The sequence below is a fragment of the Lissotriton vulgaris genome, chromosome 5, assembly GCF_964263255.1.
Source record: "Lissotriton vulgaris chromosome 5, aLisVul1.2, whole genome shotgun sequence".
Taxonomy (NCBI): Eukaryota; Metazoa; Chordata; class Amphibia; order Caudata; family Salamandridae; genus Lissotriton; species Lissotriton vulgaris.
The window spans coordinates 1,605,725,835-1,605,797,923 of record NC_141693.1 but is presented as its reverse complement, the minus strand read 5'-3'; positions in this window follow the sequence as shown (position 1 = coordinate 1,605,797,923).

Genomic DNA, 72,089 nt, shown 5'->3' with positions numbered 1-72,089 from the left:
CCATAATCCTAACCTAGCGGTGGCCCCCAGAGTGAAGAGTGACTGTAACATGTCAGGTGTCGGAGGTTCCTCCCACCTTGGGCCTCAGAGCTCACTCAAATTCCCAGTAACCACCCATATACTAGAGTGTGCCCCGCCAGGATCCTACTGTCAGCTAAGCTTTAATGTCCTCAAAGGACAATAGCTGCCCTTCTCTATAAGAGTTGTCCATATATTGCACTGTCCCCTCTTCCCAAGCGGGCACTCAGTCAGGATTCCTCCCGATATTAGTAATGCATATAGGGGTACCGTGAGGGCATATAGTGGTGTATTCCTGGTTGTATAAGCACATTTCATCCAGCATCTGATTGCCACTGTTACCAACCTAGGTGGCAGCTGTAATTCCCTCTCTCCTTTAGTGCCAAGGTTATTAAAGATCCATCAGTCTCAGGATTCTTGATCCTGAAAGTCTTCAAATGATCACATCGGCCTAACCAGTGAGCGCCCTTGTATCCGGGCTGCCACATGATATAGCTCGGAATAAGGCACACCCATGCCATCCTCGAGAATGAGCACTCTCGAAGTAACTAGAGGTTTAAGCCTGGCAAAAGGTTTATTTTGCTAAGTCGAACTGGCGGTTTAAAACTGCCTACCTGGGCTGCAGAGGCCAGCCTGGAGACAAGCCTTGCATGGTCAATTTAGGAGACAGAATAAGTATACAAGCAAATCTGTGAGTGTCCGGAGGCCCAGACTGTGAAACTCACTGAATCCCAATCTTCAGGGTGGAGCCAAACTACAACTTCTTAATAAAATGCCTGAAAAATGTATTTTTTCTTACTTGTAAACAATTAATTCACTCAACATTTGGGGCTCTGACAGAAGAATATAAGGCAAGAACTAACACGTTATAGACTAGATTTTAATGCGCCCATCTGTTTCATTCAGCACTCTGGGTCAACCAATGAAAGACGTGATGCGCTACAAAATCCCTAAATAAATTAATTAATTATTAAATGGTGTCCCAAGCAAACTCTCATGACAATAATTTTCTCAGGTAATGGCTCCTATGTGATCATTGCCTTGGGATCAAACATTTAATAATAATAATGTAAATTTTGAATGCACCTGGTTCCTTCTTAACAAAGTGTCCCCACTCTAAGGTTTCGCTCCCAGAACAGAACCAGATAGACACACTAGCAACTGATCACCCAGATCAGTCTAAACAGGCAAGTTTTTAATTTCCTTTGAAAGGATAATTCAGATTTTTCCTGTCTATGTGATAAAGGTAAAGAGTTCCACATCTTAGAGGCCAAAAAGCAAAAGGAGCAGACTGTTATCACAGTAAGAATGCAGGCTAGAAAACCCCTGCAGATTTAAGATGTCTGCTCGGTAAATAAGGTTTAACAAAGGAACGCAGATTTCGAGGACCCTTGTTATTCAGAATTCTATGACAGTAGCACATGGCTTTAAAAGACACCCTCAGGAGGGCGAGAGGGAAGGCTCCTGTGATGGTTGGCACTAGATGGCACCTACAATCTTTCCCAATTAATCTCTGGAGATCTATCTCACCTACTGGGTTTACATCGAAGCATTGTTTTTATTTCTATTGTCACCTTTCTCTTGTGGTACTAGGCTTCTCAAATGTCAATGACCTTCTTTGACAGAACATTAACTGATTGTGTCTAGTGGAGCGTGTGCCACTTATCCTCTGTGAAGGAAGCAGGGAGTCTGCCAAAAGCATGTATGCTTCAGCAGGTGACAAAAGGCCTAAGTTGCCCTTTCTGATATTTGACTCTTTTCTTTGTTTTTGCACCTCTCGGGGCTTCATTATTTCACTGGTTGTTGCTCTGATATTTTAAAGCAGAGAGCAGTCTCAAAGTTCATCATAAAACCTACTATTTACAGGCACTGCAGATAAAACCAAAAAAGAGTTGCCTGCCAAGTTTTTGATGGAGCTCGGGCCCAGTCAAACATCTATCTCCAGATCGACGACCTTTATAACAGATGGGAGGTACAGAGACCATCACCTGTTAACATCTCGATACAGTGTAACCAATGTGGTCACACAATAACCCACTCGACAACTTAATCTGAGTTTAGCAGGGTTTCATTATAAATATAAAAACAAATAAATATAAACTAATCTCAACGTGATCATATAGAAAGATCAAGATAAGTCCAAATCTCCTGAAGAGATTTACCCTGTATAATACAAAGCAGATAATTAGCTCTATGATGAATAGGTTGGCCAGGCAAGATGCCTAGACGTGTTTCCCTGGAGTTCCCACTTGCACACCAAAAAATCCTCCATCATCTTCTGTTGGCGTTCCAACTGTTCGCCCCCTATAGCAGTAAGAGCACTGTGGCCGTCGTGCCCACTGTGCGGGGCTCGACCTGCTTGATGACTGATGGCCCGGGTGATCTCTGCAGACTCCTGGGGCCTTATTTATGAAGGCCTTGCGCCGCCGGTGCGTCACTTTTAAAATGGGAAAAAGTGACGCACAGGTGGCGCAAGGCCTTCATAAATAATGCCTCTGGATCACAAGGCAGTGTGGACTGGTGGAGTCATATTGCAGGCCACTGAGGACTATCTCTGTGGCATTCTGGGAGATACAAGAGGCACCAATGAGAAGGCCTGTAGGAGAGGGGGCATGTAGCTGGGGCCTAGTGGGCTGTGGGGCAATTTTGACACATGGTGCTGCTGAGTGGAGGAGCCAGGACCATATGTTTGGAAGATGATGGATGGGCAACCCTAGCGACTGGTGGTGGTCCCGGATCCCCGCTAGGCACCTGGATTGCCGTACCCCCTTCTGCTCCGGTGCCTGACCTGAAACGGCAGAATAGGGTTTCCTGTATACTGATTTATTGGGTGGAGACAAGATTTGCAAAAGGGCTATAGTACTGGGTCACCCATGAAAAATCAATGAAGCCAATTTAGGCTAACGAAATTGATAACTATGCCCAGCCCCTGCCTGTGGAGGAAGCGGTGGGTAGACAAGCGAAGCCGTCCCCACCTAGGGAGCAGGAAGCGTCCATAATGGCAGAGATCCTGCCAGAGACTAGGGATTCTAGGTAGATCACCATCACAAAAATCGACACTGGGGCACTTGAGGTGAGTTTACTCCACATGGATTTCTGCAAAATGTCAGAGAGGGTCTCTGAGGCAGACTGTAATTCTAAATTTGTGAAGAGAATGTGGGCTAATGGCAAGGGCGGTCGACCTCGGAGCTGAGGAACCGGTTTCGAGTCTCGGCAGGGACGCTCAACATGCTGTGCTTCTGGGAAAATCACTTAATCTCCATGTGCCTAACAAAAATGTATGTGTCCGTCTGTAACGTAACAGGTGCTCATGTAAAGTGCTCTGATACCTTCGGGTCTAGTTCCCGCTCTATAAAACTCCACAAGCAATTTTTCATAGCTGAACGGGCCCATCGAGCACTGGCTCCACCACCGAAGCTGGTCACCCTCGTAGTGCACTTGTTCAACTGTAGAGATAGGGACGGGATCCTGCAACATGTTCGGGTTCACGGAGCCCCCCAGTTTGAAGGCTGAAACATTATGGTGTTACCCGATTAAACCCGCAAGGTGCAGGACCTTCGCAGAGACTTAATGTCCACAAAGAAACTGCTATGTGAAAGGGATCACCACTACATCCTTATGTTTCCTGAGAAACTCAGGGTGCAACACAAGGGGGGAAGTGTATTTCTTTGTCACTCCCAGTAAGGCTAATGATTGGCTGGGTTCACTGGGGGGCTGCCTCGGTGAGGACCCCCGGACCATGCTAGTGTTGGGAGTGGTGCCAAATGTCAGTAAACTAGAATTCACGGACACTCAGCGGACTTACTACCATGCTCATGCATCCGTCGTACTGGGCGAATTTTGGTATGGCACACAGAATTTTTTGAATGATCTACTGGATACAATGCCTTTGCCGTTTAATATCGCATCAAAACGCTTTTGAACTACAACTCCCAAGCTTGCCTGATTGCCCCACGTGTCCGGAAGTGTTGTGTACAAACATGCCTCTTGCAAACCGGTCGGTGCCTCCCCAGTCAGCGCAGAGGGACGCTGGGAGACACCGTCGGACAGGTATGAATGGCAGCCGCTGTTTGATATCTAATGATCCGTGACACGCATTTGGTTTTTTAGCTTGCTCGAGACATGCGCTTTTAAACAGGGTGGGCTATGTCATGGGCTGTGTATGGTCATAGCGCGGACCAAAGTATTTAAGATAAGAACGCTTGAGCATGTTTACGACTCTAAACAAGTATGAAGAAGTAGTTTTAATGCACATCGAGTAAGGCACATTGCATCGAGTATAACGGTCTTTCTTGAGAACAAATGCACGGAGACATGCATTTGGGTTTTGGCTTGCTCGAGACGCGCTTTTAAACATAGTTTGCTACGTTTTGGGCTGTGTATAGTTATAGCGCGGACTGAAATATTTAAGATATGTACGCTTGAGCATGCTTAAACTAATTATGAAGGAGTGCTTTCTAATGCACATCGAACACAGCACACAACATTGGGCGTAACGGCGTCTCTTGAGAACAGACACACTGAGAGGTTTCACGATAGAACCTGTTAACTAGCTTAAATAAAGTTGTGAGCCCTTACTGCGATTGACTGTTCCAACCTGAATCACAGCACGTTTTTTACAACTATTTAAAGAATCGGTATGGGGAAACTTTGTGAACTAGCACACTTTCACATCAAATATAGCTATACATTCATCAAGGGTTATTCTAAAGCCTCCTTTGTGAACTCAATGGAATACTGAATGTCTGTATGTTTCTTCTGAATAGAGCGGTGCTCCTCTATACCTGAGCTGCAGCCAGGTGGGGTGAAGCGCCATCTCCACAAATACTTGGTGAGTGTTTACTTAAACTATTTGTAATGACCATTTGACTTAACTGGGAATGTTTTTTTCTATCACAACGAAATGTTTTGTGATTTGTTTCTTATGTGTTTTATTTCTCCTCACTTACTACCTCGACCATGACTCTATAACAGGATTGTGGTGGATTATCTAGCCTGTGATTTCAGGTGATATAAATTCCCTTTTTCTTTCACTTTTTCACTATACAGCAGTAGCAACATTCTAGGTCCTGACGAAAGCATAGGCGTAAAAGCCATCAATGCAGAAACATGTTGACCTCCATTGCTGAACAGATAATTTGTTAAATCTGTTTCTTTTTTCACTTGATTTTTAATCTGGAGGAGCTGAGAGAAAATATTAAAGGCTAAACCTCTACTCAGCCCTATCCAATTTTATCTGATCACCACTCACACTATTTGCACTGCTTTTTCAGTTGCCTATTTACATCTATTCAGCATCTGCACCACCTATTTGTTGATTAAAGTAACCACTGAGTTGTTACAGCCTTTCACAAATTTAGACTGTGGACACTCTTTCTCCTGGGTAAGGAGAACCCCAGATGATGCAATAAGGGCAGTACAGATCGGCGACTGATGGAAATAATTCATCTACCCTTGGAGTTGTTTTGCCCACGTGTATTTAGCCACGCACAATAGAGCACCTGGGTGTTTCATGTGTTACCAATTATTATTGGTTTTTTCGAGGATCAAGTTGAGAGTTGAGTTCTTTTGTTTTTTTCTTGACCCCTAGATACTTGTTGTTGTTGACGAAATTTGGGATGCTCAGATGGAACCCTAATGGACTTGAACTGTGTCCCTACATCTGTGAATCCTTCACATCACACAGCAATACCCGAGATTATCAAAGTGACGCCACGGCTCGGGAGTGGGGTGATGGCATGGGCATTGTGCACGCATGTTGTGTTTCTCAGCTGATTGAGAATATACATTGTTATTATTCTCTCCCGATTTCTTCACAGCATTCATACCCAGGATGGGGTCAACTGGTCTGGAAAATGCTCCTGCCATTCTTTGTGTGGGGGAGTGATTGTAGTCTTCATTTTTCTTTCCACTATAGGTAATATGCTAAAGTTGGCAATGTGGTAAATGTGCTAGTGGGATGTCAATGGGCAGGTTCAGAGCCTCTGGCCTCGCTGGCTGGTGGGATGCTAAGTCCTTTGCTTTATGCGTTTCACTTAGTTGAGTCAGTTGCCTCTAGCCCTGGGCGTAGTTCGCGTAGTAGCACTAGGCGTAGCTACGCAAAGTGCACTTAGCACTACGCGTAGCTACACGAACTGCGTAGTGCACTGTGCAAAATGCTGTTCGCGCTGATTGCACAGTGCCGGATGCTTGTCCACACTGTGCAATCAGTGCAAACCGCATCTTGCACAGTGCAAGAGGTCGTTTTCTGCCGCTTCAGTAGATTTCTACTCGAGCGGCAGCTTTCTCATCGCGGACTGGTAATTTCTCATCGAGAGCAGTCGCAAGCATACGTGACCACTCGCAATGAGAAACCTGACCTCCCCGCGTTGAGAATCTCACCAGGAGGTTTATTTTTCACGCTCGCGATCGGCTACTTGATGTTGCTGATCGAGAACAAGGAAAAAAGTCTCGCTGGGATGTAATTTTGCTCGCTCGCGGTTGCCAACTTGACGTTGAGGACCGCGAGCAAGCAAAAAATTACAGCTACGCTACGCGTGTTTGCACTGTGCTACGTGCATTTCGTGTTGTGCGAAGTAGCGCAAACTATGCGAGTGTAGCATAGTGCTTTACCCAGGGTTACTCTATAGGGGGAATTCGGGCAGTATGATATAAGTGTTGGCAGTGTTCAGTTTTGTAATCGTAGGTTGGACTCACAGCCTGTGGGTGGGGGGAGTTGCCTGCCATTTTGGGATCAAGTATTTGACTGGGGGATTCAGGGAGTCTGGCTCTATGATGGTACCTATACATATATGTTACAGTACATGTTTGATGGGGGGTGGGCGTGACAAGTGCGGGGATCGCAGTGGGACATTGGCGCAAATGGCTTAAGCGTGATATGGCTACCAGACGTAAATTTGTGACCTGGAATGTTCGAGCACTGGGCCAGCCTAGCAAATGAAAAAGGGTTTATTCTTATCTCTGTCGGTATGGGGACATGAGGAGCCTGTATTAAGCACCTGTCACACCGGTGGTAGGGGTAACTCTTTTCAAAATCATATTCAAGCAATGATGAGGGCCTTTATTTGGACTGCGCTTCGTGCTCCCTTCATGGAGAAGGGGGTGAAACTAGATCCTTAAGGTCACTATGTGATCATGTCTGTGGTACTGGATGCATTAGCTGTTTCCTTGGTGAATGTCTACACTCCCAATTTTGAAGGTTCAGATTTATTTGGGGCAATTTTGAGTGTGACTACGGAACATGTGGGACCAGAAAAAATTCTGGCTGGTGACCTTAATTGTGTGCTAAATAGTGAGATAGTTCGTCTCCCTCCCAAGATTGATGCCAGACCTGGAATGACGAGCGGTCCTCGGAAATTGATGGGGGGACTGAGACTGCAAGATGTATGGAGGGTGCGCTTCCCACAGGCCAGAACTTATTCCTGCTACGTACCTGCTACCAGAATGCATAGCCACATTGATTATTGGTTGGCTTTGGGTGCCATGATGCTTGGTGTGTAAAATGCTTCTTATTTGGCGATTCGGATCAAATACTAGTCTCTTTCCGAATGAACAAAGAGACTCCTGGGGTGCCGTTATGGAGGATGATTGTTGATGCGCTGTCGGACCCGGTGTTTGTGGGTGCAGTGACGGAAGTCATTGATCACTATTTTGCTGAAAACTGGGGTAGCACGACCAGGATAGCTTTTGAACGGGACGTGGCTGCTGTTCAGCATGGCTAAAAGGGAATAGAGTAGAGAAGAGTGGCGTGGCGTGGAGTGTTGTAGAGTTGAGTAGCGTATCGTGGAGTGGTGTAAAGTGGTGTAGAGTAGAGTGGACTGTTGTGGAGTGAAGTGTTGAGTGTCATAGAGAGGAGTGTCATGGAGTAGAGGGGAGTGGCGTGAAGTGGAGTGGTGTAGAGTGGAGTAGAGTGGAGCAGAGTGTTGTAGAGTGGAGTAGAGTGTTGTAAAGTTGAGTAGAGTCTCGTAGAGTGGAGTTTCCTAGAGTGGAGGAATATAGAGTGGAGTAGAGTCTTGTAGCGTGGAGTGTCGTAGAGTGGCAACAAGTGGCATGGAGTGTAGTAGAGTGGAGTGGCGCAAAGTGTTCAAGAGTTGCATAAAGTGTCATAGAGGGGAGTGTCATAGAGTGGCGTTGTCACGAATGGGATTATGAGCGGGCCGCTGTCCGCATAATGCGTGGCTAATTGCACCCCTTTGTAACAGAACTACACTACCCAGAGGGGATAGCGGGTACGCGACGTACCAACGCCAGCTACGCCCTACCCGGAAATAAAACATCACGGCGGCTACAGTCTGTGCCGATAATTCGTACCGTGTTTGTTAAGGAGGTTTGTAGAGGAACTGTGACGGCGCAAATCGTGAGTAACTGCTCATTGGAGTGAACTCTTATGTTGGATTTACCCGGACGGGTGACAGGCTGTATGTTTTCTTGTCCCTCCCGTGGGCATTGATTACCGTCAGTATCCTACGTTTGTCTTTTCCAGACGGCTGAGAAGTGCAGCTGCATTCTCAAGCGAGGAAAAGATTTGTGTGCATAATAATATACTGTGGTGTGTCTTAATCAGGATTCGAGCTAGCGTTTGTGAAGTACTGTTGGTTTGTGAAACGCGCTCTCCTGAAAAGAAGTAGTTTGGGCTCAATCAACTACTTGAGTGCATTTTTGACTCACGAAGGGGTTACAAAGACTCTGCAAGTGACATGATATGTACAACCTCAAAGTGTGAGAAAACTTGAATCAAGGGTGAAGAAACCTATTGTGTCTTTCTTATTATTTGTCTGCCGACAACGTTTTGCTTTGTTTTCTTATCTTCAGTGCAGGAGAGAATCTACAGGGGGGTTTCTAATCAAGGGGATTAGAGCAACGCAAGACAGAACACTGAACTGAAGTGGTAGGTGAGGTATTGAACTGCTGTGTATGTACCCTGTTAGGAAAATAGCTTCACCTTATTCTATGTATTGTTTCATTCCAGTTGGTTGCCGCCCCGGATAGTACCCTTGCCTCTCTCTCCTGTTTTTATATAAAGACATTCTGTTTTCCCTTACAGGTAGGAGAATACCTATAGAGGTCTTTGGTATAACATTCATCGTAGATAGGAGTCCAGTGGTTGATAGGGAGGGGGTGTTATTCTAATACCCTGTCTTTGTTGTTTCAGATCTCCTTCCCCGCTGTCCCCTTCCTTTCCCGCGCTCACGGGACTATTCTGTCTAGTCTGTGATAACCAAGTCAGGCAGCAGGATTGTTGCGTGGGTGAGGGTATGGTCTTTCAACACAGCCCCGAGGAGAATTGAGTCTGAGCCTGACAGGCGTAAAGCAGAGCAATGAAGATCAGATTAGCATAGAATTGAGAGGCATCGAGTGGAGTAGAATAGAGTGGGGTGGTTTAGAGTGCCGTGGAGTGGTGCAGAGTTGAGTGGCCTAGAGTGGAGCAGAGTGTTATTTAACAAGTGGCATAGAGTGGTGTATGCATTGTGTGATAGTGCACTACCATTACAGAAAACACATTTTCAAATGAAATGACCATTACATTTTCAAAGACTTACAGTTTTACCAATAAAACTATACAGCTCACAAACTATAATGCGTGTAAATGGGTCACCTAGTGTATTGATTAGTTTTGATTGTAATAAAATATTTGTTTCCAACACACTTCAAAATAAAAACAAATGTGCTTCATTTGTGCTTTTCCAACTCTGATATATTCAGAAATATTTGCACAGTCCTTTACAGACATTTAAATTTTGTGTGCTAGAAAAAAGCTTTTCCATTCACACCACAGATTGTCAGATGAATCCTCTCACTTTGAAGTCAGAGAAAGAAAAGTAAATACCAAGTTTCTTTACTTGACAGAGAATTACATTTGACCTATGTCTTTGAATGCACAGCACATATAACAAAATAAGAACCAAACTTAAAGGCCTGTTTACAAAAAGCGCGCACTAATGGACGAATAAACTGTCTATGCTCCATAGGAGGGACAAAGACATGTTGGACAGCCTAAAACAAATATAGCCACCAAATAAAAAGAAAGCAAAGGTAAGCAACCAGAGGAATGCATTCTTAGGTTAGCTTTCAGAATGTCCCCAGGGTGTCTTTAGCACCCTGGCAGCTGTGCTGTCTGGTAGGCTTCGATCTAAAAACTGCAGCACAACAAGAATGATGAATAAAACCCGGTACAGACATAGGATGCACTGAAAGAAGCAGGCAGCACAGAGACACAGCAAATAGCCTATAAACATTTGTGCATTATTCTACTTGCATGCATTAGTGCATTAAAGCCAGCCTCCACAGATGTGCCCGTGTATTTTGTCAGTGTATTTGAGATCTTTATATTTTAGAAATGATAGTCTCCAATTTACAATAGAGAGTGTGTGTTAAGTTCAGCATTTTGAAAGGGAATGTATATGGTATTTCTTGATGAAAATCAGTTCAACAGTGCCGAAGTTGCAATGTTGTAGTATGTTACTGTGAGAAAGTGCCATCTTTCTTGCATGGTATGCCCCCACTTTTTGCTGAATTGCTGAAGTGCTTTGACTGAGTGTGCCCTGGGCTTCTGTCAATCAGGTGCCCAGGGCCTGTGTTCCTTCCCTAAAATGGTGTTAAAACTAAAACCCAATTGGCATCTCTGGTCACATGTCAGTCCCTAGTAAATGATACCCTAGGTACCCAGGGCATTGTGACCAGAGAAGACCCCTAAGGGCTGTAGCACTTATTGTGCCACCCTTAGAGGCCCTTTACCCTGACACACACACTGCCTTTGAAGGCTGAGTGTCCTGGTGAAGAACTTAACAAAGATTCAACATGGCACGCATCCCTGTGTGCCATGCCCACAAACAAACTGCCCTGGCATACATAAGTCACCCCTCTAGCTGGGTGCACTATGGTAGTGGTGTGAGCACAGGTGCACGAGCCCTGTGCCCCTACAGTACCCTGGGCCATTTCTGGGCACTGTAAGTGCAGTGATGCCATTAAGAGTATATGGTGCTGGGAGGAGCCTAGCTAGCAACCATGATGGCCTCCTAACTCCTCGGCTCCGCCGACCCTCTCGCCTTCCTCCCGTTTTCTGCCCTATCCTGCCAGTGATCCTGTGTTTGCGCGGCGTTATCGGAGACGGGAGGTGAACCCGGTTCTATTGATGTGCTTACCTGTGAATTCCGTGCAGTGTAGGTGACGGAGCGCCCTCGCCCTCTCCCTGGTGCTTCCTGGCGGAGACCGGGTCTTTGTTCTACGTGTGTGGCCGGCCCAGAACGCAACAGCGGCGGCCATCTCAGGCGGGGCGGCGCCGACCGGTGAGGAACAGCTGCTACACTGGGTTCTCCGCTGCGAAAGCCCTGCTTGCTCTGCTACCCTGCAAGTTTGTTCCCGCAGCTGTGAGCGATACATTGTATCGTCTCCCCAGCCCGCAGACGGCTCTGCTCGTTACTTTGTCTCCTCGAACACTGTGGTGGGCGCCATCTTAGAGATCGGACATTCGCCGCTTGCAAGAGACTGCCCCGGGCTGCTGCTGGAGTCGCCGTTTACTGCTTCCACCGCCCTGACATCGTTAGGGGTGTAGAAATGGAATGTGCTGCCCTTGTGCCCCCTGTTTGGCCACGTTGCGAGGAGTGCCGGCGGGGTGATCGGCTAACTACAAGAGGCGCTGGCGGTCAGCTTCAGGACCTGGTACACGCCTGTGAGCAGTGTGTGCAGTGGCAACTAGAGGATCGACTGGTCACTGGGGATGCTGGCGCCCAATCTCGGGCACTGCTCCTTGCTGGTGTGCAGGGAGCTGCTGTACCCCTATTTCCTGAGACACCCCTGCGGATTGCCGATGTTCTGGGAGCCCTGGGTGAGTTACGTGCTGCCCAATGTGCTGCTGCTCGAGACCTGGAGGACCGGCTAGACGCCACTTCATCTACTGTGGCCTCGACTGATCAAGTTTGCTTGCGAGTGCTGGGCACTGCGCCACACCCTATGCCCGATTGCTGCGGATTGCCTACTCAGCTGTCCACAAATGCGCTGCAGGTACAGGATCCTGACCCCGCCGCGCCGCTGCATGTACTAGTTGGGAAGATGTCCGGTGTTCGTGGTCTCATGCGGTGGCGGGGGACTCTTCTCCAGAAGCCATGCCCGACAGCTCCTTTGTGGTCTACTGGCGGAACTTGCTACCTTCCCCTGGGACTGATGTTACTGCTTTGGTTGGCTTCTCTTGGCGGTCTATTGCTGCGTGTTCTTCCTTTTTGTATTATCGTAGCACGCATGGTTTCGCGTTGGACAGTCCTTGACGGACAGCGTTCTACTCTGCTGTGGTCGTTTCGTCTGCCTACCCCGCCCAGGATGGTTGCTGTGCAGTTGGACCCTGTTGACACATTGGACCGTAAGGGGCTGGGTTGAGGCTGTTCCTTTCTTCTTTGCTTGCTGAAGCTCGTACTGCTGGGACTATATTGCATAAACCGGGGAGTTGGATGTTAGTTCAGTACTGGTTTTGGGGTCCGGGGATGGGCGGCGGTGGTTGCGCATGTTGATTGCTTTGAGTTTATATGCTCGGCCCTCCTCCAATATCAAGGAATTCCTTTTCTTTTCTTCCTTTGCTCTCTGTCTCTTCATTTCGGGTACTCTTTTTTGGGCGACAGGCACACTGCTAGGGGGGGGGTAGGCCATAGCCTCTGCATGCGTGTAGGGTGGGGGGTAGGGGGAGGGGTCTTATTTGGTTTGCTTTTGTTTCTATGGGCCTTATTTTTCTCTTTAGTTTTATCTTCTTTTCTTTTTGCTTTCTTCTTGGGTCAGTGGGGTGGATTGGTGTAAGGTGGGTAGCGGCTGGCGCGCAACATGCTTTGTGCTTGTTTCTCCTTTTGTGCTATCCCTGTGCCGCCATTTTGGCTATGTTTCACTGCTCGTTGGATTTCATCTGATAGACGTTGCCCGCTTATTTCTTAGATGGACTGTATGTACGCTGATCCTTCTTAGCTTCTGTATCTTCGTATATATTTAAAAAAAATAAAAAAAAATTTAAATTAACCGTAACTTCTCCTGTTACTCGGTGGTACGTGTAATCCAGTGTAACTCACGTTGAATGTTTTCATGTACTGAAGTGCTACTGAGTCGAAGTATAATTTGCTACAATGCTCATAACAGTTTCGAGGCCGGCCGGATGGTTGTAGGCCCGTATTTGTTCTTTGATAGTGCACAATAAAGGTTTTCAAAAATTAAAAAAAAAAAAAGAGTATATGGTGCTGGGAGACTGTAATTACGAGCACCATCATGACTACACTGAAGACTGAGAAGTTTGATATTAAACTTCTCAGCACATTAAACCCACACCGATGCCAGTGTGGGATTTAATGCCAAATGCACTATAGAGGGCATCTTAGAGAACTAACCCACTCCCAGTGTCCTGACTGCATGGCTACCGAGACTCGCTCTCGGGGGCCTGAAACAATGCACATCCTGGGACGAGGTGCCAAGCCTCCTCCCCCAGGATGGGCAGGGGAAGCTTCAAAGGCATGCCACCTTTTGTGAGCTTCCCCAGGCCAATTGCTGTACTCAGCAACTGGCCCCCAATGGTTCTGATCCCCACTCTGGCAGTAGACAGGCGAGGAGAGGAGCAGGATAGGGGGCGAACTCATCCCAGGACAGGGACCGTTGGTCCCTGCCCTTGCCCTACCTGTAACGCCCCTCAATGTAGTATTTAGGGGCACCCTGAACCTTCCTTTCTCAGATCCCAATTTGAAACAAGCAGGAAGATCAAGAAATCAGAAGACCTGCCGTGCATCTGCTAACAAGAGGACGACAGCAACTGACTTGGCCCCAGCCCTACTGGCCTGTTGATCCTTGAACCTGCTCCTGCGAAACTCCAGCACCTTCAGTGGTCAGCAACTTCAAAAACCCCAGAGGACCTGACTGCCTTGTGACTCTACCAAGACTGGGACTCCCACGAGCAGTGGTTCTGCTAAAAAAACAACACCCCTGGTGCAAGCCAGGAACCGCAAATCCAGCACACTCTGCACCCGCTGAGCCTGGCCTGCGCCTGAGTTGACAAAGACCCTGAGGACATCCCACCCAGGGATTGTGACCTGAAATCCAGTGCCTAAGGACCCTCCTCGATGACCCAGACGACGCCTGCAGCTTCACAACAAGGGACCACTCCAACCGCGACCAGCAGAGGGTAAGATTTACCGATGTCAAAAGACACCCCTGCAAGGCGCCCCACGGCCCCCTGTGCCTAACTCTGGGGTGCCTACCTATCCTCCAAGATCCCACCTTAGCCCTCGAAGTGTTGGTTGCTCCTGAAGAATATCTGTCCCCGAGCCTGCAGCCTTTGTTCATCTTCCAAGTTTTCCTCTGAATTGCATTGAGCGCCCGACGGCTCAAAAGCACCCTGCACCCAGCCTCCTGAATGCCCCTGGCAGTGCAACCTTTGTCCTAATCTACTTCCCAATTTGCCCTGAGCAAGTGACCAGGAGCCCAGCTCCCACAGCCACGTGACCTGCTTGCCAGCAGCCACCAACTAAAGGCCCCCTGCCGCCCATAGGCTAACATTGGACCTAACTCTCTCTGCACTCGGCTGCCCCTGTGCCGCTGAGGGTGTACCAACTGTACCTACCTGACCCTGGGAGACCCCTGAGTTTATGCCCGGAACCTTAACTCTGCCAGTCAAGTACTTACCCAAAAGCCGAAAACTCACTTTTCTTCCATAGGGTAACATTGACTGGTTTCACTTGGAAATTCTTTTAAGTGTGGAGTTTTGAAACTTTAAAATATTCATCTAAAATAAGCAGAACAACGTATTTCGATTTACTCACCTGTTATCAGAAGAGATTCCAGTGCTATATCCTTCAGTCCTAAGACCAAAAACGGGCGTGGCTCTAATCAGTAAGGCAGAGCCTGATATACTAGAGAACAGAAGATGTGCCAGTACTGATTATCCTTTAGAAATATTTAACCTAAATGCATACACCATACACATTTGGAAGCTCATTAGTAGCTTTTTTTTAATTTCAAAATTACTCAATTTGTATCATCAACCAATTTACACATAATCCACAGTCCAGGAGACAAATTCATAAATAATGGACAAAGGGGCTGGAAAACAATTCACTCGTACCTTCGTTCACACAATGGCATATATGCTTTTACACAATATACCTCATTCATACAATCCAAACAGTGCACACACAACAAGGGGAAAATATATAAACCCAATGTGGGGTACCTGGTCTGCCAAACTAATACGTTGTTTTACCAATTTCCTTCTTATCTATAGCTAGTTTTTACAAGTTCAACTTAATTGACTTAAACACCAGTACAACATTAGAATTGAATGCAACACAATCCCAACTCATTAATGGAAAGGCAGTTTGGCAGAACCGCTGGTCTACGCATTTCGAATCCCACCATTTAGGGGATTCTCCTCAGGACCACACCAATCTGTGTAAAAACAAAAGAATATATATATCTGACTCGATCCTACTTCAAAAAAGTTTATGAACACAACCACTGTTCTCAAGCCACAACCTACCAGTATTGTAGATGACAATCACATATGGAATTCTAATAAAATGTTTGCCAAAAAATTCTGAAAAAAGAGAGAAGAGGGGAGGGAATAGACATACACATAGAACCTGCGTCAAAGTCTAGGTCTCAGAATGTCAAAATATATATACAGTCCATGCGAATCAAGGTTCGCTGCTATATCCTGAGTTGTATTGATGGTCTTACCTCAAAGATATTGACCCCAGTATCCACTTGTTTTATATTCTTTTTTTATTATTATTAGCGAAGCGTCACGTTGGGGGCAGTAACCCCTTGCTTTGAAAGCATACATGATACCATCATAGTAAGAACCATGGTCCACCAGTTCAAAAAACAATTGCGAATCTATTCAACAGCGGCGTGTTGTGCCTTTCTTACCTCCAAGGGCCAGCCGGCGTGGAGGGCACTCGTGTTTTTAAGGCGCGGCGTCTATTGCGAACTGAATATGGAGAGAGAGGACCCTTTTGTAAATTGCTGTCTCCGGCGATGGTTTTAGAAAAAGAGCAATCTTTTTATTTTTATTTTATAAAACAGTTTTATTGCAGTAGGTACAGTTTACACAGCTGCGTATTGCCTACAACCCGGAGGCCGGCAGCGTGCGGTAATCATTTGAGCAATAAAACATTACACTTCTGTGTGCCGACTTCCCGGAGGCTCGGCGGCGATCACATCTCTAGGCGAAGTACTGTAACCAAGTAGACAGTCGTAATAGAGTGAAATCAACTGTTTGGCAATTTCTCTCTTTTTAAACCAATAACAATTATATGAAATGAACATATAATTAAAAAGAAGCAGAGTCAAACAGTAGTCACAAGTAGAGCATCATCTAGGAATTGGTATCATAATACAGACATATCCCATATTAGCGTAGAAGTCGGCCCATAGGTCTATCACGCGACAAAGCTAGTTCAGCAGTTGGAGAGTCCTAAAGTTCACCTCTGTACGCATTCCAATGTCCCCACTTCTTGTCTCATACTCCCGGGCAACCACGCACCTTGTACACTGTCTTTTCTGCAATCATGCATCTGTCCATCTCGGCCACCCAACCCACAACCAACGGTCGATCCTGGGAGCCCCATTTCATCGCAATGGAGCGTTTAGCCAGCAGAAATCCCAGTGTTGCCCATTGCAGTTCTTGACTGTTGAGGTCATTGGCCTCCTAGATATCTAATATACAGGGCTTAGGCAGTGGTGAAAGTGGCTTACCCAAAGAGGCACTCATTTTCCTGAGAACGCCCTCCCAAAACTGCTGCACTCTCGGGCAATCCCACAATATATGGAAGAAGGTGCCCGGTAAATTACAGCCCCGGAGGCACAACTGGTCAGGGCGTCGTCCAATTTTCACCAGAGTAAGAGCGGGCATATACGTCCTGTGTAATACCTTTAGCTGAATTAGTCGGAACCTGTGGCAGATAGCCGATTGCCTGGGGGACATGACGGCTGAGCGCCACTCCTCCTCGTCTAACGGGCCCAGGTCTACTTCCCATTTAGTCTGCAATGACTGGAATGAGTTGAGGAGATTATTACAGAGTTTACGATAGGTGTGCGAGATAGCTTTCTCAGGGAGGGGCTCGGATAATAGTCTGTCTTCTAGGGGGGAGATAGGAGGAATGGAGGAGAGGTCAGGGATGGCGGTCTTGATGGCATGCGAGATTTGTAGGTATCGAAAACATTCTGTGGATGCGAGGGAGTATTTAGTCCGAAGAGTACTAAAGGACAGAATGGCTCCCTTCTGGACAAGGTCCCCTACTTCAGAGATCCCTATCATATCCCATTTGTCGAACCCCTGGGAGAAGCAAAGGGAGCCTAAGCGCTGCGACGACCACAAGGGGGTAGCTTTAGAGATCGTGTCTGCCCATCCCAAGCTCTTGTTGGCTCTATGCCATAATGCAACCGTGTGAGCCATGGGACCAATGTATCTATGTTTAGCGGGTTTACTGTAGAGGGCCCCCAAGTATCCCTCCCGCCCGGTTTGGCATCTATCAAGAAGGAAGGCCGGATTGAAGGGCGGGCCTTGTATCTACTGGTTAATAGCTACCAACTGCGATGCCCAATAATAGAGGCGGAGGTTAGGCAAGGCAATGCCTTCATCGTACCAGCCTTGGAAAAGTTTGCACAGGGCAATCCGAGCGGCTCCCCCGTCCCACAATAGGAGGCGGAGTTCACTGTCTATCGCACGAAAATAGGAATCGGGGATCAAAAAAGGACAATTTTGCAGGGCATAGAGAAAGTGCAGGAGAGCCAACATTTTGAAAAGAGCCGCTCTGCCTGGAAGGGAGAGCGGGAGGGAGCGCCAATGGGCAACATCGCTGCGGACTCTGCGCAAGGGGCCTAATAAATTATGTTCGTGAAAAACTGTAGAATCAGGCGTGATATAAATACAGAGGTATTGGAAGCCGTCCGTGGCCAACGTGATGGAAAACCCTCGGGGCAGTCGGGGAGGGGGGCCATGCAACATATACAGGGTAGATTTAGTCCAATTGATCGAATAGCCCGAATATTTCCCAAAATTAGTGAGTACATGGAATAGACTGTTAATAAAAGATCGGGGGGAAGATACAAAAATCAGGATGTCGTCCGCGTAGAGGGAGATTTTGTCCGTCACTTCATCCGTCCACTGAAGACCTCTGATAGAGACATCATTGTGGACCCAATGAGCAAGGGGCTCAAGGGTAAGGGCAAAGAGTTACGGGGAAAGGGGGCAGCCCTGTCTGGTACCTCTGTGCAGTCGAAATCGGCGAGATGTGTAGTCGTTAACCCTAACCTGGGCGAAGAGGTCTGTATATAGGAGCCGCACCCAGCTGATAAATTGGGGTCCAAAGCCAAAGCGGGCTAGAACCTCGAAGAGGTATGGCCATTCAATCGAGTCGAACGCCATCGTAGCGTCAAGGGATAAAAAATGGCCGCATCTTGTTGGAGAATGGATTGTCGACTCATGACATTGTTGACCCTTCGTAGTTTCAGTGCAGTATTGCGACCCGGAAGAAAACCGGACTGATCATCGTGTATGAGGGAGGGAAGCACGAGGAGAAGACGGTTAGCCAGCAACTTGGCCAGGACATTCGCCTCCGCACTGATCAGGGAGATTGGCCGATAAGAGCCACAGTCAGTGGGTGGTTTAGCTGGCTTGAGTATTACCGCAATGGAGGCCAGTCGCTGGGCAAACTGGAGTACACCGTCGTTGCGGCTGCGTATGAACATATTCCGCCGGTGAGGGATAATTTCTCTGGCCATGCCCTTAAGGAATTCGACCGGGACCCCATCTGGGCCCATAGCCTTGCCAGAGTTAACGGCGAATAGTGCCGTAGTGAGTTCCTCTATCATGATCTCAGCGTCAAGGGTCGCCCGATCAACGTCAGATATGACAGGAAGGTGCATCTCCGCCAGAAGTTGTCTAGATGCTTCGGGCGTATAGCAGGGACCAGCGGAGTATACGCACTCCAAATGATCGGCGAAGGCTTCTGCAATATCTTGTGGGTCTACCACAGTTATTCCGTCCAGTCTGAGGATAGAGGACACCCATCTAGAGCTCTGGTCTCGTCGCTCCAACCACGCAAGCATTTTTCCCACAGCATCTCCGAACTCATAAACACGGTGGCGTGTATGAAGCAGGCGGGCCTGTATTTTTTCCTGAGCCAGCGCTCTGTAAGCTAATTGTTGGATTCGGAGGCGGGTAGCAGTGTCGTCAGTGGGGGCAGTGTTATGTGCCGTTTCAAGGTGGAGAAGGTCAGATTCCGCCCGGAGGATTTGTTCATTATGTTTACGTAGAAAGCCGTTTTTTAGTGTCAGCGCCTCGCCCTTCACAACCGCCAAATATGCCTCCCAAAGCGCCACCGGCGAGTCGACTGATCCGACGTTTTCAGTGAAATAAAGTTCGGAGCGTTCAAGAAGGCAGTCTTTAATATCAGGGATCTGCAGGAGCCAAGGGTTGATAACAATAGGACCTCGGGTGTATGGGCGATGATAAGTCAGATCCACAATGAGAGGTGAGTCATCGGAGATGCCCCGTGGAAGACCCTGCGGTCGAACGAAGAATCCAAGATCAGTGATAGGACAAAATAAATAATCAATGCGGGACATACTTTTGTGTGCATTTGAGTAGTGTGTAAAATACGACGTAGTCGGGTGACAGTGGCGCCATATGTCTACTAGCCCCATGGCGTGCGTGAAGTCAGAGAGAACTGAGCGTGACCGGTGAGAGCTGCGCCTAGGACTGCAATCTAATTCATCGCACATTGTGCTGTTAAAATCCCCGCCGATCAGAAGTGTACCGACAGGGAGGCCCAAGAGACGCGCGCCCAGCTCCTTAAGGAAGTCTTGGGCCATCGTCGGTGGAATGTATACGGAGAGTAAGTTCAACAGGCGGCCTTCCCAAGCAGCCTCAACAAGTGCAAAGCGGCCCAGGGGTTCAGCCCATGTCGTGGAGTAAGTAAGGGCAAGGCTCCTCTTGATCAGGATCCCAACACCGCGGGAGCCAGAAGTAAAGCCCGCGTGGACCAGTAACGTATAACCACCCCGTTGAAGAGCTCGACAAGTGTTACCCACCAGGTGTGTTTCTTGCAACAGGACAATATCAGGGGAGTGGCGACGAAGGTATTGGAGAACCACACCTCTGTTAACTTTGTGCCCCAGCCCATTTACATTCCAGGACAGAATTGTGAGGGTTCTAGAGTGAGAATGCATCATAACTATGGACTAAATGGACCATCTGACAGGAGAGATGATGGTGAGGCTGGCGGAGTTGCCAGGGTGACAAAGCAGGGCAGTGTGCCGGAACACAATGCCAGCGAAGCATTAGGGGGCCAGGCAATTCCTGGGGTGAACAGCCAGTCAGCACATAGCCCACCGAGGGCCAAGGGTCAAGACTACCGTGACAATAGAGGACTATGTAGAAAAACAAAAAAATAAATAGTGCAAACAATAATAAAATAACATTGAAACAAACCCAATCCATCCCACCACCAGTTCCCACCTCCCACCCAGCTTCCCTGCCCGCGGACTTTAAACTATCCACACCCCAACTAGGCAGAGTGCCTGCGCCCTCCCAACCATGTCGGGGGTATACGGTGAGGCGATGCCACCACCCGCCTGACCTAAACAGAGAAATTATTAATTTCCATGAATTATGCGTAATGTGAACGGTTCCCAGTGCACAATTCACATGGTAAAAAGAGTACCTGTTAGGCAGTCAGCATGGCCTGGCGCGTGCCTGGAGGAGCTACTTCCATTAATGAGGAGTAATCAAGGCTCGGAGTTCCAGCAGTTCGAGCCGGTCCAGCAAACAACTCCCTTAAAACAAAGACCGGGTTCATGAAACAGCGAGCAGGTCCTGAGTTGACCAAACATTACGTGACGAGGGGTGTCAGTCTCCAGTGGCATTGACAGCAGTAAAGAGTTCCTGGTTGCCCGGCATCTGATCGTCACGGGTGCGGTCATCGTGGTCTTCACGGGCGGCATGTTGGTTCGGAGATTTTCCAGCTCGGCGCCAACCCTCTATCCAGTCCCACACTTCATCCGGTGAGAAGAAGAACCACGCCATTCCGTCCTTTTCCACGCACAGTTTCGCTGGGAAGTGCATGGAGTATTTGATGTGTTTATCACGCAGGGTTTTTTAACCTCCAGAAAGCTATGTCGCCTGGCCTGAACCTTCATGGTGAAGTCCGGAAAGAGCGTGATGCGAGCATTGTCTAGGAGAAGAGGCGGGCCCGTCCGGGCAGCTTGGAGTATGGCATCACGGTCTCGGAAGTTGAAGACCCTGGCGATGATAGGCCGGGGGGGGAGCTCCCGGTTTAGGCTGCCCCCCCGGGACTCTATGCGCCCGTTCGATGGAGAAATAGCCAGAGAGTTGCTTCAGCTGGAGATGTTGCGTGATGAGGGTTTCCACAAATAGGTCTGCGGCCGGCGCCTCCATTCGCTCCAGCACACCAAAAATGTGAATATTGTTCCGTCGCGCCCTCCCTTCATAGTCGTCCAGAAGGTCGCTCATCTGCTTCTGTTGTTGCTGGAGTTGGGCTACTTGCTGCTGGAGGGTAGAAGTGTCATCCATGAGGGCCGCAGTTTTAACTTCAACATCTTTGACTTTGGAGTCCATTTTGTGCAGGTCCGCCCTCAGCAGTGTCACCTCAATGTTGATCGAGTCTATTTGCGTCTCCAGGGAGGACCTGACTCCAGCAATCGCTTGCATGACGTCTTCTTCCAGGGTCGGAGTCTTCGCTCCTGGCGAAGGGGACGTTTGATTCAGGGTCTCAGGAGAGATCGCATCATTATTGCCACCTTTTGCACCCCAGGAGTTCTTGTTAAGCTGCCTCTGGTTGGTAGGTCTCGTCCCCTTATTGGACGCCATGGAGAACAGTAATGGCGAGGTGGCAGAGGACGGGAAGCCCCAGCTGGTGACAAGTGGCGTCGATGAAAGCAGTCTTTAGTGTCCGAGCAGGGAGCTCACGCCCGTCGAAAGAGGCAAAGTGGTGAGGGGGCCCCCTACAGCCGGGGGGGGTAGTAGCACCTGGGAAGTGAGCGTCAGCCAGCACTCCAGAGGTCACAGAGGTATACAGTGGCACCACAAGCAGCAGTCGGGCAGAGGCAAGGGGGCAGGACACACCACGGTGGGCAGGGTGGTACGTTAGGGGTTGAAGACCGCTCCGGCAGGCAAGGGCAGATATAGTGCAGCAGAAGGGCAGTATGCGCCGTTCACAGTCTCCCAGGAGAACGGGATCGCAAGCAGGACCCAAGATGAGGTGGGCTCCCCAGCAGGTCGCAGCGCCTCCGGCGTGTATGTTCGGGGCTGTGGCTGCATAGCGCGTCGCGCAAGCGAAGCAAGTTCCAAACCGCGCACCCACCCCCTACGGGTCCTCAATGGCGCTGACGGCCGCTTTTATGCAGAGGTCCAATGTCTCTCACCTTTCAAGTAGGGGCAGCGCTCACGGGAGTCGCAGCCCACACAGGGGCGAGAGATCGCAGCACCGCAGGCAATCCGTGGAGCAAGTGGGGCAAAAGATGGAGCTCCGGTGGTAGCAGACCCAGGAGCCGGGGCCTTGATTAAGCAGCCCCCCGGCAGTCAGGTGGCCAACGGCAGGTCCCTCCAGGCGGTGAAAGCAAGGTCTCTTGGTGACGGACCGTACCTCAGGGGGCCAGGGGGTAGGTCCCGCTCAGCTCCGGTGCGAGGTCCCAGGGCCAGCTCCGCTGCCGTAGTCCCGGATCACCCGCAGCGGCTCGGACATCTGAGGAGCCGGAGCTCTGATGCGGGCACCATTTTGTCCGCGCCGGGGCAAACTTTCAGGAAAGCTTCTCTTTTGGCACAGCAGTAGGAGCCGGGTCGGCTCCGGTCTCAGAGCAGGCACTGGGATATACTCCGGGGTCCCTTTCAATTTGAGGGGTGTCCCAGTCAGGAAAAGCGGATCAATGCAGCGGATATGCAGGCGAGGGTCGGGAGCCGCTCTATTCAGCGACCATTCCCGTCAGCTGCTCGAAAAAGAGCAATCTTAACGATTAAGCAATCTTTTTTTTTTTTTTAAAACCTTTATTGTACCTTCTCACAATTACACAGCAGGTCGCCTACAACCCCGAGGGTCCGGCCGCTAGAATAAGAGAAAACAGCAGTGACAGCCATGCGGAAGTGAAGTTCATGCGTTAAGTACGCTACTGTGGTAAATGGGCACATCACTAAGCAAGTTGAAGGTATTTAGTCAAAATCACATTACAAATTAAGTGAGGTTTTCATTTTTTGTTTTTTGAAAAGAACCAAAAGAACAAACAGGAAATCACATTGCGGTCATTGAGAAAGAATAATGCAGGTTAGCTGTATAGAAGATCCTTAGGACAGTATAAGTTGCTATGTATTATCCGGGGATCTCATCCGGAACGGGGAAGGACTTGTCCCCCACCCTCATCTCTATCCAAATGGTGTCCCTATCTCTTTCTCCACCGTTCACTCCACCCCTCCCTCCTCATCTGATTCCAACAGATCATCTTCTGGCAGCGGGTCACAGATTTCGCCACGGTACACATTCCATGGGGACCACACCCTATTCCACTTGCCCGGACACGCACGGCTCACATACACCGCCCTTTCAGTTATCATTATTTTGTCCATATTCATGCACCACTGTGACTTCGTAGGAAGTTCTGCCGCCCCCCAACGCTGAGCAATATCTCGCTTCGCTACAATCATTCCCAACGTTACCCAAAGTCGACTATGTCTGGGCAAATCTGTTGGTTCCCACACGTTTAGGAGACATCGCCTTGGTTCTGGGAGGATCGAAATCTCTAGGGCCTGAGATACAGTACGCAGTACCTGCCGCCAGTAATTTGTATGCGTGGGCAGTCCCAAAACGTGTGGAAAAAGGTGCCCTCCTCCCCACAGCCACGTAGACAACAAGGGTGTGGTGTCCTGTGGATGCGGTGTAACAGTGTTCTTGTGTAATATACCCTATGGAGAACCTTGAGTTGGACAAGTCTCATCCTAGCCGAGATGCCCACCTCTTTCGGTGAAGCCAGAGCCTCATTCCACTCGTGTTCATCTAGGGCGTCCACCTCCTGTTCCCATCTTTCCTTCAGGGGAGCCAGTGGGTCTGGCGAGTTGTTCAGGAGCTTACGATACGTCAGCGAAGTTGCTCTTTCCGTCATAAAGTCAGTCAGGAGGCGATCCTCCAGCGGGGAGGACTCAGGTAGAGTCGACCCAGAGGGGATGGCCGCGAGCAGGGCATGACGAATTTGTACGTATCGGTATGATTCGTGTGGCCCTAGGTCGTATATTTCCCTCAGGCGGGTGAATGAGAACTTCACCCCGCTCCCACATGTCGCCCACCGTGGATATTCCGATGGAATCCCAGTGGGAGAAACCCTTGCTAATTCTCAAGTTGCCCAAGGCGCGTGTATCCCAGAGCGGGGTGAGTTTGGTGATTTTCCCCTTCCAGCCTAACGCAGCCGTCGCCGCGTGCCAGGTTTCCACAGTGAGTTTAGTGGGCCCCGATAGGAGTCTCAGTTTTCTTCGGTCATAGAGTGGGGCAAGTATGTTGTTAATGCCCAGCTGCGCCCTGTCTGCTTGAAATGCCGGATCAGACTGTGGGGCGTGTAGCCATTGATTAATGGGCTTAAGTTGCGCTGCCCAGTAATACAAGTGCAGATTCGGCAGCGCAATGCCCCCATCGTACCAGCTTCTACAGAGTTTAGCCTGAGCTATGCGTGCCGGCCGATTGCCCCACAACAGCCCCGCATCAACCGCTGCTACCTGTCTGAAGTATCCTGCTGCCACCGAAAAGGGCGTATTATCTAGGATATATAAAAAGCGGGGCAGCGATTTCATTTACGAATAAGCAATCTTGACAATCTATGGCTTACCGGTTTTGAGTAAATCAAAACGCTCGTCTCACTGGGGTCTGCTTGCTGTCTCTATCGGCAAACCTCGGCGTCTAATAATGGCATCATAATCCGGCGATGGTTTCATGGGTAATGTAGTTTTTTGCCGTTCCGCCTGTGCGCATGTAGATCTTTCTTTACCTCCGCGTCTAATAATGGCGTCATAATCCGGCAATGGTTTCATGGGTAATGTAGTTTTATGCAGTAGATCTTTTTTTACGCGGCTGGAATCTCCTGATTAAGCTATGATAGACTTAATATGCATAAGTCACTGTGCCGTTTGTCTTGATGCTCATAATAGATATTTACTTAGCTGGTATTTTAGGTTCATGGTTTTAAAATGCTTTGTAGGTAGGTGTGGTACCTTCACAAAAAAAGCTACTAATGAGCTTCCAAATGTGTATGGTGTATGCATTTAGGTTAAATATTTCTGAAGGATAATCAGTACTGGCCCATATCCTTCAGTCCAGCACTGAGCCTGAAAAGTAACTATAACCGTGATTTACTGTTAAATCAAATTTCCTCCATAGGAATCCATTATCTGGTTTTCACCAGAAAAGTTTCTAAGTGTCGATTTTGGATACTTACAAATATCCCTTAAAAATCGCCTGCGGGACCTAAATTCATTCTTTCAGTTGTTTACAGGAGATGCACCAGTATCCAACACGGAGTACGAAAAAGTAACGATAACACTACTTACCTGCTAGGTGCATTTCTTCCCATAGGATAACATTGGTGATTCTATGTGAAAAAGGTTCTGTCAACTTTTAAAATACAATAATATTCCTTAAAAATCACTACTGTAACAAAAAACGCTTTCACTTAACTGTTTACAGGAGATGTCCCAGGACTGAATCTAGGATCCAGTCCTGTGGTTGGAAAAGTAATCCTTAAAGTAATTAATTGCATTTAACTAGAAATTCCCATTGAGCTCATTGTAACATTGTGTCTGAAATTGTGTTGCCTATTGCAACAACTGTAACTATTGTACTCAAAGGTCTATTGCCTATTTGAAAAAGTAATTAACTAAAGTAACTAATTCTGAGAAAGTATATTTTGATACCTTGTTGGTCCTAAATTAAAACAACTATATATTTTTTATACAAACCATTGGCCTGGAGTTCAGTTCTTGAGTGTGTGAGACCATTTGCTGACTGAGTGTGGACAACAAATGCTTTACACTGTCCTCTGATACTGCCTTATTGCTCGCCCAAGCTACCACTTTTGTGAGTAAGGTTATATCTCACTTTAGCCTCTGCCAAACCTGTGGGGACTGTGGACTCTGTGCACACTTTACCTTACTTTGGTTCAGTATATACAGAGCCACTTTCTTACAGTTACCATCCCATATTGGGGACAGAGGAGGTGTTTCTTCTGATGATTTTTGATTGTTTTCGTGAAGTCTTGCTCTGGAGACTGTGGTTTAGGTTGTGTTGTGGGATCTGTGCTCACATAGCATTTGTCTGTGTCCAATGTGTAATAGGTACTGTGCATGGAGGAATGCCATGAATCAGGTGTAAGTGAGTCGAGTGAGGTGTAACATGGGATGGTGGCTTAGGAGAGCAGCCTCTGGGAAAGTATTTCTAGGGAGAGAGATGGAGAGGGTGGTTTACAGACACTGTATCATCTCATGCAGGTAATCCGGCTTAGGTTTGATGTCAACACAACAGGTGATGGACCGAATGTGGATCAATGTCACACACTCAACCCAGTCCAAAGATCTGGGCCCAAATCCATCGTTTTTTTGCACTCCACACCACCCTGGGTTAGACAATGGCGATATGCAAATCAGCTCTGACCCTGTGCCCCATGGGAACAGTCCAGTCCGAACTACAAAAGCCATGTCCTTCCCAGAACGGAATCAAGCATCCGAGGACCGGACCGGTTTCGAGGTAACACCTCTCATCAGCCCGACTAGCTTGACTCCAGTGGTGTGGAGTGCCTGGGACCCACGTCTGGGCATCCCCAGCGCACTTAGGGCGGAATATGCAAACACAACAGGTGATAGACCGAATGTGGATCAATGTCACACACTCAACCCAGTCCAAAGATCTGGGCCCAAATCCATCGTTTTTTTGCACTCCACACCACCCTGGGTTAGACAATGGCGATATGCAAATCAGCTCTGACCCAGTGCCCCATGGGAACAGGCCAGTCCGAACTACAAAAGCCATGTCCTTCCCAGAACGGAATCAAGCATCCGAGGACCGGACCGGTTTCGAGGTAACACCTCTCATCAGGCCGACTAGCTTGACTCCAGTGGTGTGGAGTGCCTGGGACCCACGTCTGGGCATCCCCAGCGCACTTAGGGCGGAATATGCAAACACAACAGGTGATGGACCGAATGTGGATCAATGTCACACACTCAACCCAGTCCAAAGATCTGGGCCCAAATCCATCGTTTTTTTGCACTCCACACCACCCTGGGTTAGACAATGGCGATATGCAAATCAGCTCTGACCCTGTGCCCCATGGGAACAGTCCAGTCCGAACTACAAAAGCCATGTCCTTCCCAGAACGGAATCAAACATCCGAGGACCGGACCGGTTTCGAGGTAACACCTCTCATCAGCCCGACTAGCTTGACTCCAGTGGTGTGGAGTGCCTGGGACCCACGTCTGGGCATCCCCAGCGCACTTAGGGCGGAATATGCAAACACAACAGGTGATGGATCGAATGTGGATCAATGTCACACACTCAACCCAGTCCAAAGATCTGGGCCCAAATCCATCGTTTTTTTGCACTCCACACCACCCTGGGTTAGACAATGGCGATATGCAAATCAGCTCTGACCCAGTGCCCCATGGGAACAGCCCAGTCCGAACTACAAAAAGCCATGTCCTTCCCAGAACGGAATCCAGCATCCGAGGACCGACCGGTTTCGAGGTAACACCTCTCATCAGCCCGACTAGCTTGACTCCAGTGGTGTGGAGTGCCTGGGACCCACGTCTGGGCATCCCCAGTGCACTTAGGGCGGAATATGCAAACACAACAGGTGATGGACCGAATGTGGATCAATGTCACACACTCAACCCAGTCCAAAGATCTGGGCCCAAATCCATCGTTTTTTTGCACTCCACACCACCCTGGGTTAGACAATGGCGATATGCAAATCAGCTCTGACCCTGTGCCCCATGGGAACAGTCCAGTCCGAACTACAAAAAGCCATGTCCTTCCCAGAACGGAATCAAGCATCCGAGGACAGGACCGGTTTCGAGGTAACACCTCTCATCAGCCCAACTAGCTTGACTCCAGTGGTGTGGAGTGCCTGGGACCCACGTCTGGGCATCCCCAGCGCACTTAGGGCGGAATATGCAAACACAACAGGTGATGGACCGAATGTGGATCAATGTCACACACTCAACCCAGTCCAAAAATCTGGGCCCAAATCCATCGTTTTTTTGCACTCCACACCACCCTGGGTTAGACAATGGCGATATGCAAATTAGCTCTGACCCTGTGCCCCATGGGAACAGTCCAGTCCGAACTACAAAAAGCCATGTCCTTCCCAGAACGGAATCAAGCATCCGAGGACCGGACCGGTTTCGAGGTAACACCTCTCATCAGCCCGACTAGCTTGACTCCAGTGGTGTGGAGTGCCTGGGCCCCACTCTGGGCATCCCCAGCGCACTTAGGGCGGAATATGCAAACACAACAGGTGATGGACCGAATGTGGATCAATGTCACACACTCAACCCAGTCCAAAGATCTGGGCCCAAATCCATCGTTTTTTGCACTCCACACCACCCTGGGTTAGACAATGGCGATATGCAAATCAGCTCTGACCCTGTGCCCCATGGGAACAGTCCAGTCCGAACTACAAAAGCCATGTCCTTCCCAGAACGGAATCAAGCATCCGAGGACCGTACCGGTTTCGAGGTAACACCTCTCATCAGCCCGACTAGCTTGACTCCAGTGGTGTGGAGTGCCTGGGACCCACGTCTGGGCATCCCCAGCGCACTTAGGGCGGAATATGCAAACACAACAGGTGATGGACAGAATGTGGATCAATGCCACACACTCAACCCAGTCCAAAGATCTGGGCCCAAATCCATCGTTTTTTTGCACTCCACACCACCCTGGGTTAGACAATGGCGATATGCAAATCAGCTCCGACCCTGTGCCCCATGGGAACAGTCCAGTCCGAACTACAAAAGCAATGTCCTTCCCAGAACGGAATCAAGCATTCGAGGACCGGACCGGTTTCGAGGTAACCCCTCTCATCAGCCCGACTAGCTTGACTCCAGTGGTGTGGAGTGCCTGGGACCCACGTCTGGGCATCCCCAGCGCACTTAGGGCGGAATATGCAAACACAACAGGTGATGGACCGAATGTGGATCAATGTCACACACTCAACCCAGTCCAAAGATCTGGGCCCAAATCCATCGTTTTTTTGCACTCCACACCACCCTGGGTTAGACAATGGCGATATGCAAATCAGCTCTGACCCTGTGCCCCATGGGAACAGTCCAGTCTGAACTACAAAAGCCATGTCCTTCCCAGAACGGAATCAAGCATCCGAGGACCGGACCGGTTTCGAGGTAACACCTCTCATCAGCCCGACTAGCTTGACTCCAGTGGTGTGGAGTGCCTGGAACCCACGTCTGGGCATCCCCAGCGCACTTAGGGCGGAATATGCAAACACAACAGGTGATGGACCGAATGTGAATTAATTTCACACACTCAACCCAGTCCAAAGATCTGGGCCCAAATCCATCGTTTTTTTGCACTCCACACCACCCTGGGTTAGACAATGGCGATATGCAAATCAGCTCTGACCCTGTGCCCCATGGGAACAGTCCAGTCCGAACTACAAAAGCCATGTCCTTCCCAGAACGGAATCAAGCATCCGAGGACCGGACCGGTTTCGAGGTAACACCTCATCAGCCCGACTAGCTTGACTCCAGTGGTGTGGAGTGCCTGGGACCCACGTCTGGGCATCCCCAGCGCACTTAGGGCGGAATATGCAAACACAACAGGTGATGGACCGAATGTGGATCAATGTCACACACTCAACCCAGTCCAAAGATCTGGGCCCAAATCCATCGTTTTTTTGCACTCCACACCACCCTGGGTTAGACAATGGCGATATGCAAATTAGCTCTGACCCTGTGCCCCATGGGAACAGTCCAGTCCGAACTACAAAAAGCCATGTCCTTCCCAGAACGGAATCAAGCATCCGAGGACCGGACCGGTTTCGAGGTAACACCTCTCATCAGCCCGACTAGCTTGACTCCAGTGGTGTGGAGTGCCTGGGCCCCACTCTGGGCATCCCCAGCGCACTTAGGGCGGAATATGCAAACACAACAGGTGATGGACCGAATGTGGATCAATGTCACACACTCAACCCAGTCCAAAGATCTGGGCCCAAATCCATGATTTTTTTGCACTCCACACCACCCTGGGTTAGACAATGGCGATATGCAAATCAGCTCTGACCCTGTGCCCCATGGGAACAGTCCAGTCCGAACTACAAAAGCCATGTCCTTCCCAGAACGGAATCAAGCATCCGAGGACCGTACCGGTTTCGAGGTAACACCTCTCATCAGCCCGACTAGCTTGACTCCAGTGGTGTGGAGTGCCTGGGACCCACGTCTGGGCATCCCCAGCGCACTTAGGGCGGAATATGCAAACACAACAGGTGATGGACAGAATGTGGATCAATGCCACACACTCAACCCAGTCCAAAGATCTGGGCCCAAATCCATCGTTTTTTTGCACTCCACACCACCCTGGGTTAGACAATGGCGATATGCAAATCAGCTCCGACCCTGTGCCCCATGGGAACAGTCCAGTCCGAACTACAAAAGCCATGTCCTTCCCAGAACGGAATCAAGCATCCGAGGACCGGACCGGTTTCGAGGTAACCCCTCTCATCAGCCCGACTAGCTTGACTCCAGTGGTGTGGAGTGCCTGGAACCCACGTCTGGGCATCCCCAGCGCACTTAGGGCGGAATATGCAAACACAACAGGTGATGGATCGAATGTGGATCAATGTCACACACTCAACCCAGTCCAAAGATCTGGGCCCAAATCCATCGTTTTTTTGCACTCCACACCACCCTGGGTTAGACAATGGCGATATGCAAATCAGCTCTGACCCTGTGCCCCATGGGAACAGTCCAGTCCGAACTACAAAAGCCATGTCCTTCCCAGAACGGAATCAAGCATCCGAGGACCGGACCGGTTTCGAGGTAACACCTCTCATCAGCCCGACTAGCTTGACTCCCGTTCTGGGAAGGACATGGCTTTTGTAGTTCGGACTGGACTGTTCCCATGGGGCACAGGGTCAGAGCTGATTTGCATATCGCCATTGTCTAACCCAGGGTGGTGTGGAGTGCAAAAAAAAGATTGATTTGGGCCCAGATCTTTTGACTGGGGTGAATGTGTGACATTGATCCACATTCGGTCCATCACCTGTTTTGTTTGCAATACCGCCATAAGTGCGCTGGGGATGCTCAGACGTGGGTCCCAGGCACTCCACACCACTGGAGTCAAGCTAGTCGGGCTGATGAGGTGTTACCTCGAAACCAGTCCGGTCCTCGGATGCTTGATTCCGTTCTGGGAAGGACATGGCTTTTGTAGTTCGGACTGGACTGTTCCCATGGGGCACAGGGTCAGAGCTGATTTGCATATCGTCATTGTCTAACCCAGGGTGGTGTGGAGTGCAAAAAAAACGATGGATTTGGGCCCAGATCTTTTGACTGGGGTGAATGTGTGACATTGATCCACATTCGGTCCATCACCTGTTTTGTTTGCAATACCGCCATAAGTGCGCTGGGGATGCTCAGACGTGGGTCCCAGGCACTCCACACCACTGGAGTCAAGCTAGCCGGGCTGATGAGAGGTGTTACCTCGAAACCGGTCCGGTCCTCGGATGCTTGATTCCGTTCTGGGAAGGACATGGCATTGTAGTTCGGACTGGACTGTTCCCATGGGGCACAGGGTTAGAGCTGATTTGCATATCGCCATTGTCTAACCCAGGGTGGTGTGGCGTGCAAAAAAACGATGGATTTGGGCCCGGATCTTTTGACTGGGGTGAATGTGTGACATTGATCCACATTCGGTCCATCACCTGTTTTGTTTGCAATACCGCCATAAGTGCGCTGGGGATGCTCAGGCGTAGGTCCCAGGCACTCCACACCACTGGAGTCAAGCTAGCCGGGCTGATGAGAGGTGTTACCTCGAAACCGGTCCGGTCCTCGGATGCTTGATTCAGTTCTGGGAAGGACATGGCTTTTGTAGTTCGGACTGGACTGTTCCCATGGGGCACAGGGTCAGAGCTGATTTGCATATCGCCATTGACTAACCGAGGGTGGTGTGGAGTGCAAAAAAACGATTGATTTGGGCCCAGATCTTTTGACTGGGGTGAATGTGTGACATTGATCCACATTCGGTCCATCACCTGTTTTGTTTGCAATACCGCCATAAGTGCGCTGGGGATGCTCAGATGTGGGTCCCAGGCACTCCACACCACTGGAGTCAAGCTAGTCGGGCTGATGAGGTGTTACCTCGAAACCGGTCCGGTCCGGTCCTCGGATGCTTGATTCCGTTCTGGGAAGGACATGGCTTTTGTAGTTCGGACTGGACTGTTCCCATGTGGCACAGGGTCAGAGCTGATTTGCATATCGCCATTGTCTAACCCAGGGTGGTGTGGAGTGCAAAAAAACGATGGATTTGGGCCCAGATCTTTTGACTGGGGTGAATGTGTGACATTGATCCACATTCGGTCCATCACCTGTTTTGTTTGCAATACCGCCATAAGTGCGCTGGGGATGCTCAGACGTGGGTCCCAGGCACTCCACACCACTGGAGTCAAGCTAGCCGGGCTGATGAGAGGTGTCACCTCGAAACTGGTCCGGTCCTCGGATGCTTGATTCCGTTCTGGGAAGGACATGGCTTTTGTAGTTCGGACTGGACTGTTCCCATGGGGCACAGGGTCAGAGCTGATTTGCATATCGCCATTGTCTAACCCAGGGTGGTGTGGAGTACAAAAAAACGATGGATTTGGGCCCAGATCTTTTGACTGGGGTGAATGTGTGACATTGATCCACATTCGGTCCATCACCTGTTTTGTTTGCAATACCGCCATAAGTGCGCTGGGGATGCTCAGACGTGGGTCCCAGGCACTCCACACCACTGGAGTCAAGCTAGCCGGGCTGATGAGAGGTGTTACCTCGAAACCGGTCCGGTCCTCGGATGCTTGATTCCGTTCTGGGAAGGACATGGCTTTTGTAGTTCGGACTGGACTGTTCCCAGGGGGCACAGGGTCAGAGCTGATTTGCATATCGCCATTGTCTAAACCAGGGTGGTGTGGAGTGCAAAAAAACGATGGATTTGGGCCCAGATCTTTTGACTGGGGTGAATGTGTGACATTGATCCACATTCGGTCCATCACCTGTTTTGTTTGTAGGTTTGATGTCAAGCAGTTAAATTTGGAAAGTGGATAAGAAATGTGTGCTCTAGCCAGTAGTAGGTGGCTATAACAATGTATGAGGTGAGCAATTCCACTTCTCATGTGTTATGTTAATAGGCTTTAGAGGGTCACCACGGCCCCCATGGGGGAGCAGCCCGCTGCTAAAGCTCCGGCCTGACTTCCAGGATACTGCTGCAGCCCTACCATCTCCTGAGCTGGGGCCTGAACCCGGTCGAGCTGCACCATTGTAGAGGCTGGGAAGGTGCGACCCCTGCAGCGGCTGAGGTCAGAGGCCGGCCCCGGCCCTGGGAGTCGCCTTTCATCATAGCGAGGAGGGTGCCTGCCCATGATTTAGCCATTGGGACTGGGCACCCTCCTCTTCCTATAAATTGTCTGCCTGTGGAGATGATGCAAAAGACCCGTGGCCCTGGGACTGGTGGAGGGCTGCAGTCTCCTGAATTGCACCCCCCCAAACTTGCCATGCTACCAAGCCTGTTCGTGCTTGCATTGGGGGCACGGCCCGACTGAGCACAAACCTTGGTGAAGGAGGCAGCTACGACGTCTGTGCAGAGTCAAAAAGTCAAAGTCAAAAGCAAGCTTTATTCGATTACTTAAAATCATAAAAGCGACAAAACAATACAAATGTTAAAAATTTTCATATCACATAATTCATGACATTAAAATCATTATTAAGTCAAACCCAGTTGCGGTATCTGTGCAGAGTAATATATGCCACCTTCCGGGTGAGCCCATAACCCAACTGAGGTCTCTGCAAGCGTCTGTATGACGGGACAGAACTTGTGGTTCTCCCCTGTCGCACCTTGGAGCCTGCCTGGGGGGACCTTAGGCCTACACCGACTTCATCGATTGGCTTCCTGCTGTGCTATCCCGATGCCAGCTCCCCTCCTGCGACGGGAGTGCTGCCAGTGACTGATCGGGCCATTAGGGACACAGCTCTGAATTGGGGAGAGGCTCACTCCGGCGTCTGTGGCTCCGGCCGCCTCTTGGGTGAGCAATCTTGACTTTGGGTCCCTACAGACTGGATGCCCCCAAAGTTGCACCCACTTGAGGCCAACTGAGTGTACTTCTTGCTCCTTGCAATTGGAATCTGAGGCTGCTCACCTGGGACAGGAAGTCCTGTCCCCATCCCTCCCCATCGTTGCTGTCAGTCAGTGAACAGGACACTGGCTTACCAGATACCGCGCCACCAGTTATGCTGCGTTCCACCTCGGCACGATGAGCAGACAGAGCAGCCCGCTTTGTTCCTGCACAGACACAGACAAAAATGGAGCAGTACATGGCTGGCTCCACCAGTGGTCCCCCAGGCCGGCCGGATGGTGACGGGCCATCTCCTCCACTACCAACCTCACAGCAATATTACAGGTGAGCCAGACCTCACAGGCTGAGATGGAGAACAAGATTGGGGAGGCTAGAGTGGATGTAGCCCTGCCGCGCCAAGATCTGCATAACGCCTCGGCACTGCTCTCCTCAGTCGAAGATGACGTCTCCACTCTCAAAAAAACAGGTCTCCACTTAACTAACTCAAACAGAGGATCTCGATAGGCACACTGAAGACACCGATAATCGTTCTCGGAACAACAAAATAGATCTGATTGAAGTCCCTGAGCGGGCAGAGGGTGATGATCCTCAGTAGGTGGTTGACCAAGTGGAACACTGTATTAATTCTTGGATGCCCGCTATTCATCTCTCCTTGTGGTTTGACATCGAGAGAGACAATCGAGCCGTGCCCCACCGCTCTCCACCATGGGCCTCGCATGCCCTATAATTGCCCGCCTTCTCAATTACCGGGATGAAGATGCCATTCTCCGACAGGCCTGATAGCATCCTGACCTCCGATACAGAGACACCAAAGTGCTTCTCTTTCCGGATTATACCAGTGAGGTCCAGCAACGCGCTTATATACAGAGATTAAGCAAAAGCTGAGAGCGATGGGACTCCAATACCTCCTGCTCTTCCCGGTGCACCTCCGGGTTCTCCACCTCAATAAGTCGCATTTCTTTGACACACCTGAATCCGCTTGGCAGTGGCTCATGGAGGAACGTCCACTGCATGGTCCTGTCGCCTTACCCCTGTGACACTGGGAGATGCCTGGCACCCTGGGAACGCAGACTCTGCCCATGCCGCACAGACATCACAACCATCCGCAGAAGGGATGCAGAATGGGACAGTCACTCTCACCTGCATGGCCCCCCCCAGGAGCTTCCCCTTCCCTTTTCTCAGCAGACTTCTAATCCTGCCTCTGGGGGTGAGGAGGAGGACATGGTGACAGACCTCCAATACATTGGTTGGGTATTGGGCACAGGCCTTGAGGACCCCAGCGCATTATATGTGGATGATTTCCTGCTTTATCTTGCCCGTCCAGCGGCAAATGGACCCAGATGTCTCCTGTTGCTCGAACAATTCAAGCATGCCTCTGGTCTCCAGATGAACCCCTCCAAGTCGATATTGGTTCCCCTGACACCCCCTAGGTACTGCTCTGGCTAGCTAACTATAATTCCTTTTTGTCTGCTTAGTTTTGAATACCTGGGCATATGGATCACTTTGCACTTTGAGCTCACCTGAGCCCTTAATCTCCAGCCTCTTGTTCGGAAAGCCAAGTCAGACCTCACTAAGTGGCACACCCTCCCCCTCAATGTCCTGGGGGGCATTTCCCTCTACAAAATGATGATTCTACTGCGCTTCCTTTATGTTTTTCCAAATTTACCACTTCACTTTCCCCGGACATGGTTCTCTGCATTAGACAGTGCCGCTAAAACAATTCTGTGGCGGGGTTCACTGCCATGCATTGACTTTGTTTATTGTCAACGAGGACCCTGTGATGGAGGCCTGGGCTTTACTAATCTCTATCTCTACTATTTATCCTCCAATCTCCTTGTACTACATGACTGGTTTAATGGGGGTGGTAGGACTCCGCCTGCCATTTGGAACTCTCATTGTTTGGTTTTCCCTATCTCCAAGCCATGCTCAATGGGTCTCTGATCTCTCTCTCACTGCCACTGGTGACCCGAGTGGTGTTCCTAGCTTGTAAGGCAGCCCTTCAACATGTACAATGAGAGGCCACACTTACGCAGCACACACCACTCTGGCACACCACTTGTTTGAAGGAAAAAGTTGCTCAGCGGATTATGCTCTTGGGACCTCATTGAAATTACAAGATTTGTCGATGTATTGTCAGGGACGCATATGCGTTCCTTTCAAGATCTTTGGCAATCATATAGCCTCACACACACTCAATTTTATAAATATCTCCAACTCAGACACGCCCTCCATGCTCATTCTCTCCCCACTGATACTCTCCCGGAATTCAGTCCCCTGGAAGCTAAGCTACTGATGGGGCACTTGGGCCAGAGCGGAATTTCTAAGATTTACTGCACACTCATTATCAAGTCTCCTGGTTCATTGGACCATCGTAGGACCCGATGGGAGGGTTGGATGGGCCCCGTGGAGGACAGGGTGGGACGGCCTGATGGCCCCTCAAGAGCTTACCACCTCCTCCAAACTGTGACTTATTCAGACCAACTACCTCTACTCGGTATACCTTTCCCCACTCCGTGTGTGCCGGGAGGTTTATGCCACACCTCCGCATGTCCTCAGTGCAGAGCCGATCAAGCTGACTTTTACCATCTGGTATGGACTTGCACTGTGGTACTCAAGTACTCAAGTAAGGGTAACCCAGAAGTTGTCAGAGGTGCTGGGATAGGAGGTTCCCCTTTTTCCCTTGTTGGTTCTAATTGGGGTGTTTAAGGGATCTGGGGGCATGAGGGCTGAGAGGTCATTTCTGGGCACAGCTTTTCTGTTGGTGAAGCAGGACATAGCGCGCAATTGATGGCCCCTGGATCGCCTGCCATGTCGAGCTGGAGACGGGGTATAGATTGGTGTACACATCAGGAACAGGTGGTCTTTGAAGCCAGTGGCTGTTCTTAGAAACATGACTGGGCGTGGGGGTAATAGTTGGGGCAATTAGCTTAATTAGATGTAGCTTTGTGCTGGTGGATATTCTGTGTTTACTGCCTTACTATTACCAGATGCCTTGCCTTGCATGGACTGTTTACCACGCTCAGGGCTGTACCACATGTGTGCCATGTACTCTATTTCACCAGCGTAGCTGATCTAAACCTCAAAGTTAGTTCATTAAAAAAATAGGCTTTATAGAGCACAACAACTCACTACCACAGAAGTTACACAGGAGGATAGTGATACAGAGGCTGATGATCCGGCTTTGACTGCTGGCGCACCATCCCTAAGGGTAATAATGGCCACGAATTAAGGGCTCCAAAATACAATTGAGGCTAAACTTGACACTGTCACCATCGATGTCAGCCTCTTGAGGGCTGACTTTAGCAATATCTCTGAAAAAGTGAAGCCAGCAGAACCTCAGATTAGTGGGCTTAGGCCCGGTCAGGTTGGACTTTGGGTGCTGCCCTTTCTGGCTGGTGATATGATACATGTAAGGCATGTCAGCAATATCGTCTGTTTTTGGAAGGACAATTCATCGTCTGGGCCGCAGTGGCAAAATAGCCCATCCACATTTTCAATTGTCACTATGGGGCGACAGGCACCTTGCAAGTTGGGGTGGTAAGCGGTTCTGAGCTCACGATGCAGAGAAGGTTTGTTGAGGGTTGTTAAACTTATATTCTGGTGTCATATGTGGTATTACCACCAAAAAATATCCCCAAGTTGGAGGAAGCATGCTCGATTCTGTTTATCTACTTTGTCTATGGTTGTATTTGTATGTAATCTTGTTTGCTCTTGTTTTTTTTTTTGTAGTCTTCATACGCCAAAAGATATTCTCGAAGTACATTCAACTATTACCATCTACTAACAGCAGATGTACCCAGGAATGTTTATAAACTCCGAAGATCTTACTGGAGGCACTTTTTGTAGATACCCTGATGAAGTAATAGTCAGTTCAGTGCATCTATCTAACCGCCATAGAACTAATCCTAGGGTATTTTGATCCACAAAAAGGCATAATCATTGGACCTTGTTTTTAAAGCTTATCCAACCAAGCAATACACAGAATCCAAAAATGTTTTTTAATCTTCCTATTTATGCTGTCTAGTTTCAAAGTATGTTTAATTGCATTAATCCAGTCTAAATAAGTTGGTGCGGTATCTTTTATCCAAAATTTACATATTTCTCTGCGAGCTAGTATAATTAAATAAAACAGCAACTTATTGACATCTCAAGAGAATAATTCGTAATTCGAAGAAATACCAAAAAATATAAGTGAAGTATTAACCTGTATTTTGAGTTTCAACATACTTTCCATACCCTCAGATACCATACACCAGTAATTATGCAAGACCGGACATGTTAAAAACATATGAAGATCGTCCGCTTTTTCCATCTTACATTTTGGGCAACAAGGAATAGTGGCTTTCGAAAATTTAGCGAGCTTAGCAGGGGACCAATAAACTCTGTGAAGAGAGAAAAAATGATTGCACTTTAAATTGGCAGGAGAAACTGTAGTATGTAGCATGTCAAAAGGTACTTGTCACAGTTTCTCCAAGTCGACGTCCAAAATATGTTCTCCCCACAGATGAGCTGGCAAAATGAAATCACTGTCTTTTGCTTCTAAAATGGCCCAATAGAGGGTTGCTGTCTTTATCTTCCTGTTCATCCCTTGAAGCAAATCCTCCAAGACGTTTGTTGTTCCTACTTGCGATCCTATTGCCTGACTCCAGCTCTTTATTTGTAGATATTTAAACTTAGATAAGTTATTATCAGTCCCGCTAGAAATCTCCTCCCAGGATCCAAGCATCCCATCAGGCATTAACTGAGACCAATACTTAACTGCACAAGACGGCTATCATGGCGAGGGAGAACATGGCGGCTAGCAGCAGCAGCTAGTCGGGAGGCTCTGAGACACAGACGGCGTCTTCAGCACTTTCAGCGTCTCCCTGGGCAAAACTTTAATGTCTGTTTAATGGTTACAGCGTAGTAGAGTCGGGATGTTGCGGTGTGGTTAGTGAGAAGCTTTTTACCAGCTTTTTGAGGATTTCAGCACGGCAGCTCGGCTTTCTGTATTTTGCGGTATCGTGTCCCTGGTGAACATGGTGCTCTGCAGGGCTCTTCAGGGCAGCTTGTGTTTTGCGCTTACCAGGAATATCTTTTTTTTTTTTTTTTAAATCAGCAAGCTACCGGGCAGTGAGAGGACCTGGCTGTAACGGACAAGGACAGCGGGGCGGATGCCGCCATTGTCGACGAGGGTCCATCGACACAAAGCACGGAGAAGGAGGTGAGGAGGCTCCAAGACAGCAGGACTGAAAGGGGAGTAACTCAGTGGTTCAGAGCTGCGCTAGAGGTGAGAAGGGGGCGTAGTGCAGTTTCCAGAATCTCTCATGCAGGCAGATTGAGGGGGCTGACATATACCTACGGACTTCATTCCCCAGAGACCACTAGGGTGGGAAATCAAAATCAAAATCAGGTTGATTGTCCTCCACCTACTGGAGCAGTAGAGGAAGCATCACTTGATTTAAGGAGTGATTTACAAGGACCACAAGTCTTAAGGTATAGTTTAAGAAGCAAAAAGCAAGTTGTGGAGAAATCTAAAACATCTAAAATTTCTATACCTGTGAAAAAATATATAATGCTCCCGAAGATCAAAGCGCTGCCCTCTATAAATAACCCACCCTTCTCCTCTAAAGCTAAGGCAAAATCAAAGAAAGGGAAAGCTGGTTTAAAAAAACTCACCCCCCAAAGCTGCCATATATAAAACAAAGCCCGCCCCTTCACTTAAACAATATTTTAAAGTGATACCTACTATTTTGGAGTTAAAACCATTATCTGGGGGTCTTACTTTCACGGACTCTAGCCTTCTAGAGGGCTTTTTGAGACTGAATAGATATCAGCCCTTGGTGGATCAAGTGGATATAACAGGAATATCTAGTAAGGAAGATTTATGTTCTAAGGAAAGTAAAGACTTCCAGTTAAATATGGAGGATAAGACCCAAGCGTCCCCGGATCTAATGCTAGGGAGCTTGGGGGCGGAATTACTAGACAAGGACGATAAGACCCCTAATGAACAGTCGGTTTTGTTAATGTTGCAGTCTTTAAGCCATGAAATGAGGAACGGATTTAAGGTTTCACAGAAGAATCAACAAGAAATTAAATCTTACTGTGAAAAATTAGAGGAAAAATGTGATGCATTAGCTGTCAGAACTACAGCTCTAGAATCCACAGTTACGGATTTGAAAAAGTTAGCTTTGCAACATACAAAGAAAATTGATGATATAAGACAGCGAGAGCAGGGATACCAGGAAAAACTGGAATCTATTGAAAATGCTCAAAGAAGAAATAATCTTTGCTTGCTGAAAGTACCAGAAGGAGCGGAAGGGGAAAACATCACTGAGTTTGTAGCGAAATTTATCAAACAAGCTACAGAAATTGAAGTTTCAGAACAAAATATAATCAAAGATATACCGAGAGTTCATAGAGACCCATATAGACTGAAGCCAAACAAGACGAGGCCAAGAAAGATTCTGATTCATTTTCTAACATATTCCCTGAAAGATGAGATCCTTGATAGAGCTTTAAAGAGTAGTTCCCTTTTAGCAGAGGGGATTACCTTCCAAATGAGATCAGACGTTTCCTCAATCACGGCGTCCAGACAGTGGGAGCCAGGGAAATTACTAGACCTGTTTAGACAGCAGGGCGCAACAGCACAGCTGCAGTTCCCGGCGTCATTAAAGGTTGTGTTTAAAAATAAGATTAGGGTATTTAAAAGAGTTGAGGAAGCAGATACATATTTACAGCTGCTATCAGAATCTGCTCAGGAGGCAGAGGTGGTTTAAATTGCTGTTTGTCCCCGAGTTCCTCTACAACTATTCTCTCACCCTCTTCTCTGTGGGCTCGTCACATGCAGCCCATATAGGTAAATTGCAGACAAGGAAAAAAAAAAGAAAGGGAAAAAAAATAAAATAAATAACACACAAAGGGAGATAAAACTTACTATGTAAAGATGTAAATAGCCGTCTGATGTCAGGAGGGGAGTCTCAAGGCCAGAGTAGGGCCAAGAAGAAGAAGTGGGGTTCTCCAGGGAAGCCCTGGGGAGTGGGAAGGAGAGGGCTGGGATTGGGAGGGTATGGAAGTTGTGCACAGGGTGGGGAGCATGTGGGAAATAAAAATGTCCGATTCGCCAAACTGCTTTATTCAATCATAATTTCCACCCACTAAAGTAGCAATGGTACAGTCCAAGTTAACCCAGGATATATATCTGAAGGTCCTAACTTGGAATCTAAATGGTCTGAGGGTAGTTTACAGACGGGAAAGGATATTCCAATACTTGAAAGACGCGCCAGAGCAGATTTTCCTACTCCAAGAGACTCATCTTACAGAGATAGAATTGAGGGAAATCTGCGATAAGAAAAAATGGATTCAAGAGGTGGTTTGCACCTCTCAGCAATTAACCACAAGAGGGGTAGCTATCCTGGTTAAAGCGAATTCAGCTTTAGCAGTAGAGAAGTCTAGAGTTGATAAAAAGGGTAGATGGGCCATAGCCACGATTAAATGTCATTCCTACTAATTTACAGTTGCAGGGTACTATGGTCCGAATTTGGACCGAATTTGGACGACCCTCTGCCGCTTAGAGAAATGATGGAGCAACTGTTAGAGTTTAAGGATCCCCTAATCTTAGCGGGAGATTTTAATGTGGTCCTTGATCCCCAAATGGACAAAACATATAGGGCTAGATACATATATAACTCTAAAACAAGACATTTTTGGGTGAATGCTATACATCAACTAGGTTGGCTGGATATTTGGAGGAAAAAATGGGGATCAAAAAAGGAGTATACATTTCATAATAAGAAGTTAGGCCATAAGTCAAGGCTAGATTTTTTTTGATTGCAGAGGAGTTGGGAGGAAAGGTCAAGGAGGTTAAACATTTAGGTGGGTACCTCTCAGATCACTCAGCAGTTTCCTTAGTCTTAAAGCTCTCGGGACAGCAAAGTATGAAGAGGTGGACTTTAGATTGAAGTATTATGTTTGAGGATGATGTAACAAATAAACTGATAGGAGTCAGAGGATTTCTTTTAGCTAAATTTAGGAACCGCCCCAATTGAAGTCGTTTGGGATGCTTATAAGGCTTTTCTGAGGAGGGTGATTCTGGCTATTCAATCCACAAGGTAAAAAAGATTCAGGGCTAAAGTATCTGATATAGAAGTAAAAATAGCCAGACTAGAAGATGATCTGTTAGCTCAGAATCACCAGCACGGATCATCTATTCTGCAAGAATTAGTACTATGTATATCTCGATTAGAAGAGGGGCTGGATTCTAGACTCAGGAAACTGTGGCAGGCTAGCTCTCTTGCCCATTTTGAATATGGGGAAGCTAGTGGGGAACTTTTGGCTTGGAAAGCTAAAAAAAGAACAATCTAGGAACAGAATCAAAGAGTTACTGTCTCATATAAGGGGTGAGATGTCAGATAGCGTTTCTGACATTGAGGAAGCCTTTTTTAGCCACTTTGAACAGGTGTACAATGAAGACTTGTTTCCCCAGAATACCTCAATCCAAGCATGGTTAGAGCAATATGCAGTTCGGAGAATTGAAGATGAATCAGATAACAATTTAAATGGGGAGGTAAATTTGAAGGAAGTGGTCTCTGCAGTTAACTCAAGCAAAAGAGGCAATGCACGAGGCCCTGATGGGCTGCCAGCAGAGCTATATAAAATCTTGGCTCCTGTTGTAGCCCCAATTCTCTGCAGGCTGTTTTCTTCTATTTCTATTTTTGAGGAGGGAGGGAGTATTCCCTCATCATGGAATGAAGCAACTGTAGTGCTAATTCTTAAACCATCTAAGCCGGCGGCACTATGGGATTCATATAGGCCAGTCTCTCAGCTGAATCTTGACTATTAAATCTTTGCCAGGATTTTAGCAGAGAGATTGAATGGTGTCGCTGATAAATTAGTACATAGGGATCAGAAGGGATTTGTTAGAGGCCGATCTATCCAGAACCTGATCCAAGCACTAGTGGGAGCAATTGATATAGCATCTCTATACAAGCTGCCCATGGCTATTATCATGCTTGACGCTGCTAAAGCGCTCAACCACGTAAATTGGGTTTATTTAACTAGAGTATGAGAGAGATGCAACTTGGGTAAAAATTTCTGCAGAGCCATATCTTCAATTTACCAATATCCCACAGCTAGAGTACTGGTTAATGATAATCTTTCAGCACCCATAACTATCAAAAGAGGGACAAGACAGGGATGCCCCCTTCTGCCCCTGCTCTTCAATGTATATATTGAGTCCCTGGCGGAGAAAATCAGACAAGATATGAATATTGTGCCCTTTAAATTTAGGAATTGGGAAAGAAAAGTTTCATTACATGCTGACGATATGCTCATATATACTTCGGACCCAATACAGGCAATCCTGTTAATATATAGTGCAGCAACTCAGTTTGGTCAGCTTTCTGGATATCAGATTAACCAGCCCAAAACAGAATGCATGCTCTGGAATTTGGAAGTTCATCTTCCTATTTTAAAACATGGGATAAGGTATTTAGGAGTCCAAATCACCCAGGATATTGCAAAATTAACGAATCTAGATAAAGTAAATAAAGAAATTATTGAGTCTTTAAAGGGTTGGTCTCTTCTTCCCCTCACATTAATCGGAAGAGTAAACATCATAAAGATGATGCTTCTCCCCAAATTGATTTTTCTGTTTCAAAATATCCCCCTAGCTTTTAATGAAGTTAAGCTCAGACTAATTCAAGCCAAATTTAACTCCTTTGTATGTCCCTCAAAGGGTATCAGGATCTCATGGAGGAAACTGCGCAGGAAAAAAAGTAAAGGCGGTTTGTGTGCCCCAGATCTGAAGCTTTATGCCTGGACCTTACTACTTAAAGCAGGGATTTTGCTTTTCAATTGTCCAGATGGTTCAGAAACGGGTATAATGTTTAAGGAAATGTTGATAGGAATCCAAGGGGGTCCAAATGGTTTCCTATATAAATATGGTGATCCGCGCATTTTTAAAAAGGTTCGATTGAAGATGTTGAGTGATATAACTCTTACGTGGGCTAGAGTAAGGAAATCTCTGAAACTTGCTTACTATACAGCCATGGCTCCTACCTGGGACTCCCCTGGTTCTCCAGAGTGGACCAATGATAGCCTTGCAAAGCCTTTGCTGGCTGCGGACATTAAGTATTAATCTTGTTTGCTCTTGCGCAGAGGATAAGACTGTGATGGGGACTGACTAGGTGGGCTAGGAGGGTACGCCAACGAGAGATTGGCAGTGCAGAGATGGGATCTTGAGAGGGACCTTATTCTTTACCATGAGAGGTGCTTATCTGATCAGGTTGGAAATTTGGACCGGGAATGTCAATGGCTTTCTGAATAAGATAAATTGGACACTAGTGCTCTAGTACCTGCGCAGGCACTCCCCCGCCCTAGAACTACTCCGGGAAACACACCTTTGGGGCAATAAATATACAGATTTGGCTTCTGGAAGGTGATATGAATGCAGTGATGGACCCCTGCTGAGATAGGCAAACAGGTGCGTGCGAAAATGCTTTCTGTACAGGGTACCCGTAGGCCCTTCCTGGAAGCACTTGTTATGGTAGACCTCTTAGCTCGGACAGGTCACATATTTCTCCCCAGCCCACAGTAGTTTCTCTCAGCTGGACTATCTCTGCACCCATCTGGGAAGTGCTAGTCACTTTAGGGCAGACTATCATCATCCGTGAGGTATTTCGGATCGATTGCCGGTTGGATTGACCCTAGGAGGCCCCACAAAAGATTTCTCTCTACCCTGAAAGTCGACCCAAGGTATCTGAAAGAAGAGCGGATTAGACAATAGTTTAGGAAAGGGTCAGAACAGTACTTTACAGAAAATGTTGGCTTGGTCGAATCCGTGTGTGTGGTGTGGGAGGCTTTTAAGGCGGTCCTGCAGGGCCAGGCCCAGGCATTGATCGGGGTGGAGGATGAAAAAGGAACATAGATTAGCCTGTTCTGCGATTGAAGAGCAGATTATGCAATTGCAGGCCAGGGTGGTACTTTATGGGGATACAGGTTTGAAGCATCAGCTAAGCCTCATACAGCATGAATTGATAGTCCTGGTAGAGCAAACGGCCCAGAAACATGCCTTCGCAACGCAGCCTCAGCTTTATGATATTGGGGACAAGGCAGGCAAACTCTTGGCCTGGCTTAAGAAGTGAGATAAGAATCACTCTTGAGTCCCAGAGGTAAAGGATAAGTCAGGGGTGCTCAGGACCACTAGTTCAGCTGTACTGTATAAATCTACAGGGGTCCTGTCCCTGGTTGACTGTGTAGACCTCTTGCGGGTTTCTCCCATACCCATGCTTGACGAGGAAGACAGGGAGGCGTTTGAGGCTGATCTAACGGAGAGTGAGCTGGTGATGGCGGTGCGGGAACCTCAGGCGGGCAAGGCGCCTGGACCTAATGGCCTTCCGGTGGACCAGTTTAAGGGGATGTTGAGTAAGGTTGCACCACACATTATAGCTATGTCCAATTGGGCAAGGGAAGAGAGGAGTCTTTCCTGGGACTGGAGGGCTGCTTCGATAGGGGTCATCTAAAAAAGGGTAATCCCCTAAGGAATGTGAGTCATACTGACTTATATCCCTACTCAATGTTGATGTTAAAGATTCTGGCATCCATGTTGTGATCGGTAATTACAAAACTCGTACATTCAGACCAGTCAGATTTTATGGCTCACAGGAGTACCCAATTGAATCTACGCCATCTGTTTGGGGTGTTGCTCAAGTCGGGAACCGGAAATCAGAATGAAGTGGTGGCATGGTCATTAGACGCGAAGATGGCCTTTGACAGTACTGAATGGAACTACCTGTTCGCTGCCCTGTCGAGGTTTGGTTCTGTAACTGGGTTTGGCTTCCATACCATCAGCTATTGGCTAGAGTGAAGGTTAACAGAGCAGTGTCTCAGGTTTTCCTCCTACGGAGGCGCAATAGGCAGGATTTACCTCTCTCCCCGAGGCACTTTGTCCTGGACCTTGAGCTGCTTGCGGTCTGGATATGGCAGGATCCTTTGTTGAGAGCGGTGTGCTTTGATGGAGGCTGGAAGGAGCGTATGTAACTATACACAGATGACATAATGCTCTACTTGACCAACCCGACCTCCTCATTCCAGGGTGATCCCCATATTTGATTGTTTCAGTGGCTACTCTGACTATTGGATTAATTGGTCGAAGTCAATGATCTTTCCGGTGGCTTCCAATAACTTGGAATATTTATTACTAGAGAACCCCAGGACATTTTAGACAAAAATATCATGTCACAGTTGGAAAGACTGAAGGGAGATGTGAAACATTGGGGTACGCTTCTATTAACTCTGGTGAGAAAAGCAGCATTATATAAAATGATGATATTGCTGCAATTGCTTTATGTGCTCCAAAATACACCTAACCAAGTCTCAAGAACTTTTTCCAGAAGTTTGAGGGCGAAGTTCGCACATTGTTGTGGTAGGACAGAATGTCGCGCATAGCACTTGACAAGCTGCAACGGACGGAGGGGGCGGTTTATGAGGTCGTCTTGGGGATACCGGACGTTATCAAATATTATTGGGTGACCCAACTCCTCGTGGTAAACAAATGGGTCATTGCGGACCCGCAGGAGCCAGCATATTGAGTTGACAGCCAGGCTATGGGGTGAAGGGGCTATGAGACAATCCTCTATCAGGGGAAGACGAATAATGGGTTATCACAACATACACAGGAGGTGGTGAGGGCATGGCAAGAGGCTACAGGGTTTTTGGGGTGGAGGGGGTGATTAGCGGGTATGACCCCTTTGTGGTGTAGTGACTTGCCCAGGGTAGGCGGCTGGTCTTCGCCAGGTGGGAGCTATTGGGGATAGAACATTTGGGGGATGTTGGCACAATCAGGCCTATATCACATTTGATATCCTAGGTCAAGATTATGAGCTTTGCGATATGGAGAGGTATAGATATCTCCAGCTAGGGCATGCCATGGCATGGCATATTCGAGAGGGAGAATAGTTGCAAGATGCCTCCCCTCTGGAAGATTGCTAGTGGACTGACCATATCCTGACAAGGTAATATCCATAATATACCGTAAATTGGTAAACAATTCACCAGATCCTTTTGGGGGCATCGAGGGAGGCTTGGGCAGTGGACCTCAGTAGCCTAGACAATGATGACTGGCAAGAGATCTACAAAGTTCCCAGGAGGTGGTTATTCGAGTGAGATTTTGCCTGGTTCAGCTCAGAGTTCTTCATTGCTCCTATTACTCCAGGACCAGGTTGGTGACAATTGGGAGGTCCCCCACGTTCTTATGTGGGGAGGGTACCTTCTTCCATATACTTTGGGAGTGCCCAGTGATGCGTTTTGGAGTTAGGTTACGCTTACAATGGCAGAGGTGCTGGCCCAGGAGGGCCTTATGGATGTGAAATGGCTTTTGTTGATGATTTTGGTGGAGACTGTATGGCCCTGGTATAAAACAATTTGGTTGGCATTGTCAGCAGGGTTGGCTAAGAGAAATGTAGTGAGGGCGTATGGCTCAGTGACCCCGCCCCAACTCGGTGACTGGAAGGCTGGCCTGGATTGGTGCCTGTGGGCAGAAAAGATAGTCTACCAAAGCAGGGGCTGCCCCAAGAAGTGAGAAAGGATCTGGGAAGCATGGCAAGCGTAAGGGGTTTTTGATGTTGAAGAGTAGGGTAGGTTCAGGGTTTGGGTTTCGTCCATGGGCCCTACAAGCTCTTGTACTCTTGATTATTCGACTGCTCTTCAAGGTCAGTCTCTGTCATTTGTAGTGTTGGTGCTATGTCCAGATGGGAATTATTCTGTGCTGAGCATATTTGCAATAAAAAGAATTTAAAAAACAACAAAAACAATATTTTTTACAGTAGGAGTAACATACATATTTAAGGTAACAGTTTAACACAAAAAAATCAAAATTCTTGCAATAAGCTCCAGGATTAGTGAACTGTTGCAGAGACCTGTGTCTGACCCCATAGTCATAGGATCAAATGCCATTGGTCCACTAAAACTATAATCTATCTAAGGTTGTACCATAGGACCACCTACTAACAATAAACATCCATTATCTGGAAAATATGTTGCAGAGGTCCTAAAGTGACTGAGGATGAAAGTGTGTTCTCCAAATACACCGAACATTTTTACTTTGAGTAAATGTTCATTTTGTGATGCTGAAGTGCTGTGTATGAGTCAGTTGGATATAGGAGGATGATTAGCATGTGGCTTACTCTTACGCAAGAAGCAAGACTGATTCATGATTCGTTCTTCCCCAGTTCAGCATGGCTTTCATTGGTGATCCTGATATGTGACTGAGTGTACACTACACTAATAGTCTTTCAGTGACAAGTGACTGAATCTGAACAATGTAACTAACACATGACTTTGGCTAATAGCAATATAAACACTTAAAATTTTCAACACTAAAACACAATAAATGGTCAACAACTGGACATCCCACATATAGTATGATCACTTTAAAAAGACAAAAGGTGCCAAATTAACCATTTGCATTCAACTCGCTTTGCTCAGGAACAACATTATAAAGTGGAGCATGCATAGCCGCTTATCACAATCACATGGGGTCTCTCAATCAACCTTATTAATAGGTCAATTATTGTATTGTATTATGTTTTTATTTCACTATTTAGGTTACGATCATGTTTATTTTTTAATAATACTAATTTATAATTGTTTTCGGAATACTAGGTTTATTGGGAAATTGGGTGGGTAGTGTTATTTTTAAATATAGTCATTTTTATTGATTAATATGTTCAATATTTATTGTTTTCAAGTATTTGTTTACATGTTTACCTGGTTTGAAACATGATGTAATACAATTTAAATTTGGGTTGTGTGGATTGTGCTAACCATTAGGGGCCTACCTGTGGGATTTTGCAGCGTTTAACTAAGCTCCCTGACCTTCGGTTATATCCATATACCGATTTGTAGTCTCTTGGATAATCTTTTAAAATGCCCAATCAATTCAAATTAATGTTGAGGTTTGAGATAGTCAGCAGGCTATTCTTTATTAAGCCTACATTTCTTCAGAACCCTTGACCTTGTTGCATACACCAAACCAGATTTACAGCTTTGTATTCCAGATCCTTATTGGCTTGTTTTGTAGCTGCCTGTTTTCTTTTTCTGCCAAAGCTTCCAATTCGTAGAACTCCCTGTTCACTTCTTCCTTTTGACCCATGCAGGCAAAGAGTGGGTGGAGGATTCAGCACACCAGTGGCTGTCAGGTGCTAGCTAGGTTGGGACATGTAATCATTGATGAGCTCTTTAAAGCCTCTGAACCTTCGGTCCAGCATTGGGTCACTGATGCTTTGTTCCTGTTTGACTGACCCTCTGTGTCCGAAAGATTTCAGAACAATTGCAAAATCCTTGTTCCTTGAATTAGTATTTTTCCTGCCCTTTTCTGGGTCACTGCCTTCCTTTCCTTAGTTCAATGTTCCAGTGTGTTACCTTCTTATCTCTGTTGTTTTTGTTCTCAGTTACCTAATAATTTTTGTTAACTTGTGTTCTGCCAAGTATTACCGATTTCTCTTTTTTCCGTTTTAACTCTTTATTCTCCAGCTTTTTGCTTATCACTCTGTACTTTAGTTCTCCACCCTTGTTGTTACTGCCTTGCATGTTGCTGTGTGATAGCCAGGATTCATGGGCATAGCACACAACCTAAGTGGTATTTCTTATCCACTGTCAATATTGTCTTTATGTTACTTTTATGACATAACCAACGGTATCAGTACCACAGACCCCATCTTTACATATACATTCTACATACAGATGTTGTATCTGTAACAGCAGCTGTGGATGTGGGTCATACCTAAATTCAGTCTTACCAAGCTCTTTAGCCTAAGTCCCTTTACTAATAATCCTGTTTCTGTATATGTTGCAGGTCTGGGGTGTTAGTAATTCTGAATGCTGAACTGCCTCTAGAGTACATGTTGCTTCTGAGTTTTGTGTTTCCTGTTACTAATATTTCCTCGTTTGGGACACAAGTGAGAGCAGCATTATCTTCAAATGCATGTGTCTTCTTTTCAAGGGCACGTAATCTTGCGACCTTCTTGTTTATCGAATAATCTGCTGTGCTCATTAACTTCAAGAACATTGAGCTTCTTCAACACAAATGTACTATGTTCTTCCTCCTTCCAAGTTTCTAAAACAAGAGTGAAAGGATTCTTTCAATAACAAATAATATGTTGTTTAAACAAGATATTCTCAGGCTTTGAAAACAGGTTTTAACCCTACTTTGTTCTTACAGCCCCCTAGCTGTTGTCAATAGCATCCCCAGCACTATTTTTCTATATATAATTCTCTACTGTATCAGTGTTATGATCATATCATTTCCCATTAAAAAAACTTGCTTAGAACCCAAAACTGCTTTATACTCAAATCTTCTAAATTTCACAGCCACCCCTTTTATTCAGACATATAAGGCCTTCATCCTTTGGAGAAGCATATACATTGATGGTGATATTATGCCTTTCATCCTTGGTAGGTGACAGAAAGGAAAATAAATTCAAACAAAGAATTCAGAACTCCTACTTCATGGGGCAATGTTCTTCTGGAAAAGTAGCAAAATCCCTCTTACCTCAGAAATGTGATATTTCTTGTTCGATGATCTGACACCCACTTTTAAAGAAATGGCAATGAAACCCGTGTGATGTAAAAGGTGGGCTATAGCTTGAAGAGAAGACTGGAGAGTGACAACAGATCCAGACTATTGCTGTACTATAAACAAGTAGCTAGCAATCTCCTAACTAAATTAGTATGAGGATCATTAGACCAGGGTTTTGATGTGAACAAGAAAGAAGCATGTGACTTGTCAAACTACATAGGAAACTGGAGAAAACACCTAGTGGTATCCTTCTGTGTGCTATCTGTATGTATAGAGTACTTGCTGTAATATAATGTTATGTGTAGAATGCAATGATGCATAGTTGTTGATGTTTTAATAGTTTCCAGGATTAAGTCAGTTAATGCCTTGCTCTGCTGTGGATGAGATCCTTCATTACTCACATCTTAATGAAAAACCTTTCTACATTACCTGCATCTTACTTCTTCACACTGGCGACGAGGACTGGTGAAGACTCATCTTACATCTTTCAAGATCTTCATGTTTGATGAGAAAAGGTGTGAATTGGGAAAAGAAGAATACTCAGAAGGATCTCAACACTGAGCTTCTACTTTTAAGGTACTTTGCGCTGCTGTTTAACTCTTCTAAGCGATATAAAGCACAAGACTTTTGGGAAAAGAAGATTTTACGTTCTTTTCACTAATTTACTACTTTTCATTGACGCTGGATTTTTATGATAACTTGTGCACTGCCTTTTAATCTCCTGCGCGCTGATACCTTTGAACTTTAAATAAGACTTTATAAATTTAAATAAGAAGAGCCTATGTTTGCGGTATTTAAAAGACTCTGACCGCTAATTTTCATCGAATCACATGTGGGTGCGCTTTGATTAGAGTGCGTAAATCTCACTTTGACATTTCCTTTGCTGATTGGATGTCTTTTACGATAAAAAAAAAAGTTATCACGTCTTCGCGCTACTTCCTGAAATGCAGCCTTTCCTCATTAAACGCACGACACTTCTGTCTGCAGATTGAGCGTCCAATGTCACAGTGCAGCTTCCTTAGCAACGCTTGGCTTCACTTGGCAACACCTCCTTCAACCGGAGCGAGTGGAGCGGCTTGCACTCCTACCTTCTTTCACTTGAGCGCTTCACCTCGAGGGACTCAATTAAACTGGTAACCATTTTAAAAGTAAAAAAAAAAAGCCTTTTGACACTCGATATACTTTTGATGCATTTTGCTTGCGCACTTCAAATCGAGGAAACCAAGTGCACAATACAGTACAGAGTTATCTTTGCAATCAAATTTTGTGATACACTTTTATTAAACGCATCACGTCGAGTGAACCAATTACAAATATACTCTTGATACACTGGGGATGCACTTTGCTTGAGCTCTTCACGTCGAGAGGATTTATTGCGGATATATATATATATATATATATATACAGCAATACTTCCACAGCAACCTCCATGGAACGGCGAAGCAGGAAGACAGACCACAGGATCAGGTAGGTGAAGATTGTTTATTTTGGTGGCAGCATAGACGCGTCTCGGGCTCAGAAGCCCTTGTTCACAAGCAGAGAGCATTAACCAAATGCCAAAGTATGATATTTAAAGAGATACCATCCCCACCTACTTTGAATGCCGGTCACATGACCAATAGGCATAGTAGATAGACTGTCCAACATTGCTAATATACATTGTTGCTGCAATTTAATTTAAAAAAAAACTAAAAGTTAGCAGCATTGGCGAAAAGTGAGTTTAAAACGCATAAATGCAAATGGTAAAAATGTATGACTGTATAAATACAATAAATACAAACGGATAAATCCTAAAAACCATGTACATTGTTCAAATGAGTTTTTTGTTGTATCGAATTCACTCTTCCCTTTAAGTATGGACAGTGAGACATATATACTCTTTAGATGGTAAAAGGATTCACGATCTCTAATAGAGAACTGGCAGCAATAATGGTCAATGTGCAAAGCTGTGCAAAAAGTGCGAGTGCAAAAGTTTCGTGCAAACTAGTGCTATAAAGTGCTAACTGTGCAATGAATATTAATTATATCCAATAATTAACAACCTATAGATTGCATTCTATTAAGGAAAATTCTATTTTGATATCTCAATAACCTTGAACACAGTTAGAAAGTGCAAATAGTGATAGATGAAAATAAATGTAAAATACAAAAACGAAAAGCAAGTGGAACTATTAACGGAAACAAGACTTTAGACAATAGTCAATTTTTCTAAGCTTGAAAAATTATTTCATATATTCTAATAAATCACTGCTTGTCAAAAGAGGGAGAGGGGTTGTAAGTATCTATAACAGCAAAGATAGGCATCTGGGAAAAGGTTCCCATCATTGAAAATTATATCAGAAACAAAAGCTTACAAATTGCAAGTCGAAAACAATCAGTGCAGAAATATACTTCCATATTTTAGCCAAGTGCAAACATGGCATGTGCAAATCCGCTAATAAATAGAGTATAAAAGCATAAAAATTACACAAATGTATTCATACATAATTCCAAGATGTAAAAATGTGGATATAAAGGAGGAAAGGTTTATGCAGCAGTCAAAGGTTATTGCACTTGATTTTCTAAAGACAACAATTTGTATGGGAACATGGGTAAATGTGGATTATAAAAAACTTTTTAGATCATAAAAAATTGTACATTTCCTCCACATTGTTCAACCCATTGGGCCATTTGCTATCAAACTCCAAAATCATGGAATAAAGAATAAAGAAAAAAGGGGATTATCATTTTCCTACAAAAACAATGTTATTTAGTTACGTTCTACACAGGTGTGTCCATACTGCATATGTATTTTTCTTACATGTGCATCTTCGCAGACACACTCAGCTCTTCAAAGGAACTACAACACACTGGTGTACAGGACCATATGTTCTAAACATAATTTGTGCTTTGTTTCAGGGCCATATGTATAAATATATAATTTGTGCTTTGCTTTCAGGGCCACATGTTATTAATGTGATTTGTTCTTTGCCTTTACTTTATTGATACAAACAAGTTACTTAACTGTTATTGATACTCTACTAATTTTATTCTTATTTAGTCACGTTATAAGTGCATATATACTACATTTGATGAGGTTTTAGTGTTTATTTTCACTTCATGTGCTAGAAATGCAGAACGTCACTGCTGCACCTTTCTTCCTCTCGAAACCTGGCGATCCTCCTATTCTCTGGTCCAAGTGGAAGAAAGTATTTCTTAATTATGCGAGAGTGTGTGGAACATCTCTCTCTGCAGAAAGGAAATCTGCGCTTTTAATGCACTGTTTAGGCTCTGAAGGGCAAGAAGTGTTTGAACATCTGAGCTGCCTACTGAGGAATCTAATAATGTAAATGAATTTGAGGTCAATCTTAAAAAGTTTGATAAACATTACCTTCCAAAGGAGAGTACCATCTTGGAAAAATATCACTTTGGCAGGCGTACACAAAAAGAAAATGAGTCTGTTGAAACATATGTCACTGTTTGCAGCAAATTAGCTGCAACTTGTAAGTTTGAGGTGCTTTAGAAGAAAGAATACGTGATCAATTCATGTTAGGATGTAGTTTAGAGAAAATCAAGGACGAGCTCTGGCAAAAAGACGATCCGGATTTGAATGAGGTGATTACTATAGCCAAGAGATTAGAACATTCTCTTGCCTGTGTAGAAGTTTTCAAGAAAGAGGAGACAACTTCTGAAGAGAAAGTCCTCTATATCAATACAAATAAGTCTGTGGAGAAGCCAAATTCAAAATCGACACCTAAATTCACAAAAAATCAGCCAAACTTTACTGCTTCTTCTTCTAACTTCTCGAGACCCTCAACCAGTTCTGGTATTAAATGCTTTCGTTGTAATGCCCCTGATCACCTTGCCAATGATACGTCGTGCCCAGCCTTATCATCAAAATGTACGAATTGTGGCAAGGTCGGACATAACATAACATGATGACTCTGATTCTGACTCCGACACTTTACATTGTGGGGAAATTTCATTATCAGGTGATAAAAAATGCAAAGGAGCTATAGATATGGTTTATATAGATAATTGTGAAGTCAAGATGCTCTTTGACTCTGGGGCAAAAATTACCCTAATACCAAAAGTATTCTTTGATAAAAATCTTTATGGGAAGGTAAAAGTGTTCAAGCCTGACATAAGACCACTGGCCTATGGGGAACAACCCATCAAACATTTTGGCTACTTCAATTGTCAGATTGATTATAAAAGGAGACTCGCTGCAGGGAAGGTTTATATCTCCTGCAGGGGGGATAGCATACTTAGTTGGTTTCACCAGGCTGATTTGGGTGTCTCCTTGATTCCTGGTGGAAATCCCTGTATTGTCCTTAGAGACATTACATCTGACACTAGTTCGTATAGCACAGGAAAGGATTTATCGTCTTTCTCTTCAGCCAGCAATGATACAGTTGTTGAACATAACGTCCTGAACTCAATTTTATCTGGAAATTCTCCTCCTGATTGGCGGGTTGAATTTAAACAGGTCTTTAGTGACAAACTGGGTTGCCTCTCAGGTTATATTCATAACATTACCTTGAAAGCAGGTGCAGTTCCTGTCGCATGCAAAGTACGTAACATCCCTTTAGCCATGCAGGAACCTATGCGTTTAGAAATAGAAAAACTCAAGAAAGAGGGGATCATTGTGGAGTTTGAAGCGAGTGAGTGGGTAGCTCCAGTTGTCTTAGCGCGAAAACCTTCAGACAAAATTCGTTTTTGTGTGGACCTTCGAGGTCTTAACAGGGAAGTTGTAGCAGATAGATACCCTCTTCCCAATATTAGCACCATGTTGACTCAACTTGGGGATGCCTGCATGTTCTCTACTCTCGACCTCAGGGCAGCATATCATCAGGTGAGGATTGACGAGAAATCCATGGATCTTACATCCTTTATAACACCCTTTGGCAAATATAAGTATACTCGCTTACCCTTTGGTCTAATCTCTGGTGCCTCCGTGTTTCAGAGAGTAATGGAGGATGTATTAAAGGGGATCACCGGCGTTAAAATTTATCAAGATGATGTGCTGGTGTATGGATCATCTCAAAGTGAACATGATCTTAGAGTTAAATCTGTTCTAGAACGTTTTGCTGACAGGGGTTTAACACTAAGAGAAAATAAGTGTAGGTTTAATCTAACCGAGATTGACTATTTAGGTCACTGTTTAACTCCTGGTGGGGTAAAACCTAAAGATAAGTTAGTGAAAACGATATATAATCTGCCTACACCAAAGTCTAGAGAAGAGTTAATTACCTTCCTAGGCATGGCAGAGTATTATAATAAATTTGTACCACATTTTGCTTGCAAAACTCTTAAAATTAGATCTCTCTTAAAAAAGGGGGTGAAATTTACATGGTCTCAAGAGTGTCAAAATGAGTATGAACATGTTAAACGAGATTTGAACCTAGCTCCTTCTTTACAGAGTTTTGATGTTTCTTATAACTCGATTCTAGTCACAGATGTTAGTTCTCGTGGCCTGGGAGCTGTTCTAAAACAAGTGAAGGATGGGAAAGAGATTACCATCCTGTTTCTCTCTAGATCTTTGGCTGGTCCTGAATTACTGTATTCAGTAATTGAAAAGGAAGCCTTGTGTATTTTTTGGGTCATCAAGAAACTCTTTTACTTCTGTAAAAAAAGCTTGGATGCTATTTCGTCTCGTATTTGCAAATGGGTTATTGCTCTTCAGGATTTTGAGTTCGAAGTGAAATATATACCTGCCATAAACAATAAGGTTGCTGATTGACTCTCTAGATTGGTTTCTGAACAAGATGCTCAGGCTCCTTTGTCTTCAGATGATTCTTGGGAAGTGGATGAGTTCAAGGTGTGTGGAATTGTTGAAGGGGTTGTTCCGGAAACTGACAGGAGAGATGCCATGAGCAAAGACACAAGCTTGCAAGAGATTTGTAATTTGGTTGGCATAGGGTGGCCAAGTCTTAAGAGCCTGAATGAAAATGCTAAGTTCTGGAATGTTAAGGATAAACTATCGCTGAAGGAAGAGTTGCTTTGGAGAGGAACAAGACTTGTTCCTCCTTCTCTTATTAGGTCAAAAATTATTTACTTAGCTCACCAAGGACATCAGGGCATATCCAAGGCGAAAGAAAGGGTGCGGCTACATTTCTGGTGGCCAGGTATAGATATTCTGGTTGAGCAAATGATAAGGGATTGCGTTGAGTGTAGTTCATCTGACAAAGTGTGTAAGACAAGAACACAACCTATGCTTATTAGGGAAGCCCCTGTACGGTGTTGGCAAGATGTAGCTTTAGACATTCTTGGGCCTGCTTCCTATATAAGTGGTTAATTTTATGTGTTAGTCTGTGCTATCTTTATGTATAGAGTACTTGCTGTAATTGAATGTTATGTGTAGAATGCCATGATGCGTAGTTGTTGATGTTCTAATAGTTTCCAGGACTAAGTTAGTTAATGCCTTGGTCTGCTGTGGATGAGATCATTCATTACTCACATCTTAATAAAGAACCTTTCTACATTACCTGGCATCTTACTTTTTCACACACCTGTGCAAACTCAGATTAAAAAGCATGTATTTTAGGTATTATCAAACCATCCTGACAAATACCTGCTACTCGAGGTAGAACTATTGGAGAGAACTTGCTCTTGAATGACTAACAATACCAAAAGTTTTGAAATAATTTCTTTCAACTCTTCGAGAACGTTGTACATCCAGCAAGACTGGTTGAATGTGTGAAGACTGTGGGCCTGATTATAAGTTTGGCAGTGTAGGAGCGGGCCCCCACACCAACGCCCTGCTCCCACATCGCCAAACTCTTTTGCTGACAACCTGCCACATTAAGAGTTTTCTCCTGGTCTGACGGGCGGTGCTTTGGTGGTCCCAACACTGCAATGGGAACGCCAAAGCAAGTTCCTGCGCGGCAGGGACTGTCAAGTCCATACAGTGCAGGAACTAAGGGTGCATGCATACAGCACCCTGTGCCCCTTTGCATGCATCCCAAAGCGCCTGGGGCAACAACGGGCCCTCTAGGGCCCCCTTGGTTTCCTCACTGCCACAGTTATCATGGTGAGCTCATTGCCATGAAAACTGTGACAGTGAGAAAGTGCACACAGTTGTGTATAATGTTTGGACCAGCATGGTTTGTGCACTAGTCCTAGTATTGGGAGTTACAGTTGTTTTTAGGGTTTCTGACTCACCTGGCAACACACCACACACAGAATCCTTCTCACGACCCAGAGAGGGCCAAAGAATCGAACAAAAGCATAAATGGGCACATTGGGTAAATACACTATAATTACTTGGTACATCAGGGGGATAGGAGCGGTACATAAGCTCCATAGGATACGCCCGCTGAGCAGACGAAAGGCCCAGATTGCTTTGATAGAGGAGTCCCACCTCACAGACTCTGAGGCAGTTAAACTCCGCAAAAAATGGAGGGGTCAAATATTCACACATCATTCTCTGCACTTACGAGGGGAACACGTACTGGAGAAATTCCCTCAAGACCTATATACTTTTCATTATTAGCATGATTTACATATATTTACTTTGTTCATACACAACAAAAACATCAGAACTAATGAATTTCATTTCTTTGATATTTTATTTCATCATTCTTTTGTTTTCATTTATATTTCTTATAAATCCATCATTCTTTGTTGGTTCATTTTCATTTCTTAAAAATATTTTAGACTTTTTTTGGTATATATTATTTTGTGCAAAATACATATTACAACAAATAAAAACAAACTTATTACAAAAAAAGGGAGAGACCCTGGACTATACAAACACAATACTAATAATACAATACCACTCATACACTAACATTCATTCTAATCCTATTACCATCCACACATTCCATACAAATGCAGTATCTGAACAAATCATGATGTAATGAGGCAGAAAGAGAGTTTTTACTGCCTAAATTTGTAACCATCAGATGTAAAATATAGATTCCACACAAGGTCGACGCGCGTTTTGGTGGGTTCTGTACCACCTTCCTCAGGACCTATGCAGATACAAATATTCCTTACACAACAAAAGCCAGGGGATCTGAAATCAAAAAACATAAAGATTGTTGTGCGTATATATAAAGCATCATTTAACAAAAAAACATTTAGCGCACGTTTACGTTTGAGCTAGCTAATGGCCACACAGCTGTGTGGGAGGTCTCCAAACTAAATTGGTCTAGAGAATAGACTGATTCATTTAGTTCTCTCAGTGATAACAGATAAATCAGAGTCCAAAGTATAAACAAAAGCCATCACCAAGTAGAGTAGGAACAAACCGTGAAAAGAAAAAGATATAAACAGTGAGGGTGTCATAGAATTACAAGGAAGTGTCTTCCTAAATGACTAGCCTTTACTCCAAATCACTTTGGGGAAAGCAAAGAAATTATTCTGAAAAACTACCAACCAATGTGGCATGCCTCAGTACTGAAGTAACAGACATCTGGACTTACTATTCTTTCACAAGGTGTATGCCTGCAGTCTTCTTTAGAATTCAGTTGGTAATGGTCAGTATTTCAATAGTCTCAGTGTGTATCAAGGAATATTAATTCCTAAGAAGTTAAGAGCAAAATTGTCAAAAATGCTCTACTATTACATTCTACTTAATGCTTTTTTCATTCCTAAGAGACCTACCTTTTATATTTCTAATTATTGCCACAAAGGGGTGTTACTTTTTTTTTTAATGTCCTTTCATTCTTAAGAGGTGTATCTCATCACATTAAAAATAGTGAAACGGTATATGGCACTCTTGTAGTTCCTGTAGGAGATGACACACAAACCAGGAACAACCATGAGTTTTCACACACTTGTGTAAGGGTCAAGACTTTAGTTACACCTTATTATTCCAAATTGACCTTATTATTCAAACGAAAACTTTTAGATAGTTTTATATAGTAGCATATAGGAATCCCTCTTTTTACACAAGGCTCGCAGTTTTCACGGAGATCACTCCTGCAACCTGCAGATTTAGGAAAACACACTATTTATGTTATTCTGTAACCATTCCTATTTGGCTCACACTATTAGTTGATATGAAAGAATCAAGCATTATTACCTAGGGTCCCCTATACATGCATTATGGCTTGAGCTGCCTTTTGTTATACGGCAAATCATATATGTATATTTTTAATTTAATCTGTTGTTTGTTTTTATAAGGCAATGCAGGAGCTATAAGCAATCTGTACTAATCATCTTGTCTTATCAATAACAGCCCGTGATGTACAATTGCCGTTAAAAGATGTATAAACGGAAGTCCATACTTTATTATAAAATTGCCCGAGTCTCGTATGTCTAAGTTATAAAAGCGATTGCCGTCTAGGAAGGCCCGTAATGTTAGAAAAGACTACCAATCCTAAATAACAGACACTAAGATCTAGTAAATAAGACATCCTGTTTATTTCCCCAGGGACCTAAGAGTAGCTGGCGCAGTCGTGGACAGTATTCCTTAACGTGATTTGGAGGGGAGCTATAATACGGAGAAAACACTAACTCGAAGAAGTACTACAAAGTACTGTGTACTATTACCCAGCATAGTCAGTATGCTTTTGCGTAGATAAAAAGCAAACCATTTCACAGAGGGAACACTAAAAGACACTCGACCATCCCACATAATAATTCCGAATCCCGATGCTCACCTTAGAGTATGGCGTCTTGGTCTACATGTGGACTATGCAACCGAGTTACTGCATGGCAAAAGGAAGGAATAGAAGGAGAACAGAGTTTTTAAATAAAAAAGTAAGGCGCCTAGACCCATATGGCTTGCAGCTGGAGTATAAGCGTCACTTCCTTTCCTTGCGTGTCCAAAATAGAGGATGGACTATATACTTATTTGCAAATACGGGCGCCATCTTGTAGTTGTCATACGATTACAGAATTTCCAAAATATCCAAGTTCTAGCCAGATGATATGAATTCTCTATAATATTTGGAAAGTTGCGATTAGCAGTCCAACAGATTAATAGTGTAACTAAAAAAAGGGGATTTGTAAGATATCATTCAATACGAGCAAAATCGAATGACAAAGCGCGATAGGCACAATTTATATGAGACATATACAAAAACTATATTAAAAACCCGAAAGAACGGACATGGTTACTACCATCTTTTTACATCTGATGGTTAAAAATGTAGGCAGTAAAAACTCTCTTTCTGCCTCATTACATCAAGATTTGTTCAGATACTGCATTTGTATGGAATGTCACATTAAATGGCACACACATAGTCATTGGTAGCATACCCAAACTACAAACAGGACACATTTTTAATAAAACTCAACGCAGTATTGGCAGACTGAGTAGGCTACCCATGGGTGCTGGGTGGAGACTACAATTCTATCCTAGACGTCCAACTAGAATGCTCTCATCCCCCATTCAGGGAGCTACCTCAATCAAACAAGCAGACTCCCTACGGGCATGGGCAGCGGGCTGGTCACTAGGGGAAGTTTTTAGTATTAATATACTGATCCCTCCCCATCACACCCCAGGTGTTCCATACTACATATCTGAGTAAGACCCTCTCCGATCACAATCCGCTGGAAGAATCCCTTTATCAAGGGGGAAATCCCTAACCTGTCCCCACTTGGAGGCTGTGGCAGAAAATGCTAGAAGACGCAGTCTTTCAAGACACCATGGGATCGGCTATCGCAGACTATTTTAAAGAGAATGCCAACTCAGCCTCTTCTCGCCTTATAGAGTGGAATGCATTCAAGATAGTGATTAGGGGCGCAGCCATCAGCGCCACTGTGGGGGCCATACAAGAGATCCATAAGAATCTAACAGTATTGGAGGCAACTTTAACACCATGGCTGCTAGGCGTTTTCCCCTGCTGTGCTGGGAATTGCTATTTTCCTTTATTCATGACGAGCCCAGCTCGGCATCAGCGTGCGAGCGCCCTGCTCCATGACGAACTGGGCTCGTCATGAGTGTGGAAGGGGTTAAACACACAAGAGCAGGAGGCGAGTAATAATACTTCCAAAAAAGGGGACCTTCAAGAAGAATGTAGAAAACACTGGAGCAGCTCTCACTGATAGATTACCAGTCATACACTCAACACAAACATGCGGAGGCAGACAAATCTGGAACATTACTCGCACGACTGCTATGAGAAGTGTCCCCCCTACCCTCATATACAAGGTGGCCCTACCAGATACCACTATAGTCCACACACAACACAAAATAAACCAGGCCTTCAGCAAATATTATAAAACATTATCTTGCGCCCCTGATACTATGATAGCAGAGCCCACAGCAATCTTCCTAGATAACCTAACTTACCCCACGTTAACGGAGGCCGCCCAGGAGGATCTATCCACCCATCACCCGGGCTGAAATTAAGGAGGCTATCGTAGAGATCCCTAGTAATAAAACCCCATCCTGGGTGGTCTACCAGCAGAGTTCTTCTCTGCATTCGCAGATGAATTAATGCCTCACCTGGAAAGCTTATATCAATCAGTCCATGAAGCCTGTAATATCCCTCTTTCTACCATGCAGGTCATGATCAGCTCCCTCCCCAAAACTGGCAGAGACTCACGAGATACGTGAGTCTATCACCTGCTAACCCTCTTACCCATGGAATATAAAACTCTCATCAAGATCCTGGCCGGCCGACTATTTCCCTACCTCCTAAAACTAATCCATATCGATTAGTGCTGCTTCTTCCCAGCCCGTAGCACTTCCCTGAACATCAGGCACCTGTCCCACGTCATGGAGGCCGTCCCCAGTGTTTCACAAAAGGCTGGGTGTATATCTCTTGATCTGCGCCAAGCTTTCGACACTTTAAATTGGGAATATATGGTAGCGGCCATGGCCACATTTGGCATTCCACGGGGTACATGAGCTGGGTCAAGCTCCTATACACGGCCCCCACAGGCTGAGTACGTACTGGCTCTCATATTTCGCGATCCTACCTAGTGGCCAGGGGCACACGACAGGGCTGCCTCCTGTCAACATTACTATTTGTGCTAGCCCTAGAACTCCTTGCAATCAAGCTCCGGAAGGAGGCAGAGGCAAAGGGGATATGGCTAGGAGGCACGACACACCTACTATCAGCATATGCCTATGACCTCATTTTATACATCCATGACATGACACATGACCAAGAGCCCATCCTGAGCATTTTTCAACAATTCGAACATATATCAAGGCTTGCCATAAATGAGTAGAAATCACAAACGTTCTTTTTGCGCCTGGAAGAGCACCCTGAAATGGTTACGTTTGGACAGCTCACCCTAGCAATTGTCCCACATACTTTCAAATACCTGGATATCCAGATATACATGGCCCCACAAGACCACATAGAGAGCAATTTGATGAGAGTGGTTAGAGCAGTACGGGTCCAGGTTTCCTTCTGGGTATCCTGACCCTTTCGGTGATGGGCAGGATAGCCATCTCCAAGATGGTAGCTCTCCTACGACTGTTATATATTTTTATGAATCTCCCAGTATTGTTCCACGCCTCTATCTTTAAGGCATTAGTCTCCCTTTTGTCGGACATCATCTGGGGAAAAGGGCGTAGGAGTGTGGGTCTGGCCAAGCAGCAGTTACGACCTGATGAAGGAGGGCTTAGAGTGCCGGACTTTTGCAAGTATTGCTTTGTCAGCCAGCTGCAACGGCTATCCTATTGGCTTGCTGGACGCAACCTACACAAAATCAACTACTCGCCACAATCCCCGGCCGGGGCACTCTGCACACCCTGTTACTCCCACTGCGCAAGATAATCTCTGACATCCCCTCTCTGCTACAAAGAGCTCTCTCCTATTGGAAAAGGGCCTTACAATATACCTGGCAACCCCAACTCTACGCCTCTAAAATCCCCTTACTCAGAATCTCCACAGCAGCAGGGTTAATCATCAGAGTTAGTCTCTCTGACTGGTCACGGTAATGTGTATCCATAGTCGGAGCGATGTTCATAGATGGCGGCTTAACGGATCACGAGAATTTTGCTCAGGAACAAGGAGTCTCGCACTCACTTTTCATACTGCACGCAACCATTATCCGCTACCTTAAAAAGCACTGGTCGCCAGATGGGGTAGAGCCCCCTACACATGAACTAACACGTGTCGTATAGCTGATGAGTGAAGGGCGACACCTAATCAGATGGCTATACAGGGGCGTCCGGGCACATGCAGGGACCTCTCTCACAACCCTAAGAAAAGAATGAGCTAGAGACCTCAGAAGAGACCAAACAGACAAAGACTGGTCCTCTATCCTGGAAGTCCCCAAAAAGGTGTTCCGTAACGCCAAATTCAAAGTCATACACTATATTATTCTTCACAGGGTACATCGCACCCTGCACCGCCTCAATTGCGTATATCCCGATGCAAGCACCTGCTGCCCTAGATGCCAGTTTGGGAAAGTGGACATGTTACATATGCTATGGACCTGCCCACGCCTTGGAGGGTTTTGATCCTCCGTCATGCAAATAGTGCGAGAAATAACAGGTACCACCGACTGGGGCACAGCAGAGAGCTGCTTGCTGGGACAACGCCGGCACCAGAAATCACAGAAGGTACAACTCCGCTTTGCTTATTTGGCCCTCCTCATAGCGAAGCGCTCCATCACAATGAAATGGAAATCAGCTTTACCCCCTACACTAACTGGCACAACAAGATGGTCTGCTGTGGTGGAGCAGAAAGCGCTCTCATCAGGCGGGAGGAATTCCAAGGGATATGCTAAACGCCCATCTCTATGGAATGGGACCAGATGTTAGAGTCTCTCAAGGCCACTGACCCCTTTACTCCCCACAGCACATATAACATAAGACCCCGCCTCTTCCCCGCTATGTGACCCAGTAGTCATTCCCCACCGATTCTTTTTTGGCTGCTCTGCCGACCCGCCCAACCACCGTCCCTAAAACCTAGCCATCCCCATGTGACACTTATGCAAAATAAAGATAAAAGTCCGGGTCCGAACCCTATTACCTCTGGGTGAGCCAGACGAGTGGGAGAGGGGTGGGTAGTGGAGAAATGTTATGTTACTTATTTGAGTTATTAAACAATACATAACTTTAACAGCTAAAGCAAATGGTAGATCCTGAAATGCAAATACACATAAAGGGTTACCATGTGTACGTATTAGTTAACAAATGTCAGGACACTGTTGGTACTACCTGCACACGGACCTGAAAAAATATTGTATGATTGTACCAACGGCTGCGGTGCCTCCCTAACGCACCATAATGTTTTAAAACTAATAAAAAAATGTTTTAATAAAAAACTGTGGAGGTGAGAAAACTCATAATATGCTTGGCGGCGCCACAGCAGCAGCACCACCAGCATATTGCGGGCCTCAGACTGCTACAAGACCACCAGGGAAGCAGCGGTTCTATGGCCGTCTGACAGGCCAACCAGTAATGGGGCTGTTCGCAATGCCCCCATGGCAAAGGCGGTTCCTTGGATTGCCATAGTGATAATCAAGCCCTAAGTGTTTAACAACACCAAACCACCCTACTCCCCAAGAGTTAAATCTAAGCACAGTATGGTAATATGTCTACAGATGTACCCCGCCATCTACACGAAAAGAAGAGGCATGAATGTGTGAGGAGAGGCAAATGGAAGGACCGAAGTTGCAATAGGCTGCCCTGTGTGGTACAGTGGTTACTCAATAGGAATGAAAGGTGTTATTGTTCTGAGTGTTCTGGTGATGCCAGAGGGGAATCAACTGGGGAATTCTCCTCCGGGGTCCTAAGGCTCCCCACTAACGACTCCCATGCTTGAGTTGCTTCCATATTGCTATTGCCCCGACTGGCTTTTCTCAACTGCACAGACCACCCATTTTTCCATTTCTCTATGCCAAGAGGAAAATCGTGGACCCCGCGGCAACTTCCAGCCTAACGTGATCTCTCGTCTGGCTAGTACAAAAGCTAAATCTTGGAATCTACTGGTTACCTTGTGTTTAAAAGTGTGGGGAAACCACCCCAGTAGCCAAGTTCCCGGGGTACAAGGAACCCCCATCAACAAGTGTAGCAATACTGTCAGTAACCTTCTCTGAAAACTCACCAACAGCACGGCAGGCCCAAAGCATATGCATCAGATTGGCAGCCTGGGTGGCGCAGCAAGGACAGGCTGGCCCCTCTACATGAAAGCATCGCTGTATTTGCTTGGGTTTAAGGTATGCCCTGTGGAGGAAATAAAAGTTGATTACTTTGAATTGAGCATAGTGGGACACTTTTGGAATGTCAACTAGTATTTTCTCCCAAGCCTTCGGCAGCAGAGGAACACTCAGATCTTCTCCCCAGGCGCATGTCAATTTTTCCATCGGACTTGTAGCATCCTCCCCAATAACCCTATAGAGGCTAGAGACAGCTTTAACAGTGGCGGCAGATATTGCCATAAAATGGCAGCAGCGTTGTGCAGGAGGTTCGTCTGCGCCCACGGACCAATGTTTTCAAAGAATGGTCCTGACTACCCCATATAGTAGAAAATGGCTCTGTGGCAGACCGTACTCCGACCGAAAGTCCTCAAAGGACAGCAATATCCCATCTCTAAATAAATCCCCCAACACGGAAGCCCCAGCAGTCACCCACTCCTCCATCTGCTTACAAGCTCCTCCATGTGGCAACTCACACAGCATCTTTATGGGTAAATCTGGGGAATCCGGAACCTTAACACCAGTTTTCTGTAAGCATCGATGCCAGCATCTTATAATCTCTTGAAACTCCTGATGTCCCCTTTAATAGGGCATCACACCCACAACAGTGTCTTAGTAAGGCCCGAAGCTCCAGAACAAACCTCCCCACCACCAGCTCCGTGTCTGCAAGCATGCAAGCCACTGAACAAGCCACTGTAATTGGGCTGCCAAACAGCCGCGGCCGGCAGAGGGAGTACCTGCTGGGCGGTGACGTGGGGAGGGGGAGGGGCAGGGTGGGGGGTAGTAATGTATGGATTACGGAGTTTTACAGGTAAGTAAACATTTAAATAAATAAAACTAATTTCGTTGCGCACACTGCATCGCATTTGGTGATGCGGTGCACTCAACGAAATTAGTTTTATTTATTTAAATGCTTACTAGCCTGGGAAGCTTCGTAATCCATACATTACTACCCCCCACCCTGCCCCTCCCCCTCCCCACATCACCACCCTGCAGGTACTCCTACTGCCAGCTGCGGCTGCTGCCAAATAATAAGATTCGAAGTCCTGGACTACCAGGCCTACCACGTCTGTCAACATTGCAAGTGCCACCCTCCTGCGTCCATGACCCCATATGAACTCCATAATCATAAAATCCAATTCACAGAATATAGTTCGGGGGACCCACAGAGAAAGAGTGATAAAGAAATATAAAAGACAAGGCAAGGCAACCATTTTAAGCAAGGCCACACTCCTCATCACTGATAACAGGAAGGTCCTTTGGGATCCGAGGAATCTAATTGCCAAACCCACATTCCCATCCAATAAGTCAGCACAATTATGGTATATTTTTACGTGAAGATATGGCATACAGTGATGCTCCCACAACAGGGAATCGAGTCCCCCGGCAGTTCACGATCCGGAGAAGCTGGGAACAATATCGACTTTAGCCAATTCCCCTTAAGTCCCGACAAAGACCCGAAGGTCTCTAGCATGGTCCTGGCTCCCGATGAATCTCCTTGTGTATTTTGTAGAAAAAACAAGAGGTCATCCGCATACAAAGCAATTCGGTGCCAATCAGTTCCCACTTGCAATCCCCAGAAGGCCTCCCCAAGTCGCATGTAACCAGCCAACGGCTCCGTAGCGAGGGCGAAAAGCACAGACGAGAGGGGGAACCCCTGTCTCCTCCCTCTATCCAACACATATCTCTCCAAGATGGTTATACCCATTCTAACTCTCACCATGGAACAAGTCTGTTTCCCAAACTCATATGAGTTATGTCCTCGTATAGGTATTCCCATTCTAGACTATTGAAGGCCTTCTCAATGTCAACAGCAAAAACCGAGTATGAAGACCACCCTCCAACAATGACAGCAAGCATCTGATATTGTGCGCCGTATTGCGGCCTGGAATAAACCCAATGTGATCAGGGTGGATTAATTTGAGCACATATGAGAGAAGTCTAGTTGTCAAAATTCTACTTAAACTCTTAGAAATCAATGCTTTTCGCTTTCATCAATGATAGTGGCCTATATACTTTGTGGTCATTAAGTGGCTTTCCCAGCTTTAAAAGTGGAACCACTAGGGCCTCTCTGGTGATAGCAGGAACACGCCTATCAGCCAGGGCCGCTGCATAAAGCGTGGCGAACACAGACGTATGTGCCTCTGAATAGGTCACATAAAACTCCAGAGGGAAGCCATCCCTTCCCGGTGTTTTCCCCCTGGCCATGTGTTTGATTGCATACTTTATTTCCTGCAGAGTAATGTCCACTCCCAGCCCATCTGCTTCCTCTGTAGTAAGTTCCGCTGCCAGGTATCCTTGTATCGCATCAGGATGACACAGTGTGGTACTATGATAAAGTTCTCCATAATAATGTTAAAAGCGTGTGTTTATTTCCTCATGGCCATGGATGGGCCAAACTCCTCCCCTCTAAGCTCTAGGATAGGTGATCCCATTTAGCAAGGTTGGCCAGTCAGGCCAGCAGAGCCCCAGAATGATCCCGTTCCGCATCTGTGCGATCCATGTAATTCCTAAAGTCATAGTTTCTGAGCCTCTCCACCTGAGACGCTACTGACTCTCTGGCCTCATTAGGGGCCTCTGAAGACTCCTCTTTTCAGGCCTACAAGTTTCTAAGTCTTGGAGTGCCAGCTCCGCCTCAGATATATCACGTAAGAGGGAACTCCTATTATGGACATGGACATGCATTGACCTCTAAGTGTTGCTTGAAGGCGTCCAGTTCTACAAATCCTTCCTCAGTTACGGGAAACAACCTTTACAACGCAGTCATTATATCACACTACCTTTACATAGCAGTCATTACATCGCAACATCCTTTACATCGCATGTCATTACAACGCAGCCATTACATTGCATGTCACTACAACACAGGCATTACATCACAAGCCATTACAATGCATACCATTACAACGCATAGTACCCTTACACTATCCGACACTTACCCTACTGTTGCACTCACTGGAGTTAGAATAATAATTTTTACCCCTACACTATCCAACACTTACCGTACTGTTGCACTCACTGGAGTTAGAATAGTATTACCCCTATACTATCCAACACTTACTTTAAATGCAATGTAATGGTATACCTTGTAATGGTATGCGTTCTAAAGGTATAATGCGATGTAATTGAATGCTTTATAAAGGTAATTTCTGAAAATGCGATGTAATGGCATGCGATGTAAAAGAATACGTTGGAAAGAATGCTGCGATAAAAAAACCTTGTTGTAAAGGCATGCATTGTAAATGTATGCATTGTAACTTCATACATTCCTCAGTTACGGATAAAAGCTGCTGAAGTTACTTTATAATACACTTTACTGCCATGGCCTTTAGTAGAGCCGGTTGGATGAACTACCCATCCTGTTTGGTAATATCAAAAACATCACACATAAAAACCTTTGTAATGAAAATTGGGCCTGGTTGTATGGTTAAAAAAGTATTACCCTGTTTACCCAGCTATCTTACGAGCGTACCCCCAGAAGGCAGGCCCTGGTTTCTGGAACAGGATGTCCACAAGCCATTTCAGGCCGTTTTAGACACATCCTATTAAAAATCCTGCCACAATGCTACTACTGCCTTACCAAGTAGGCACAGAGCTCATGAGCACAACCCCAAAAAGTGATGTGGTAACCAGAATGCCGACAGAGTTTATCTCCAGCCCGTTGTCTAGAACAATATATAGGGATTTATACAGATACCTTGTTAGAGGGAATTCTAGGACTTCTTCTTGCACTTGATATAAGAGTAATAAAAAAAATCTATTTTCAGCGTAAAACAGGCAGTAAACTGCACAATTGGACAGACACATTTGCCCGTCAAAAATCTGCATTGAATTGTATCCATGGGCCTGAAACCCAAGTGGTGGAGATATTTTACCAATGTGCTTAATGAGGTGGTATATAATTTCAGTCTAACACACGTAGGGCATGAGCGCCAACAACGACCGAAGACAAAGAAGTGTATTCAGTAAAGATGTCTGCCAAATTCAGCTCCCATGGGTTAAGGACCAGAATATTATTTACATTTAACCATTAACAGGTTTCGTCAGAGGCTGTGAGGACAAAGGTCCTCTGAGTGGCTTGGAAAAGCTATTCTGTTCTGTCCTGTGTATTTTTTCTCAGTATTACTGTGATCTCTTCCACTGAACCCAACAATAATGCGTGTTTACTGGATATATATATACATATACATATTTCCCATTCATTCTAGCTCTTGTGTTCTTTGCGCACGATCACAGGAGCTGCACAATGCTACTCGCAATTTCTTTCCTGCACCTGACCTTCCTGGGGATTTAAAAAAACATGATTTCCGTTTTTTTCTGCAAATGCCAGGCAGGTGCACACTGCAGCTACATACTGCTGCCAGGCCTCTAGCTTTCCCTGGCTTTTGCTCCCCTCTTCCTACATCACACGTTTTCGTTTTATTATTATTTTCTTTCCGTGAGAACAAGGCGGCTGCGCAGAGCTACCGGCCCAATTGCTTATTTGTTTCAGCGCTCATGCACTTTTTGTATTTCTTTTTATTTATCGGATCACTGACATAATATCGAGGGACAAAATATAGACTACAAAAAATATCGATGCCAAAATATCGACAGACAAAATATCAAAATCCTATCTACAAACAGGTAAGTACAAAAATATCGGCTCCAAAATATCGTTTAAAAATATATACTTTGTAAAAATATCGAATTTCTTAAAAATAATGTACATTTTTTTTTTTAAATAAATAACTAAAATAAACTTAATATTACTTAAATAACCTTACAAATATTAAATAATTAATTTAAGTTATAAAAAAATAATAATTTGTTAAAGCATATATATATATTAACATAATATTATTTAAAAATATACAATATTATTACCGTAGGATAGAGGGAGTGTAAAAATTACTATTCCCACTCCAGAGAGTGCAACAGTAAGAAAAGCGTTGGATAGCGTAGGGGTAAAAATTATTATTCCCACTCCAGTGAGTGCAACAGTAGGGAAAGCGTTGGATAGCGTAGGGGTAAAAATTACTATTCCCACTCCAGAGAGTGCAACAGTAGGGAAAGCGTTGGATAGCGTAGGGGTAAAAATGACTATTCCCACTCCAGTGAGTGCCACAGTAGGGAAAGCGTTGGTTAGCGTAGGGGTAAAAATTACTATTCCCACTCCAGAGAGTGCAACAGTAGGGAAAGCGTTGGATAGCGTAGGGGTAAAAATTACTATTCCCACTCCAGAGAGTGCAACAGTGGGGAAAGCGTTGGATAGCGTAGGGGTAAAAATTACTATTCCCACTCCAGAGAGTGCAACAGTAGGGAAAGCGTTGTATAGCGTAGGGGTAAAAATTACTATTCCCACTCCAGTTAGTGCAACAGTAGGGAAAGTAAATACTTCATATATTATTTAAAAATATATATATATTAATATCTATAAAAAATTAATTAAAAGTAATTACCAATGTAATAAAATATAATAATTAATAAATTAAAAATACTAATTAAAATTAATTATTACAATTAGTTACCTATTAATACAACTTAATTACAAATTAACAATAAATTAATTAGCAATTAAAAATTAATGAACAATTAATTCAAAATAAATGCAAATAAATAAATTAAAATATTTAAATAATTATAATTAAATTACTTCCCACCCTACTTCCCTATAAACCCACAACCAGCTACAGAAAATAAATTAGTAAAATTAATATCATTATCAATTAATCAATTAAATAAAATTAATTGGCAATTAAAATGTAATAATTACCAAATAAAAATGTATTAACAATTCATTTAAAAAATACCAATAAATAAATTTACATATTTAATTAATTATAATTAAATTACTTTACACCCTATTCCCCTATAAACCCACAACCGGCTACAGAAAATAAATTAGTAAAATTAACATAATTATCAATTAATCAAATAAATAAAATTAATTGGCAATTAAAATGTAATTAATTACCAAATTAAAATTAATTAACAATTAATACAAAAGAAATACCAATAAATAAATTCACATATTCAATTCATTATAATTAAATTACTTCCCATCCCATTCCCCTATAAATCCACAACCCGCTACAGAATTAAATTACGCAAAAATTAAATAACATAAAATTCATTACATAAAATAAATTATAACATAAAT